This window comes from Tinamus guttatus, unplaced genomic scaffold (assembly GCF_059628265.1).
Source record: "Tinamus guttatus ecotype Peru unplaced genomic scaffold, ASM5962826v1 Tinamus_guttatus_pri_ptg000043l, whole genome shotgun sequence".
Lineage (NCBI taxonomy): Eukaryota > Metazoa > Chordata > Aves > Tinamiformes > Tinamidae > Tinamus > Tinamus guttatus.
In genome coordinates, this window is record NW_028288577.1 from 414,036 (window position 1) to 482,094 (window position 68,059).

A 68,059-nucleotide genomic window follows, 5' to 3' on the forward strand; every position below is an offset into this window, starting at 1 on the left:
AGAACTTGGTAAATGAGGTGTTTGGCTGCACCTGGAAACAGACGGGAATTACGGGGACCCTGTGGCTGAAACCCAGGGAGTGCAGAATAAGGGGAAAAAAGCGTCCTTGGGAGCAGTAAGGACACCCGGCTTAGCACGGACACACGGCCCCTCTCCAGCGCCGGTGACAGGACACAGGTGGCTCCAGGTGGCTTTTTGCTTTAGTGCTATAAAAAAATGTAACCTGACAGGCGAGCGTGGGGCTATATCATAATAACAACACAAACGATTTGCTGCAAAAAATAAAAGGCATCTCACAGCTCAAAGGTATTCTTGTTTGCTGTGAAGGAAAGACTATTTGTTACTTACTGCGGTTGTAAGCATGTTCACAAGCCTTAAAAGGGCATTTTGTTGCCAAGCTGGAATATAAGGACACTCTCCTCGCTTTCCAGTCAGGGGAAATAGATCTGACTTGGAAACTGGCCAGAAACGCTGCACGTTCGGCCTCTGAAGCGAAGGTGATAACTTTGCCAATTAAATATGGATGTGATTTTTTTCCTCTCCTTCCCCTGAATACTTCTGCACTGTCATTAGGTGATGATATAAAGACATAGGCCTCCTGGTGCAGCTTAATTGCTCATATATAGAGAAATGATGAGCTCTGTTGCACTGCACAAGTACTGCCTCGGATACTTGCTGCCTTATTAATAGGTGATACCCGCTCGAGTTTAATTCTCCTGCCTAATTCTCCTGCCCAGGCTAAAACAGGAGCATAACAAGAGCCCAGTTCAGCTTCAGCACACGCTACACTGCTTTGCTGAACAGCAATGAACTTAAGCGCAGGTTCATATTTAATCACATAGTTAGAGTATTTCTTGCACTGCTGCTTGGTGTACCAGAAAAAAAGCTGGATTTCTATTAAATGACCTTCTATTTTTTTCTATTATTGATACATAGTAAAGATAATGCTGTATTTTCAAACCTACAGCTGCATGATTTCTAGTTCAAACTGAAATTGGAACTAAGGACAAAAAAAAAAAAGCATATTGTTTTAATTAGCATCTCAACACTTCCGACTGGAATTCCCCTGCATTAACTCGAGACACCCATGCGTCACTTCTAAGCCAGCTGAAACCCCCCAGCTGTATCTGCTTCGAATCAGCCCCTGGAAAATGGGAAGAGTCATCCTGGAAGCCGAGCTTCATTCCGGAATAACTTGTGGTTAGCATGGGAGAGAGTGGAACAAGGAAGGGAGGCAGCAGCTAAATTGATGGCAACAGAAAAAAGCAGGAGGTACAAATGGCTTGAGAAAAGGCGTGATGAGATGTGACTGCGCTGGGACCTGGGACTGGAAAGAGTGAGATGGGAAAAGACCACCCCGACGAGGAGAAAGTGCTGCTGATTGCTCGGCGAAAAACGGAGTTAAAGATCATTGGAAGGGACAGGGCAATCTGGAGGCAGCGCGGCGCGCTGATTGCTGCGATGGAGGGCAGGAGCGCGGGGCCGGCGCGGCGCGGGCAGGGGCTGAACGTGCCGCTGCAGGAGGCTCCTGCACACTCCTTCCTTCCTAAGTTATTGCTGGGCTTCACTAAACACAGGTAAGGTGCGATTTAGGAGGGTGAATGTCCCCCTGCCTGCTCCAGCGCCGTCTCGGCACGATGCGTCCCGCTGCGCTCGCTCCAGCCCGAGCGTCTCAATCCCGCGGGAACGCCGCTTTGGACGCGCGAAGTCCCCGTGGGTAGCTGCCCTTTGGATCCACACATCCAAAGATTTGCTGAAGGTTGTGCAAAGGTTACAAACCATTAATGTGTTGGATCAGCGTGTCGGCTCTGTTTGCCTAATTTCTGCAGGCTCTCGGGCAGCTCACAGCCCGGCTCCGAAGGCTCCAGCTCCCGCCGCGCATCCACACTGCTCCTTCAACCACATTCCAACACGGAGGGTAATTTTAGCCAGGAAGATAACAAGCAATAATGATGTATCAATTCGCTCTACCTTGGGCATTTTTAGGTTGTCTCATCTCCAAAACTATCCAATTTAAGCATTTTGCATGATGACCCACTAGGCTCGGTAATGGTGACAGACAGATGGTCGCGTTTGTATTCACACAATACTAATTCGCTGTTTGATAGGCCCATACCCTGATGACCGGCTTAGTTTAAATTCTTGGACTGACCTCGTCTTCTCTAGCTAATCTGCCTAGAATCCTCCAAACTCTTTAGTTTCAGGCTCCTCTTTGGAAGCGGAGCTGTGGAAAGATGAAACATTGAGTTTGCCTTAGGTTACTGAGCAAATTAGAGGAAAATCAGGAGCCTGGATTCGGTCTCTCAATGGCATTAGGCTAAGCATTATATCCAGGAAAGGCAGAGACTGCCAGCTTCAAAATAGGCATAATATATATTTTTCAAATATCTCTTCTCATGTTATTATATCTCAGATTACTAAAGACAAATTACAAGGATTTCTTTCCAAAATTGTAAGCCCCTTGTCTGCTATTCCCTTTCCCTCCTGAGCTCCATTATTCTTTCAAGACAGTTTCAGGTTTTCAGCTCCAGCATTTAAATCCACCAAATCTACTACCACTGAAACTAAAAATGTTTCCCAAACTCTTTCATTTACACTAAGATTTCAAATCCAATATACCGCGTTTAATCACACAAACAGCGTTCTTTTCACTGCTTCAAAATTAAAAGGGTCAGAAGGGGTTAAAAAAAAATGTTTTTGCTTTAGTGTTTATATTTTGATGGATATTTAAAGACCCAGAACAAAAGCCTTGGTCCAGCTGATGTTCATAAGGGTTTTAGAATTTACCTGAATGAGAAAGAGCCAGTGGGTGCTGGGGTGGAAATTCTCCCCAGAAATGCACGTGTGGTCCCAGCGCCTGATCCCATCGCACTGCTCCGGCTCCAGCTCCCTGGAATTGTGGGAGCAGCCCCGTGCCCAGGGAGCACCCAGCTCACCTCGGCATCCGGGATCGCCTCTCCTGGCTGACACGGAAACAAAAACAAACAGCAACAGAAAGAGGGAAACTTTCTGTCTCTTCCTGCTAATTATAATCCTATTTGGGCCCGAGAACCTGTCATTCAGCTCCCTTTAATGGTTAGTTTCTATTTCAATTCTTCTTCCACCCTATTATCTCTTATAATATTCAGTCCAGCTGGGTGATGGATTGATAAGGGCCCATCCTGCCGAGAGCTTCCCTGCTCAGAATGGCTGTCACGTGCACCCACCTCCTATATCTTTTTAAATATTTCAGTTGTTTGAGATCTTTATTTCACATTTCGATTTCCTGTAGTACAGTAAATTTATCTTAGTCACTCAGTCAAGTTCTGTGCCGGCTCTTCCCTCCCCTTATCTGTTCTTCCTCTGTACAACTGAAACCCCTACACTATCTGCGCTGCTGATAAACCCACCCGGAGGCAGCCTGGAGATCCCGGTGATAGCGGTGGCATCCCGGGAAAAGGAGGCCTCGGAAGCCCCGTGCCTGTCGCCAGCTGGAAGCTCCTTGCTCAAGCCAAGGTCTGCCAAGGTGAAGGGTATTTTGCGCTCCAGGAAGGAGAAACATTCCTGGATGAAGGCTGGCACTTCCCTGCTCCACAGGAATGGGTAAGGAGAGGGGTATTTACTCCTTCCAGCCCCTCTGTCGAACCAGGTCTGCTATTACCCTTTGAGCAAGGTTGTGAATCTGCCAGTGAAGCCCCCGCTTGTCCCTCCGGATGGGGAGCTGACTGCAGTCGGGGGAGGGTTGCTAATGTCATCCAGATTCTTTCCAAAAAAACCTGCAAGTAGATGCAAGCGGATCAAGCCTGTCTGCAAATTTGTCCCTCGAGCCAAAGCAGCCTGTGTTGTTGCTACATCTGCGAGCGGCTGCCCTGTCTTTGCCATCAGTTCTGCTCCTGGAGGCAGCAGGAAGCGGCTCAACAGAAAATGGTTTGTGCTGCGCTCGGGGAGGAGGGTAAATAAGTGCGTTCAGCGCCGCCTGCTCCGTCCCCCGTTTCTGAAGGCTATGGCTATATGCACCCTGTCCCCACCGTAAGTCCAGCAGCCAACACTGCTGAGCATTGCTGCCGTTATGTTAATAAATCTTCACTGTCTTCTGTGGAGAAGTGAAGGCTAAATTGCTGTTACTTACTGAAGACCAGTGAAAAAAGCAGTTTACTCAACGTCACAGAGACCTCGGCAGCACGGCTGGACACTGAGCTGAACACAGACTGCAGCCTTCCAGGGGGCTGAGGGTTCTCCCTGTCCCGGGTGCATTTCAGACCTCAGCCCGCGGGGGAACGGGCAGGGGCTGCGGATTTCACTGCGCGTCCGCAGGCGCCGGGACGCGGCTTTGCGGCAGGGCCGGCAGTTTGAACATCCCCACGGCAAGGAGGGCGAGCGCGACGTGAGCCGCTCCGGGAGGCGCCATCCTAACGACGTCTGCATCCACCCCAGCAAAAAGAAAGAAAGAAAAAAAGAGAAAAAAAACCCTCAAAACAAACTGAACAGTCCCAATGCCGTCATCCCCGGCTCTTCCCTGGGCGCAGCGGTGTCTGCGGGGCCGCAGCACCCCCTGGTGCCGCCAGCCCCGCTCGGGCAGCGCGGCCCTGCCAGCTGCGCACATCTGGGGCTGGCAGCGGCTGGTGCCGCGCGGGATCCGGCCCCGGCTGCTGCTCTGCCCCGGGGAAGCGGCTTGGGAATGGTGCGGAGCGGGGCTGGGAAGCGAAGCCGCAACCCCAGCGGTTACTTGGTGAAACTCGGCCGAGCCCCGCGGTGCCGCTGTCTTGTTCTGCGGCCATGGGCAGAGGATGCTGCGGTGCGATGCCCCTTTTCCAAGATTAAAAGAGGAATATTGCTACCTCCCCCATAGCATTGAGCTGCAGAGGGTGAGTCTGTGCAGAACATGCAACAGCTGCAATGAGGAAGAGGTTATAGGAAAATAAATTGTTGCTGTATTTGAAGCATATAGAGACACTGTAAAGTGATGAGCTACTTGTTGCAGTGAGAGGAGAAAGGAGACCCGTCAACTTTATTCTCCTCGTGGCATTCCCAACCCTGAACAGTGGAAATGCTAAGAGAAAAACTGACCTTTTGCCATTTTAAAATGAATGCACATCCCGCAAGTGCCTGAAAAAAATGTCTTTCTACTATCCCACTTTCTGCACAAGCTAATGTCATTTCCATGAAAAAAATCTTACACGGGCAAAGACTGGGTATGGGAAACTGAGTGTGTCCTATCTAGGCTGAGCAGAGCCTCGTTGCAAGCTCGTCCCCGCAGCCCTCAGGAGCACGTTACTGAGGGCCAAAATCCACCACCCAGCCGCTCTGCTGAACTGATGCTAACTAGTAACTAACAAGGGAAGAAGTGTGCCCTGGTGCAGGGTGGGGAGGATTACGGGTACAGCAGGACTCTCTAAATCTTGCAGTCTTTGATCATCTAGCTCCTGTCCCTGCTATCTGATTGTCTCCGTCTTTGGACTTCCTAAGAATGAATGTTGGGCTTTGCTAGGTGGGGCTATGAGATGCAAGGGGTGCCACTGCGAGCACTAACAACCAGGGGCTTTCCTCACTTTCCCGAGGAATTGCAAATGCTTCTTGAAATCCACTTTTTTTTTTTCCTAAGAAAAAGCTTTTAGAAAAATAGCCTTTCAATCTTGCACTGAAATGCATGACCTTTCATATCTCTAAAAAATAAATCTCTGGAATATCATACACAAATTTCAGTTATTAGAATATCCCTTACCTCAAATCCTTTCAGTATTCCCAGCACAGGCTAACATAGGAGAAAGAGAAGGTCTGTACTGAGTCCCTGTTCTGGATGTTGTGATGCTCAGGGTTAGTTAACACAACTTTGCAGAGATGCTCACCTCGGGGTAGGACCAGCGGTGCACATGAGGAAAGCAGGGACCCAGCAAACTCGTTTCACAACCACTAGTGCCTGAAGACAGCTCTTAGACGAGCTATACTCAAACCTGGCGCTGAGGAGCTCACTAGCCTCTTACCAGCTTGGAGTAATTTTGTCCCCTGGAGTCAAGCATGGCAGCAGGACACCCATAAATATGTCTACAGAGCGTGATTTATTCACAGGGGAAGCCATGGAAATTCCCCAAGCCTCCTAAATATCTGTTTCCTGGCTCTAACTAGTCAATAACTTGCCAACTGGGGAATGTATTTGTCTGCTTCCCTCCATATATTTTCTGCTTTTCATTATAATTTTCTAAATAATACATTACAATGAGTTATTTATCACACTCAGCAGCTTTGTGATCCCCCTCCATCCTGAGGAATTTCACCAATAAATCAGTTGCACAAATATCTGGCTGGGGTTGCCACAGCCCCGCGCGTGTTCTCCATCCACACACGCAGTGAGATCCAGCCTTGACATTAAGGAGCCTTTCTTGGCCCTGGAATAGCTGCGTCCCTCGCTATTGCTCCTCTCCTTGTGGTCCTCCCGTGACTGCCAGCCAAAGGGCAAAGGGGGAATAGAAATAACAAAAGACAAAAGCAATGCACAAAGCAAAGCAAAGAGCAGCTTTGCTTGGGAGCTCCGGGTCTCCTGCAGCTACCGTTGGGACTAAGTCGGTGGGAGAGGCAGAAATGGCACCGAGAGGTAAATGAAAGTGGAACAGAAGGAAATGAGAACTCTGGGGGTAAAAAGAGGTCCTGCAGGACTGGGCAGTTCAGTCCTATTCAGAGGAAATGCTGAGTATTTTTGGCTAAAGTGCCCGAGTGCTTCAGGTTCTACCTCTGCCAAAGGCAAATGCGCCCCTGTGAATCAGGGAGGGAGCAGGGACACTGCGGGTCACAGCAAGGACACGGCATGGGCACGCGGGGACCGCTCAGCTCTCCGAGAGAGGCCAGGATCATCATGAACATGGAAAAGTATCTCCATCCTAAGTGACATGGTTCAAACATACCTTGTGCTCTAATCCTGTCCCAGGAGAGCTCCGAGATAGCATCAAGCATGATATGGAGGCTTCCCTAGACCTTCCTATTGCTCTGCACTGGAGGAGAAGGCAGGACATGGGGCTTTCCAGACGGGATCCCAGCACTATGATGCTGTTTGCTCCCAGAATCATTCCCAAAGGCGCCAGACAGCTGACGAACGAGCTGCAATTAGATCGCTTTGTCATAGAGCCATAAAGGCTTGCACATGTTGGCACTCACTGAGGGGCACATCCTGATGGGGAAACATCCCAGACACCTGCAAATATGTAAATATTTTAAGTGCTCTTAAAAAGGGAGGAACAAAAGGGCTTCTGTTTCGCTCTGATTGATTTGCAAGTGCAGGAGCCGCAACCTGGAGGTGATGAAGCCCCCAGCAGCACCCGCTCTGCTTTGTGCAGGGGAGACGCGAGGGGAAAACATCCCCAGCACTTCACCCCGCGTTTTGGGCTCCCGCTGGCCTGGCTGCTGCAGCCAGGACCTGTCCCCATCAGAGCAGGGCCACGTGGGAGCTGCTGCTGACATCCCGGGAGCCGAGAACGGCGCTCGCACCAGCACAGCTCGCGCCGGGCGCGTGCGCGGAGAACAGTTTTTGCCAAAGTAATCCCTATCATCCGTGAGAAGAGTTCATGCATGCCGTCGGTTTTCGCCTCCCTGCACCAGTTGAGTACGTGGGGTGAGAGCAGCGCCAAGAGAGTCTGACCGTGTTCATTAACTCCTTGAGCACTAATTTCTAAACCTTCACCATCTGCTGGAAGGATTTTCAGAAGCAAATGAATGGAATCTGGGGCAGTGGATTTGCGTACGTGGCAGTGGATCAAGCTGGCAGGAGCTCCGTGCCGGCGCGCAGCCTGCGCACGCGTGTGGGCACTCACCGTGGGGACTCGGGGGACGCTGCCACGCCGGCAGGCACCAAGGGGCAGCGTGAAGAGATCCCAACCTGAAACAGAGCCAAAGAAAGGAGAGAAGTAAGGTAGGGGCTGGAAATTTGGAAATAAAGCCTTTTCGGCACTCGAGAAACGAGCTGTTTGTAAGTGAATGGGCTGGCTTGAGGAAATTTAGGCATAGCGGCTGCAAATTAGCACTGTTCCTTCTCCTAAACTTGTATGAGGTCATTCCTTTTCTCTTTTTTTTCTCCCCAGCTTGTAAAGCAACTCAGCACCGACCGTCTTCCCAAGCATGGCCAGGAGCGGAGCCTGGGGCACAGCGCAGAGACGAAGGCGCAGAGCCATCCTCCCCATCACCACTCGAAGCAGAGCCATCCTCCCCATCACCACGCTCAAAGGAGCAGAGCCTTCCTCCCCATCACCACTCGAAGCAGAGCCTTCCTCCCCATCACCACGCTCAAAGGAACGGAGCCTTCCTCCTCATCACCGCTCGAAGCAGAGCCATCCTCCCATCACGGCGCTCCACAGGAGCCACCACTGCAGTCACATCCTGGTGACAGCCATGGGCCCGGTCCCGATCTCAGCCCCGTGGCGCTGCACGGTGCCCAGTCCGTGATGCACAGTTCCTGAGCCCTTACTGCCATGAGAAATCCTGATATAAAAGGAAATGCGGTTTGGGGAGGGAGGGAGCGCATCTTCCATAATCACATTTTTCCGGCTCGGCGGCAGCGGAACGGCTGTCAGGACGCGTTACCGTCCGCGAGGCTCTCCCACATCCCACCCGCTGCCCCTTCGCGGCAAGGAGAACAGGAGCAGGACCCCAGTCGTTCAGATCCGGCACCACAGAGCTCGAGCGCAAACCTGAAACCAGACGAAGCGAATCCCTCATCCCCACCGCGCATCCCACCCGGCCCCTGCTCTTGGTCACAGCTCCAGTTAGCAGAGAAAACCCAGCAAAGGCTGGTGACAGATCCGAGCGATGCAGGGACACCCTATGAGCCGTCAAACACTCTCAGTAAATGCAAGGTGAGGGAAGAGCTCGACAAACGGCAGGTTTTCATCGGTGGAGAAAAAAAACATGGCCAGGCCCAGACTTCAATCACAGACGACATGAGGGTAAAAAAAAGTTAAGATTACTCTGTCTTATTTAGTAAGTATTTGCATGCTACTTTTCAAGCAAGCTGCAAACTCTGATTAATCTAACTTTACAATGTCTATCTTAAATAAATAACATCTTGCTTTTCAGGTGGGGAATCGGAGGCATAGGAGGCAGAAATGAACTGTTCAGTATCTGCAGCAGAACCAGGAATGAAACCCTCTCCCTGTGCTTTAACTACAAAATCATCTTTCCTCATTAGCAGCTAATCAGAACTACCAGAGGGGAAGAGATTACAGAAAGGGTGGAGAGGGGAGGAACTGGGAGAAATACAGACATCAAAACAGATTTTCATTTATTTACTCATTTATCACAGTGAGGCACAGGCCTCAAGCTCCTCCAAGGCTCTATTAGCCTTGCAGGGTTTTGGGATGCCCTCTCCAAAGTCCAAAAGGTTAATAGCTTAAAAGCCACGTACTGTCTCAGGAAGGAGGAAATCTGCAATTCTGGGCTGGTTTCTGGAAGTCTTATATTGCTTTGCCTGCTAGATTATAAGAAACCCCTAATCTTTACTTGCCAGCTTCCTAATCTTTATGGGGACACAGATAAAAGTTATCGGAAACTTGCTTATTAAAAAGCACCCAACATGCATTGCAGCAGACTGGGTCAGTGAATTTTAGGCTGTTTCTCTTCACTTTTTGCCCCAAAATGGTTTATGAAAAGCTGGGTGTCTTACTAGGGCAGACAAAGAACCTCTAACCTTCAAACTTTCCTTCTTCCCGTTGTTTCATGTTGGCTTTTCAGAGCCAGGAGGCAGCCGGGGTCCGCGGCTCAGCGCTCGCGGGATGCACAAGCTGCTGTGGTTCACGTTCTCTGTGAGAGCAAGCGGGTGTCTGCCCCAAAACCTGCTTTAAATGGGGACGAAGAGGGTGCGGGGCCGCTCCGAGGGGTCACTGTCCACACCAGCCTCCCTCGGATCTCCCGCTTGGCGCAGGATGCCGCGGACGGAGCGAGGGACATTCCGAAACGCCGGGAGGAAACAGGGCCTTTGTGTCAGACCCAGGGAGGAAACCCAGGACCCGGGGACCGAGGCGCCTTTCCACTTCAGACAGCAGGTGCTCTCCAAGATGTGGTTATGGCAACAAAATAAATGATGGATAATTGCTTTTGTGACAACTTGCCAATTAAATTAGACTCAGCAGAATAACATAATGACAATTTGTTATGCTCTGGTGGGCACTAACACACCAATCATAATTAAATGCTATGACTGAAATAGAATGCTGCTGTACACAGGAATATATAACCCCAATTCCCTCCCAGTGAAACATTATAGGTTCAGACTTGATTTCAATTTCTGGGGGATAATAGCATCAGCGCACACCAGAGCGAGCCCGGCACACGCACACGCGCGGCGGCGCCGAGGCAAGGACGGCCGCGCCGACCGCGACGCGCGCCTGGAGCCGGCCTTTCCGCGGGGGACATCCTTGGAGCGATGCCGTTCCTGGGAAGGCTTTAGTGGAAAAGCAGGCAGGGAAAGTGGCTGGACAGGGAGTGCAGCCCGGCTTCCAGCCCAGGGGCGAGTGCCGGCCGGGCGGTTTGCATGGGGCCGTGCAGCAGCATCGGCCGCGGCCGCACGTCCTGCACCCCGGGCTGCTGCCCTCACCGAGCTGCCTTGAACCAGGGCACAAGGCGACGCGTCCCCGGGGGGATCCGCAAAGCCTCGGTCATTAAAATAAAGAGGAAAAATGTTTCACCTTGAGCTGCAACAAAGGCTTCGAGGATGTTAAAGGGCCCTGGTTACTGTGCTTAACCCTGCAGTGAGCACCAGACCAGAGCAGAGCACACGTTGCCAGGACCTTGCATCTACGTACGGCCTCTCTATGCTTTTGGGGCAGGTTTCAATGGCAGATACATGAAGAAGGAGTGGGGCAGAGCCTGCGTACGCTCAAGACATATTGACACACAAGGGGAAGCAACAGCCAGCGTTTTGATCCCAAGCTACAGGTGAGACCCTGCTCTGCATCCAGGGACACAATGACTCTCGCTGTGCCCCTCAGCTGCCCCCTGCCCTGCGCTGAGTCACTGCCCTGCGCTTGGTTCCTCCAGGAATCCGTGGGCAGAAAAACCTTCTTACACATTCCTGGTGCTGCAGAACCAAAATGCTAGGAGGGGACCAACCCAGTTTAAAGTACTCATTAAAAAAAAGAAAAGAAAAGAAAAACTAGGGCAATGGTAGGGAACTGACGCCACAGATTTTTTGCAAAAGCCTCCTTGACAGCACAGGTTTAGAAGAGCCACTTGTGTGACATTTTCTTTCCCAGCGTGGAAATTCGACACACAGAAAGCTGCAGCTTTCACCGAGCAGACAGTGCCTTAAAGACCTGCTCTGGTGCCGCATACATTTTCCTGACAAATGAGTGCAAAATGACCAGCTTGTCTGCCTGGTTGCCCTAATAGCCCCAAAGAATTGCAGCGGCAGAACCTAATCACAATGTGCTATTCCCAGAGCAGCCGAACAGGCCCCGCTCCTCCAGGAGAGCCGCAATCTGCACTCATACAGCCCTGCTGAATCCAGGCGATGCAAAGAAGGCTCTTGCCTTGATTTAAGTGCCGAGCAACGAGACTGTCTCGCGCCCGGGTTACAAAGGCCATCGCACTCCTTGATAGACCTCAGCGTTATCTTTTATCAGCTATTGTGTAATAAAGCAAGTATAAAAACACAATAAATTCAAGGAAAGATGCTAACGGATACAGCTTTGCCAAATGTTCCTAAGCTCAAAATGGAGGGAAGGACGAAAGGCTCCCTTGAAAATGATGTCCCAGAGGATGTGGGGGCTAACTGCTTTTGTGTGCAAACAAGGATGGGAGAAGAGGAGACAACACAGAGGACTCCCTTGTGCATTCAGACTATTTGAAAACAGGGCCCCAGGGCTACCAAGCCATCCTCCCGTGCAAGACACCCAGCTCAGTTCCAGCATCACAACTGCAAGCTCAGAGGCAAACCACAAAACACCCCAGTGCAGCAATTCCAACATTTTAATATCTTATTTAGAGCTACATTTTTAAAAGATAAAATGCTTTATTACTGATAACCGCAAAGCTTGGTATTGGCAAGGTCAAATCACCCGGTTTTCCAGCAAAGCTGGTGAATTATTTTGGCTGTTCCCAGAGTAAGGCCTGATCCCGTAATCCTTATTCTCCTGCCCTCCCCATGTAATAGCAGTTAATCCTCCAGAGCATGGTGAGAGCCGCGGCGACGCGTGCCGAGCCCCGCTGCGTGCCGCGTGGATCCGGCCTCCGCCGGGATGCTCCACAGGAAAGCACCGGCCTCAGGTGAGCTGGAACCTCTCCAGGACGTTCCTTCCCTCCTGCCTGTGGCACCAATGTGCCCGTGTAGCTGCCCATCACAGTGGGATGGATCTGCAAACACCAGCCAAAGAGGAGCGTGCAACACGTGGCTCGAGGAGATGCCACGGGCAGAGGTCAGGAGCGCTCCCAAACAGCAGAACCTCCCAAGTTTACGAACACACGCAGGCAAAAGGCTGGAACTTCGGCTCCCGGCGCTATAAATACCGCGACAGCGGCACAGCTGAAGAGCTGATTTCACTGCTAATGCTCTTACGGCAAACCTGGGCATCGGGGCCGAAGCACAGACGTCAGCATGAAGCAATAAAAGCAGCAGGCTGCAAAACAAGACTTCAAGGCTCTGCTATGGGATCTGCTGCAGGATTCGGGCAAATTCTTTACCCTAAGGTTTTCAGGTGGGGCCTGCAATTTTAGGAACTGACCTTCAGCCCGACCTCCCGAGGTGCAGAGGAGGTTCCTTATTGCCCCCAATTGTCTTCTGCTTTGATGCCTCAAGGAGCAAGGAACCTCGTAACTGATACTTGGGCATTTATTGTCACTTAAAAATAGCCAGGCAATCAGAGAGAGGAACTTCCACACACACACTCCACTCATCTTTCAGGAGGAAGGAGGTCAGCAATTTAGCCCCGGAAAGGTCGCGCGGCTGCTCCGTAATGGGGTGTCGGATTGCGAGGCAGCGGCCGCTCTGCTCCGCTCGTTAACAAGTGTTACCATACCAGAAGACAGGTTTGCCCAGGCACAAGGAAATTACTTGAGTGCACGCGGTGCCCTGCGAAGGCAAAGGGCAAGCGACAAGGTCACATCTGCTGCCCTCGCCTGCATGGCGCAGAAGCGCTCGCCGTCTCGGCACCGGGCCTGGGAGGTGCCGCGTCTCTCCCGAAGGAGACAAGGGAATGAAGGGCAGCTTCCCAGCCGCTCTGCGAACAGCCTTTCCCACCTCCTGTGCATCGTGCCCAGCCATATATCCCATGTGTTCCTAGAGGAAACCTACATTCCTTTTCAAGTATTCCTGGTGAAAGCTTGGGCTTCTTTCCATGCTGGTATCAGACTGCAGGGTACAGGGAAGGTCAGCGTTCCTCTTGTGCACATTTTTCATGCTGCCTGGCACCGGTTAGTCCCTCCAGCCACACAGTGCAGGGCAGAAAACGCACACAAAGAGACCACTTACAGGAGCCGCGTCCTCGTCGCGGCGCACTCCAGCGCAGGCGTGCGCACGGCGCGCGGCGCTCGCTGCTCGAGTGTGTGCTGCGCGATGATAAGAGGGAGAGAAAAGACTCGCCGAGACTTCACTGTCAGGCTCTCATATTGTCAAGAACTTCACCGAGGACTCGGCGACCTTAACGACGGTCGGGAGCGGAACGTGCGGCCGAGCGCGGCGCAGGGAACGCGCAGGCGAAACGCGACGACTCCATCTAGCGGGTCCGGGGCCGGGACCGGCACGCGCCCGCGCCAGCGTTTGTGAGCGATCAATATCTCATTATTAACCGTAATCACACGGCTGTGTTTGTTTTTGTGCAAATGTACCACAACGAGGGACACGTGCTCCCTGCATGGCTAATGGAAGAATACTGAAAGCCTAAATAATTATTGGCAGCGACCTGCGCACACACAGAACCGAGGTGGAAGTGATTGATCGTGGATCTTTTTCCTCCGAGCTCCCCACAAACCCTCCCCTGCAAAGCTACTGACCTTTTGCTAACAGCTGGAAGGAAAACGCTTGATAAATAATAAATAGCACACCCCAGGCTTTTCCTCAGAACCTTTTAATTAAAATAGTTGACTTACTCCAAGGTAACACTGATTGACATTTCAATCCCAGCCTAGCAAATACATCCATCAAAAAAGGAGTATTCAAAAACAGCATTTTGACCTGAATTGTGTTTTCCCCCTACTTGTCCCTAACACTTTACAGCCTTTACAAACGGCTTGGCACCCAGCTCCCCATCCCAGCACAGAGACATCCCTCCCTTCTCTGCAGCCCTGCTCTGCTGGAAGCTGCTTGAGCACTGAGGCCCCAACCTGCTCCGGACAGCAGAGCCTCTGCCCTGGGGGCTGTTGAGACACAACCTCCATTTCGCACCGTTTGAGTCCAGCCAGGTTGCCTTATCTCCCAGCTGGATGAAAGCACAAGCTCGCTTTTTTATTTCTAGTATTTTCAGCTAATTGGATCATTTACCTGCTTCAGAGTGGCAGCATGCAGGCACATCAATGAATTATACAGCTGTAAGTCCACAGCTGCTGAAACAGAAGCAGGGCAGAGTGTGAAATACAAGCGCACTCCCAAATCTGACACCAAAGTTACGCTGCTGCAGCATAAATGGAAGTTTCTTTGCACCTCCCACACCCTCCTAGTCCATCTGCGTGCAGCAACGCAGCACAACCCCAACGTGCAACAGACGTGAAAACGAAGGGTTTAAAAGCGCTGCAGCCCCAGCGTTACGCAGCCACACGGAGCGAGGGAACGTCAAACCGTCCCCCTCGGACCGCCAGCGCGGCGCCGCGGCCCGGTGAGCAGGCGCAGCGAGAGCGTCTCGCGTGCAGCGCCACGGCTCTGCCTTTCCCTGCAACGCACCTCCCCTCGAAGGAACAGCGCGGCTCGGAATGGGTGCTGGCAACACGATACCCCTGTAACACGACACAGGGACACGGGTGCCGCGCGGGGACAGGGAACCGTGAGCAGTTCTGCTCGGCTGGGGAGAACCATTTGGCTCCAACAAAACCCTGGCACGGGGGGAGAAATGCGCACCGCAGGCAGCAGCGCGCTCCAGCCAGCGCCCGGCTGCCCTCGTGCAACGGGAGGAACGCTGCGGTTCCAGGGAAACCCCCTTCCAAGGCTGCCACGGCCCAGCGCGCACAGAGCGTGGTTTAATTCCCGTTAGTACATACGTCTCTCCTCTCCCAGATCAAAATCCATTTTAATTGATTTTCCTCATGGATTTTGTATTTATTCATCTGCTCCACACACTGATTTCTCCCAGCAGTGACCCAGCAGAGCAGCTCCAAGCCTGTCTCGCCGGGCTATCGCTGCGTTCGCCTCGGGATGGGCCCCTCCGCACGCGCACGGATGAGGGAATCGCGCAGGGCTCGCGCACCGCCTGGAAGAGCCTTGCACGGACGAGAGCAGCAGCCAGCGCCGGGAGCTTGGGAAGCTTGAGACCCTCTAGTGGCTACAGCTACTGCAGTGCTGAGGTAAACGGGGCACTTTCAGGAACAGAGCTCGACCTTCCAGGAAAATGGAGTCATTCTACTGTAAACGTGCCCATTATCAGTGTGTGGATCAAGCCACACAAAACAAACCCTGCGCATTTATAAAGGCTTCCTTTGAACTGCCACGTAGTTCACATAAGATGGTGTTTGTGCACCACGCACAGCAGCACGACCCGGGCTGTGGAGAATGCAGCTGCCTGGCAGGAGCCAAGCCAAAAGGAAATCTTGTCCTTTCCTGGTCAGGGGAGAGCCAGACAAAGGAAGAGGGATGCGATTTGCTTGGCATGGTTTAAACCTTTCTGAAGAGTAATTGCTTTTAATTTCTCCTCAAAATAAAATCCTTTAAAAAGAAAAAAAAGCTAGTAACTGAAGTTCCCAGACGTGGACAGAAAGGAATTCTAATCACCTCCGAAGTACAGCAAGATTGGTGGCTACTTGCTGAAGCTGGGCCCGAGTCCCAGACACTCTCTAATGGCACTCAGCTCTTCAGTAGCCACTTGTAACTTACCTGTCACTTTGCTGACAGGAAAGGCAGCAAACATCAAGTTTCTGCTATTGTTATACTTTATAATATGATAAATATAAGCAAATTATATTAAGAAAAGAGCAAAATAAACATAAATAGCAACTTTTCTCAATTATCTTTAAGAAGATGACATTTTCAGAGCCACTTCAGGCAGCTGTTCCATGTGCCAGGCAGACAGCATGTGCCATTTCAACAGCAGGACAGCTGGCACAAGGCCCAGTCAGTGCAAACACCAAGACACCTTTACAAAGAACACACCTGAAGAGACAGAAGTTCACCTGAAAAAAGATGTTTAATTTTTCAGTAGTGCGTGCCATGCTTCCCACCTCGTGCTTTGAAATGGCACTCAGCCCCATTCCAAGAAAAGAGAATCTCCGCCTTTTGAAGCGGAGGGATGGAGGATGGAGAACGCGTGTCACACACAAGGCCACGGAAGGCACCAGCGCAGAACAAGGGACTCGCGGCCCTTGGGCAGAGGCCACCGGCCCGCGCACACGGCGGAGCCGCTCGCGGGCGGCTCCTAGGAGGGCGACGGATCTTCCTCGTGCGTGCCAGGCAGCTCTGCCGGCCGCTCCCCCTGGCCTTGCTTCCTCTCCTGCATCTCCTCCAACGCGGTCTGCAGCTGCGCGTGCAACGCGGCGTCCCTGCCTTCAGAATCCTGCCGAGCAGGCTGTGCTACCTGAAGGCACCAAAAAACAGCGCTGCAGAGAACTTCGGACACGCTGGACTGAAGAAAGCAATACAAGCAACAGCCCATTTGTACACCCAAGAGAGATATGGAAAGAGTTTACACTGAACAGTAAAGACACTTTTACTATGACTATCACACACACAGCTATCATGATGGGAATTTATTTTGAAATCATTTCATACTAAGGACCTGGAAATGAAACTTTATGAATCCACAAGACAATTACTTTTCCAGTATTTAACACTTACTTTTTCTGCCCGTCTTCTCTGCAAAATTATCCCTTTGGCTAGCAGAGCTTTTCCTGTCTCTTCAAACAGTCTGTCCTCCTCGATTTCCCCTTCCTCCTTCAGCTCGTTGTACTTCTCAACAAACCTAGATTTGACGAATTAACTTCCACTTTCACAAATAACCTTGTGGTTCACCAGCTTCTGTGGAGCAAGGCGGTAAGCACCGAGTGGATTCCCGGGTTAACCATAACTCAGTCCTACCTCTGGCAAGTGGACTTGAAGTTTGGCTGCGACAGGTCGAAGGGTCTTGGGCCGTTCCCATAAACGTTGTAGAACTCCCTATTAAAAACAAAACATGACAAGACGAAACAAAGCGAACGGCCCCGCTGCGGCCTCGCTGCTCCGGGGGCGGCGGCACTCACGCGCGGACGCGGTCCTCGGGGTACAGCACGGGCGGCACCACGTCGGTGACGCGGCCGTAGCGCGGGCGCGGCGTGCGGAACACGGGCTCGCGCAGCGGCGGGAAGGCGGCGTACACGTCGAACCAGAGCGGCTTGGGCACCACGCCGACGCGCAGCAGGTTCCGCGTCCTGCGGGGCGAGGCGGTGAGCGCCGGGCACCCCGGGCCCCCCCGTACCGGCTGAACGCGCTGCCGATCTTGTGCGCGCGGTTCCCCGGGCCCCCCCGTACCGGCTGAACACGCTGCCGATCTTGTGCGCGCGGTTTCCCGCCATGGCGGCGCCGCGCCGGCTAGGCCTCCCCTAGCGACGGCCGCCCCTAGCAACCGCGCGGCCGCCCGCCGGAAGCGGATATACCCGCCCGCCGCCGATTACCGAGCCCTCGAGCGAGGGGCCGCCAGGACGCGCAGCGAACCGCCGATAGATCGTCGCCCAGGAGGATGGCCCAACCAGGCAGCCGCAGCCGATGGCCGAGAGGCGCCGGGGGGAGCTGCAGGCAGAGGCAGTGGCTGCTCGATGTCACCGTGGCCACCACGAGGCCACCACGCGGCCACCGGGGCTGCCATAAGCGCCATGGCCCTGTGGCCACTACCACTTCATTACTGCATTTTTCCCCCAAAAAAAACGTTTTTGGGAAGAAAAATCCCCCTGTGGAGCCAAGGAGCCGCGGGCAGCATGTCCAGCAGAGCATCCCCGCACACAGCCCCATCCCGGGAACTGCAGCCCTGCCGCGGCTCCGGGCACCCAGCCCACTACAGCCAAATAACCCCCGGGACCAAGAGTAACAACAGCACTTTATTGTCTGAATGACTATTAAACATCTGTAAGAAAAAAGAAATCACCTATGGTAACAAATCCTAGAGGAGCGGCACTCCCAAACGCCACCAAGTTCTGCCGTTCTGTTCCTTTTAACCATTTTTGACACAAACGGCCGCTCTGCATCGCCCGCTTCTGAGGGGAGAAACGCATGTTGGCCCCAGAGCCTGCTTCAGTGGCTGTTCTACTCATTAGACCCGATTAAAAAAAATAATAATAAAACAAAGTGGCCTGTGCCCGGCTGCTGTTACGGCAGGAGCCCGTCCCCAGAGCCGGCGTGTTCCAGCGGCCCCGTTGCGCGGGATTTCCCCGGATGTGGCGGAGCAAGGGCAGCGCTCGCTGGCGCAGGGCCGGGAGCAGCCCCTGCTCATCCCGCTCCCAAGGGATGTCCCAGCGGCACCGTCCGGAGGCACCGGCGCTGCCCGGCGCTGCGTCAAGGCAGTCTGAGCAATGCCAAAGGCCGTGGTTCAGTTCCAAGTGAAACGCCTGGGAAAAGGCGGCCTGTCCTTCCGCGAGCAGCGGTCCACACGATGCTCACGATGGCTGCCCGGCTCTCTGCTCTGACTCGGGGCAGTAACGGAGCGCGGGTTCCGGGGTCTCCTTTGCGGGTGCCTTCCCCTCTCCTCTCCCGCACGCTGGGTGCACGAGCTCCCCTCGGAGACGTGTCCGGGACGGCCCCGCTGCGCAGCGGATCCGCGTCCTCCGGCAGCGCCGCGCGGGCCGAGGGAGCCGCCGGCTCCGCCGCGGCGACGCGTCCCGGCAGCCACGGCTGGGGGGGTTTGGCTGATTTGCTGGACAGGAAAAGTTGTTTCCACACCTCTGGTAAGAAAACGCTGTGCCTTGCTTGGATCCCGGTGCTGCAGAGGAGGGCAGCAGCAGGGGGAGCAGCCAAAATCCGGGTCATTTGTGGTTGGGTTGGTTTTTTTGTTTGTTCCTTTTTCAGCCCTCTCCTTGTAAAGCCTTTTACACGTTCTGTTCCAGCAATAAACCCCGCTCCAGCACCTAGGGGAGAGGCGGGATGCGGGGAGAAGAGCAGCATCCCTGAGAGCTGGGACAACCCCACGGTGGCACATGGGACACGGGCAGCACAGCAGAGCGGCACCGCGGGACGTCGGCACTGCGGGACATCGCTCCGGAGCCGGGACGGACGCACGGACGGACGGGGCAGCGGCCGGGAAGGGCTCGCTCAGCGCTCAGGGCCCGTCCCTGGGCGGCTCCTCGTCCTCGCGGAGCTGCGGCCGCCGCGCGCGGACGTCCTCGTCTGGAAGGCAGCAGGGCTCGGGGGCGGCGCGGGGACACGGCCAGCCCGGCCCCGCGGCGGCTCCCGGCGGGCGCCCTTACCGCATGAGTGTCCCTCCACGTCGTCCAGGAGATTGGCCGTGGAAGCTGCTGTCCCCATCCTGCGGCTCCGCTAAGGAAAAACAGGATACAGGGAGAGCATCCCCGGCACCGTGGGGCAGGATCGGGGGGAGCATCTCTGGTACCATGGGGCAGGATCGGGGGGAGCATCCCCGGCACCGTGGGGCAGGATCGGGGGGAGCATCCCTGGTACCATGGGGCAGGATCGGGGGGAGCATCCCCGGCACCGTGGGGCAGGATTGGGGAGAGCATTCCTGGCACCATGGGGCAGGGTTAGGGAGAGCATCCCCGGCACCGTGGGGCAGGATCTGGAGAGCACAGAGCCTTTGCTCTCCGGATACCGGGGGACTCCCAGCGCCCTCCCACCTGATCCAGGGCTCAAGGATACACCTGGTGCTTCAGCAAGTGTTTTCTTTTTGACTTCCTCATCTTGGTCTTCTCGGAGAAGGCTCTGGCGAGCTCGAAGAGCTTCTTGCGCGTGGCTGCAAGGAAGCTGGGATGAAGGGCCGGCCCGGCAGCGCGGGCAATCCCGGAAACGTCGCGGTGCAAAACCCTTCCCGCACAGCAAGCGGATTCCAGCGCGGAGCCTGGCACGGTGCCTGGCACCAACTCACATTTCCCCATGTGCTTCAGCTTGTCTCGGAATAAGGCATCGTCAGACACGGCGCTGCCGGCCTCGCTGCTTCCCACGGGGGCCGCGTCGCCTGCGAGGAAAACTGGTCACCGGCGCCCCAGGAAACCCGGATCGCGGGATGCAGATCCAGCGCCGCCAAGCTGGCTGCGTGCTGGCTACCGGCTCGTGGCCAGGCCATGCCCGACACTGCATCCATGAGGAGCAGGGAGAGCCGGAGCGCGTTGCCACGGGCAGGACGGGGTGGGCATCACCCGGCCCCGGCGTGGGGCAGTGCAGCCGCCCGGCAGAGCCCTGGCACACCAGGAAAATCACCTGCTGTTACGGAGGAGACGCCGCCGTCGCTGCTCGACTTGGACTTTTTCGACTCGTACTTGAGCCGGTCTGCAAGGGAGGCAGCGCGCGGTGAGCGCGGCGGCCGGGGCTGCGCGTGGCCCCGCCGTGCCCGCCGCGCCGCCTCACCCCGCTCCAGCGCCAGCAGGAAGTCGCGGTTCCTCTGCAGCTCCTTCATGAACTCCTCGTTCTGCAGGAAGAGCGCGATGCGCTCGTCCTCCAGGTACTGTTTCCAGCGCCGCTCCTGCTCCAGGGTGCCGGGGCCGCGCGGCGCCGCCGGCCGCCCCCCGCCACAGCCCTGCGCGGGAGAGAGAAGTTTTGGCAGGGTCGTTTGCACCCGGGAACGGACTGTTTCACCGGGAATCTTTGGGGCACTGGGGGAACCCCCGGCACGTGGCCGCGGGAAGTGCACCAGGAAGGACACCGGGAAGGACACCAGGAAGGACACCAGGGAGCGCGCCGGGAGCGCCGGGGCGGCTCACCTGGGCGCCGGCAGGCGGCCGCGCCGGGATGCGCAGGAAGTCATCCGGCAGCGCGCCCAGCAGCGGCGGGTTCCAGTTGCGGTAGCGGCCCCGGGTGCCGCCGGGCGCCTCTGTCCTGCGGGATGAGCACGGGGGTCCCGGCAGCTCCAGGGGATGATTTTTGCTGTGCCCCCCGTTTTTGCCGTCCCCCCCGTTTTTGCCGTCCCCGGTGGCACTCCGGGACGCTCCGTCGCTCACCTGGGTGGCGGGGCGGGCGGCGCGCACGGGGCCCGGCTGCCCGGCGGCTCCCGCCCGGGCGGGGAATACACGGGGGGCGGCTCCTCGTCCGAGCTGTCCGGCTCCAGCGTCCGCTCCAGGATCTGGATGTCCAGAAGGAGCCCATGAGGGGCCATTAGCAGAATGCGATGGGACGTGACAGGACAGGATGGAGCAGGATGGGATAGGATGGGACACCCCGGCGCTTGCACCTGCAGCGCTGGCATCGCCATCCGTGCCCCGTTGCCCCCCGCAGCAGCACCGGCCCGTGGAGCAGGGAGCGCTCCGGGCCGCGGCGGCGGCGGCGCTCACCTCAGCGGGGATGCTCTCCTCCGAGTCAGAGCTGTCGTCGGCCTCGCCGCCGTCCAGGCTCATCTGCAGCAGCTGGTCGATGGTGGCGTCGACGGCGCCGCGGTTGGCGCGCAGGACGCACTCGATGATGTCGTAGTCCATGCGCGGGAACATGGTGCTGAAGTCCTCCATGGCCTGGTTGAACTCGAGGCGCCGCACCGGCCGCCCCGCGCGGCTGTTGTTGAGCGCGGGCGCCGCGGGGCCGCCGCGGGCGCCGCCGCTGCTCCGGCGGAACAGGCTCGTCATGGCGGGGCCGCGGGCGCCGCGCAGCCTCAGCGGCTCCGGCCGGGGCCGCGGCACGGCATGGCCCCGCCGCGCCGGCCTCCTGCACGGGGGACACACGGGGACGGGCGCTGAGCGGAGCGGCACCGCGCGGCCGCGGGAGGAGCACGGCCGGGCCTTCCCCCTCCTCCTCCTCGCGGCCCCTGCCTGCTCCGCAGCTGGGGTGTCTGCAGAAAGCGTGGAGCTGCTCCTGGAAACCCCCCCTGGGAGTTTTCCCTTCCTTCCTTGGCTCTGCAGGGGAGGATTTTCCTTGGGGGGATTTTAAGCACTTTCTTTCGCAGCCCCGCAGAGCAGCGGAGCGCACGGGACCTCCCGCTCCGTCCCCGTGGGATGCCCGGCATGGAGCCCCGTGCCCGGACCCCATCGAGGTGCCAGCCCCGGCTGCGCCGCAGCGCCCGGCCGGACCGGCGCTATCCCGAAGGGCTCCGCCAGCTCCGCATCTCCAGCTCTGCGTTTGTTCCTAAACCCATGGGAAGCTCTCGGAGAACTGACCCACACGGCAGGCGCAGGCACGGCAAATCCGCCCGGGACACGGCACCAAAGGCGGATTAGCGCTCGCCGCAGCCGGGCTCGGATTAGGCTGGCACTTCCCGGGCGGACGCACGGCGCCAGGCCCGCTCCAAGCGCTGCTGCCAGGGCAGGGTGGCGCTGGGGGCACCTGCTGGGGCCGTTCCCATGCGGACTAAAGGCTTTGCTGGGAAAAACAACCGGCAAACGATGGAAAGGACTCACGGTGGCTGCTAGCGGCAGGCGGCGATCGGGGCAGGTCCGGACGGGGCCGGTGGCCGGGTGGCCTGTGCGGGTCTCGCGTTGCTGCTCCGCGCGGGCTGGCTGCGCCCAGGCCAATCCTGCCGCACAGAAACAAACACGCATCCCTGTTAATACTTGTCCTACCGCGAGGTTCAAGCCCTTTGCAAAAAACACAAAAGAAAAATGGAAAAAAAAGAAAAAGGGAAAGCAAGCAGGTAGGAAGAAGCGTGTCTGCAATCCTGCAGGGCCGGGACTTCCCTGCGGAATGACAGCCAGGGAGCGGGCGGCTGCAGGGCAGCGCCGGGGCGCTCGACGCGGTGCACGGGCACGGGGCGCTCGACACGCAGTGCACGAGGTGCTCGACGCGGTGCACGGGGCGCTCGACACGGTGCACGGGCATGGGGCGCTCGACACGCAGTGCACGAGGCGCTCGACGCGGTGCACGGGTGCTCGACGCGCGGTGCATGGGCACAGGGCGCTCGACACGCAGTGCACGAGGCGCTCGACGCGGTGCACAGGGCGCTCGACGCGCTGCACGGGGCGCTCGACACGCAGTGCACGGGGCGCTCGACGCGGTGCACGGGGCGCTCGACACGCAGTGCACGGGCACGGGGCGCTCGACACGCAGTGCATGAGGCGCTCGACGCGGTGCACGGGCGCTCGACGCACGTTGCACGGGCACGGGGCGCTCGACACGCAGTGCACGGGGCGCTCGACGCGGTGCACAGGGCGCTCGACGCGCTGCACGGGGCGCTCGACACGCAGTGCACGGGGCGCTCGACGCGGTGCACGGGGCGCTCGACGCGCAGTGCACGGGCACGGGGCGCTCTCCCACGGCCGGCGCTTGCCGCTGCAGCCGGCAGAGGACAGCAGCACTGCGCTTCCCCCGCCGCCACCGGCAGGAAAACACCCGTGTCCTGCGGAATTCCGGGCAGGAGCACCAGGACCCTCCGCGCTCCTCCACAAGCCCGGGCCCTGGAAGGGTCTCTCCCTCCGCGGCCGCAGCCATCGGCGCAGGCAGAGGTGCTGCATTCCCAGCCATTCCCTCCTGCCTGGCAGAGCTGCTGCCTCCCGGCCGGTTCCTCCGGCTCCGGGCCCTGCAGCTCCATCCCAGCCCGTACATCTGCATCCGTCCCAGACGGCTCCGACACGCGTGCAGGCGCTTTCCCACGGAACCCCGGAGCGGCAGCATCCCGCTCCGCACGGGGCCGGAGCAGGAGGGATGGGGACAGGCGGCCTCGCGCCCCAATGGCTGCTCCGAGGCGCCCGCTCCCTCCCAGGGAGCTCGGCCTCAGCGCGGCGACATTCCTAAAATAGCGGAGGGAATTCAAATGCGAAAGCAGGTTTCCCGGAAGGGATTAAAGGAAAATAGGTCAAGCGAGCGCGAGCGATTAACGCAGCGCAGCGTCCCCGCGGCCGGGCGGGACACGTCCCCATGGGGCTGGGGGCTGCGGAACCCCCGACGCGCCGGCGGCCGCGCTGCACCCCCTGCTCCGGACACGGCGCCGCGCACGACCGGGGCAGCGGGAGCCCCTGCACGGGGGTCCGGAGCGGCGCGCGCCCCGCGCGGGGACGTCCCCAACGAGCCCGGCCGGCTCCTCAGCCCGCGCAGAGTGTCCCGGCCTGCGGCTTCCCGGGGGATTTGGCCACGAGCTGCTCACGGGCGAGCGGATGAGGGCTAATCCGGGGCTGGAACGGCGCTCCGCACGCTGCCTCTTCCCCCGCTGATTAGCGGGGCTGATCCGCAGGCGCTCGCTTGTGTCCTGAGCCCGGGGTCAAGGAAATGGAAGGGCGGGAGGGGAAGGACGAAGCCAGCACAGCAGGCAGGGGCAGCAGGGAATGGCCAGGAATTCCCTGGGCATAGTGGAGGGCAGCAGGGAATTCCCAGGAATTTCCCAGGCTTGCCCTGCCACACTTTTCTGCACTTTTCTCCTGCAGAAAGCCCGGGAAGGCTTTTGCGGGGAATCCCTCGCTGCTCCGGACAGAGCACCAGCAAGCGGGCGATGCCGGTGAGCGCAGCCGGAGCAAACAAGGCAGCAGGAATCCCAGGAGCCGCAGCCATTCCCAGCGGTCTTGCAGTTTCCCACCACGGTTTGACCCAGGTGCAAGCGCAAGCGGCTCCGTGTCCCGCGGTACCTTAGGCTGCTCCCAGGCAGGAGCCTCTCCACGTTCTCCGGCGGCTCCGGTCGTGCAGCGTCCGCTGGCTGCCCAACACCTGCGGGCAAGAGGGAAACCCACGTTACATCCCTCGCTGCAGGGAGCCGCGCGCCATCGCAGCCAGCAGCACCATCCCCATTTTGGCAACAAGCTCCCTATTTTCCCAGCCCGGCTCCGCTTCCCCCAGGCCAAAGCGGACGGGGGAACCCGTGGAGCTGGGTGACGATGGCAGCGGCCATGGCCAGAGCTCGCCAGGAGCCGGGAACCAAAACGGCCCGTCCGGAGCCAAGTCGCTGCTCCCGGGAAAAGCGGCCGGCAGGGACTCGGCTCGTGCCCTCCCGGCTCCCAGCCTCCCGCCGCGCTCCTCGGAGCGGGCACGCGCGGCCGGCGATGCCGCGAGGCTCCCGGCCCCTCCGCACAGGCCGCCGCAGAGGCAGCTGCCGGCCGGGATTTTCAGCCGCTTGTTTGTTTGTTTGTCTCCGGGCAACTGAGAGAAGCTGGAAAAAAATATCAATATCGTGTTGTCACCCCTGAGTCACTGCTCCGGAGCGGCCGCAACACCCGCTATCCCAACGCTGCCACCGCCGCTGCGCAAAGCCCAGGGAAACGGAGAAGCCTCCCGGGCAGCAGCGGCCGTGCTCGCATGTCCCAGCGGCGCCTTGGGGTTTCCCAGGAAATTGGCTGGAGCCTTCGTTTCCATGGCAGGTTTTGTGTGGATCCACACAAAAGAGGCCGCGGCGGAGCTACCGCTCTGCCCTCCGCAGCGCGTGTCCCATCGGCTGCATCCCGGGATGGGCATCGCCTGTCACAGACCATCTCCATGGTCCATCCCGGGATGGGCACCGCCTGTCACGCACCACCTGCATGGTCCATCCCGGGATGGGCACCGCCTGTCACACACCATCTCCACGGTCCATCCCCTCGGACATGGGCCTGGGAAGGCCCTGCTCACCACAGGCACCCCCCTGGGGCACCCAGCCCCAAATTCAGCGTGGATTTGAGCTATCCTCCACCTCCCCGGCACCGGAGCCCCGGTGGCACCAGGGACGTGCGGGCCGCCTGGGAAGCAAACGCCCCCAGGGAGTGCCGGGCTCCGGAGACGCTTCCCAGCTCCCTGGGGACACCCCAGGCAGGGATGTCCAGGAGACCCAGCCAAGGCCCCGCGCTGCCAAAGGGCTCGGTGGCACCAGGGGGGTTGGTGGCACTGGGGTTGCCCTGTGCAGCACTGGGGGGTCCGTAGCACTGAGCAGGTTGGTGGCACCAAGGGGTTGGTGACACCAGGGGGTTGGTGACACCCAGGTTGCTCTGTGCAGCACCGGGGGGTGGTGGCATTGGGGTTCAGTGGAACTGGGGCAGCCCCCCACGGCCCAGGGCTTTGGTGGCACCGACCTTGCATCGCGCAGCGCTGCGGGGGCCGGTGGCACTGGGGGGTTCCGCAGCACCAAGGCTGCACCACATAGTACCAAGAGGCCGGTGGCCCGAGGGCGCTGGTTGCACCGCACAGCACTGAAGGGTGGTGGCACCATGGGGTGGTGGCACCCGGGGGTGGTGGCACCGGGATTGCACTGCATAGCACTGGGGGGTGGTGGCACCGGGGTTGCACCGCACAGCACTGAAGGGTGGTGGCACCATGGGGTGGTGGCACCCGGGGGTGGTGGCACCGGGGTTGCACCGCACAGCACCCAGGTGTTAGTGGCACCGGGGGGGTGGTGGCCCTGGGGGGTGGTGGCACCGGTGAGTGGTAGCACCGTGTGGTGGTGGAACTGTGGGGTGGTGGCACCGGGGGGTGGTGGCACCGGGATTGCACCGCACAGCACCCAGGTGTTAGTGGCACCGGGGGGTGGTGGCACCGGGGTACCCCGTGCAGCGCTGCGGGGTCGGTGGCCCCACAGGCCCCGGGTGGTCGCTGGCCCCGCACGGCCCCGCGCGGCCCCGCACGGCCCGGGGGGCAGCGGCCCCGGCGCTCCGCGGCGCCGGCCGAACCGCGGCGCAGCGCGGGGAGCCGCAGCTGGGCCCGGCGCCGCCCGCCCCGCTCCGCTCCGCTCCGCCGCGGCCCCGGCCCCGGCCCCGGCGGGCGCGGGCAGCCGCGCGGCCAGGCCCGGCCGGTGCCGCCGCAGGCCGGAGGCGCCGCCCGCCCTCCCGGCCCGCCCCGGCCCGGCCCGGCCCGCTCCGCTCCGCGCACAAAGCGACCCTCGGCCCGGCCCTGCTTACCGGGGGCGGCGGCGGCAGCCGGGGCCGGGGCCGCGGGCCCGGGCGCGCTCGGACGTGGCGGCGGCGGCGGCGGCGGCGGGGGCGGCGCGGCGGGGCCGGGCCGGGCCGGGCCGCCCGGGGGGGCGGCAGGGCCCAAACGCGGCCGGGCCGGGCCGGGCCCGGGGCGGCCCCCGGGGGGTCGGTGCCGCCTCTCGGGGCTCGATGTCCCCCTTGGGGACGCGGGGTCCCCCCGAGGGGCTCGGTGGCACCTCCGGGGGGCTCTGTGAGCCCTCAAAGGGTTCTGCCCCCCGCGAGGGGCTCCTTGTGCTCCCTGCGGGGTTCGGTGCCACCTCCAGACGGCTCCAGGTCACCCAAAGTGTTCAGTGTCCCCCCCCAGGGGCTCAGTGTCCCCTTCCAAGGGTCCCCCAGGGTCTAGGTGTCCCCCATGTGGGACGGCAGGTCCATGGCGCTGGTGACACGGGCTGGCACAGGCGGCCTGGGCACTGGGTCGGGATGGGGGCGATAAGGACAGGCTGGACCCCCCCGTGCCAGCACCAGGTCTGGGGTGCCCCACGGCTCCCTCTGTCCCCATGCCGGGGTCCTGGGGAGGACAGGGCACAACCAGCCCCACCGGGGCAGGAAACGGCCCCCTGTGCCGGAACCTGCTGTAATTTGGGGTGTCCTCCCCCAAAATGTTTGCATGTGCCTAAGTATTCAGTGTGCTTCCTTAAATAACAATTCAGGGCATTTTAAAATTAGTCAAATTAGCCCAGAAACCTGAATAGACATTATTATTATTATTATTATTATTATTTATTAATAATTCGCAGTGCTTTCCCCTGGGCTCGTTTTAGAGAGAGGCGATGCAGTATGAAATATCCCGACGGAAGCGCGGGCTGGCTGCCGACGGCGGAGCTAGCGGGAGCCTTTGGCTGAGTTTCCCTTCGTGCTGAAATATTTTCTCCCAACTAACACCAAAAAAGGTTTGCTGCTAGGTCAAGATCGCAGGGCTGCTGCGTTTTAACCAGGAGCTGGCAGTCGGGTTTTAACACAGCGCTGGACCGGAGGCTGTAGAAGCCCGGCCAGAGCCCATAGGCTGATTTATTGTGATAGGAGACATCCACGGAGCCCTGTGTGCTTGATGCTAAACGCGATTCCTCACATAAGAATCAGCATCTGGTGCTGACACCCTTTGGCTGCTGCTCTGGAAGTCGGGGCTGAGGGGGCCAAGTGAAAGCAGTGGTTTAAACACGTTGAATCAAGGAATTTAAGCCCCTGTCCAGCCACTCGCTACTGCTCTGAGTAGCAATGACGAGAGGAAAAGATCGATTTTTACACTATCCATCCTAAAAGCGCTGCTAAGAGCACCTCCAGGGCATTTCAAAATACTGAAAGTTCTCAGTAGTGGCCTTTGGAAAATACAAATTTCTGAGATGAGCACGGCAGTCACCAGGAAAGCAAGGCAGGGATCTGCAGGAAGGCTCAGCAGGGACAAACCCTGCTCCACTCCTCTGGAACACAGCCAGATAAACACATATACATGTGTATATATATGCGACTGGATGCTTTTAACAGCCTGGCCCTTCCTTAAATGCAAGTAATTCCTCCTTTTGTTCCTGAGTGGGAATCTAATCCTGTCAGCTTTGAAAATGAGCCCTGAGCTGCTTCAAAAATACATCTCAAAGAACTGTTCCTAAAATAAAAGTAAGCAGAGTGCCCAACTTGGAGGCGCAGCATCCTAGTGCCATGAACTCCCTCAGGCGTCTCCCTGTACGTGAACTGGGATGTTACAATTAAAAGAGCTCATTGCGTTTTTTTTTTTTTTTTTAAATCTCTGTTGGACAAATTCAATACATTAGATATCTTTTTTTTTCCCTACTGCTCCAAAGAAAAAGATACTGTAAGAGACAAAACAAACAAACGTGTTTTAATGTAAACATACTACTCTATAAATCACAGCAGCAGCTTGGTCTGTGCACGGGGAGGCTGTGTGAGCGCTGCGGTGCTGCGGAGCGCACGGGATCCACACTGGAGCGTGTGGGATCTACCATGGAGTGGGCGGGATCCACCATGGAGTGCACGGGATCCACCATGGAGTGGGCAGGATCCACCATGGAGTGCATGGGATCCATCATGGAGCGCACGGGATCCACCATGGAGCGCGTGGGATCCACCATGGAGCGCACGGGATCCACCATGGAGTGCATGGGATCCACCATGGAGTGCATGGGATCCACCATGGAGCGCACGGGATGCACGGCGGAGCACGCGGGATCCACCATGGAGCGCGCGGGATCCACCATGGAGTGCATGGGATCCACCATGGAGCGCGCGGGATCCACCATGGAGCGCGCGGGATCCACCATGGAGCGCGCGGGATCCACCATGGAGTGCACGGGATCCACCATGGAGCGCGTGGGATCCACCATGGAGCGCGCGGGATGCACGGTGGAGCGCGCGGGCTCCGTCGCACCCCAGCCGGCCTGCAGCCGCGTCACCCCCGCTATCCATGAGCCATCGCAAGCAGCAGGCAGCTCGTGTGCCAAGTGCACCACACGCATCTGCTCCTCTTTTGCAAACAAAGCACTTGGAAACACTCTCAGGTTTTAGTCTTGTGCTCCAGATTCCTCCTCCTGCGCAGGCTGAGGGCATTCCCAGCGCACACATGCAGCCCCTCCGCAACGGTCACTTACCAGCGATCCCGCACGCTGCAGGCTCCTTGCAGGGAGGATGGGTTTGCAAGTCACTGAACGAACTGCTCCAGGTTTCTGGAGTGGAAATTCTTCCGAGGCAAAAGTCAGCTTTAAAAGCCTCAGCCAATGCTAAGCTATTAACCCAATGCTGAATGTTTATGGAAACTTAAGAAGAAAAAAATAAAACCCCCATTGAAGCAGTTGCAACCGGAGCCCTGAATGGGCTCGATACAAAACCCGCTCGGCTCAGCGCAGCAGCGCGCGTCCCCGCTGCTGGCCCGCATCCAGCCGAAAAGTTTCCATCAAACAAACTGGGCTGAACGCATCAGCCGCGCAGGAACCAGCCCAGCGCGGCGGCAGCAGCTGCTCCTCAGAGCTCCCATTTTCTTCCTTTTCCGCTGCCGCAGGGACTCGCGCTGCCGCACGGCCCTCACCGGGCGTTGGGGGCTACCGTGCATCAGTATAAACAGCTTGACCAGGTTGCATTCGTACGTCAACACAGCTTAATGCACTTGTATGATGGCATTACAAGTAAAATTAATGTTGACGTCGGGACAGCGAAGGCGCACACCTCCGAGCGCTCATACGCAGCGCGCACAAATGTTTACCCAAGGGCAAGCGAAGCAGGTTGACAATTAGCTAATGCAGCTTTGTGGACATAAAGCAGGCACATTCGAGCAGAACCAACATAAAATAAAAAGGAAACAGCCCTTTTCCTACCCCACGCTAAGAGCGCCATGGTGAGTGGTTTGGGAAGTCTCTGTCACATTGACAAATCTCCTTGCTGGTGTTTAATGTGTTTATTCTCCCGCTGCTCGGCCGGGATCAGCGGGGCAGCAGCGGGACACACTGGCCACATGGAGCAGCCCCTGACAATGCTACAGTAATCAACAACATACGATCAAGTCTCACACCTGTTTATTGTAAGCAATTCATAGATAACCACTTCTAGTACACATTTTCATATTAGTTTTTAATGTTTTTACTTTTTAAGCTCAGGGACACCCAAACTTCAGCTAAGGGTCAGCACCGCACTTTACCCAGGTCCAGAATGCTCTACCTGCTCGGGAGAAGCGGTGCAGCTGGTACCGTTTCGAGGGGTCACAGAGCTGGCCTGGACACCACGTCCCGACACGCACGGCCCTGCGCGGCCGCCCTGCGCCGCGGGAGCCGGTCGCTCCGCGCGCCCGCGCCGGCCCAGGCGGCACCGCCGGCACGCGCCGCTCCGCCGGGCCGGCCGCCTCTGCGCAGCTGCAGTGACAACAGTGGTAACAAAGTCATAGCTACATACTCTTCTCTACATTTTTGTTTATTGAGACAAACTAATTAAAAGGCACAAACATAGGGCATATGTTTACATGGACATTATAACAAACATATACATTAAAAGTGTAGGAATGTGTTTCCTTTCTGCTAAACAGAAAGTTCCTAAGCTTTTATATATACAAAAGTTGTACAATTTGATGTCCTAAAGTACAAAAGATCATTTATAAAATTATTTTACACTAAGCTCTATTTTTTTTTTTTGTTTTTGTTTTACTATGTAGTCCAAGCCCCTAGAACAGTTCCACGTAATGATACGGATACCTGTGACCTGCCCCCGCAGGCTGGCCGGGCACGCGGACGCGGTCGGTCCCGCTAGCACTCGCTGCAATGCGCACACGCCAATCTCCACAACTTCCCACTTCATTAGGATAAAAACATCGCAACTGTAATTTTATTATTATTATTATTTTTTAATGTAGAGTCTTGGTTTTAGGGTGTTTTTTTTAAACAAAGTTTTAAAAACGTGAATATGTGACATGATAGTCTAAAAAGTATATCTGTTTCCCTAGATTTTGCTTCCTACTTTATGTACAGATAAACAGGTTAAGAAATAAAAAGCACATGTAGCTTAAACATGTGTGATCATTTATGGAGAAGTTCTGGGCTGCACAGTTCACACCACCAACCCAAAACTCCCACAAACTGATAGAAATGTGTTAACACAATAGAAGAATAACGTAAAAATGATGATGTTTGCAAATATTTACAAAGTTGAACAGATTTGCACAACACTTGATTAAGAAGTAGGGGAGAAATTAAAAGACGCTCTCTGCTTGTCCTGAAGGGGCATCCTACCTAGTTAGTGGTTAGAATAAAAACTGTATACAATTTAATATAAGACAAAACTTCTAGTGAACAACTAACACGTCTGTCCCCTGCTGCAACACCAGCAGGTTCTGATTGGGAGGCAGAGGGCATAAAAATCACACCCGGTGCCTCCAGAATCTTCCAGCTTAAAGCAGTATTTCCTAAGTTTCAAAGCACTCCTTTTGCTCCTAGGTAAGAGTCCCACAGGGGTCTGACTGTTCAGAGACCATGTTTACATACATTTTGACTCTTCTGGCAGCCATGGCTGTTTCTCACCAAACAAGAACAGGTTGTTTTTTAAAAAAATGTCGACTACAATGCTATATTCCCTTAGGGTAATATGTTGGGTAATATTTACATCTCCAAATATCAGGTCACAATCCCTATTATATGTTGAAGTTAGAATGATAAGTTATCATATGCTTTGCATATCAGAGCTGGTATCACCTTTCCCATAGGGAATGCTGCCTGAAATTATCATATTCCCAAAGGTAAAATGCATATTTTCTCCAAAATGCATTTTTAAAAATGACAACATTGTAATGCATTTACTCATTAAAAAAAAAAAAAGAAAAAAGAAAACATTAACACAGACAAAGATTCTACACTAGCTCAGAAATAATGGACTTACAACTGGCAAGGTAAAATTAGCCATCCACCCTGTTAAAGATACAGAGGGGTCTTTGCTAGTGTTTACATTAAAATAACTTTCTAAGTTATAATTTGGGGGATAAAACATAAAGCTGATTTTTAATGACTTTTTTTTTTTTTGTTAACTCTGACAAGTACGTATCTGCTCTAATTCAGTATCAGTCAGCTAAAAGGTAAAAGGTAAAACTCACTTTAAATGAAGTGCTCCAGTGAAACTCAAGTTTGAACAATCGCCAAATCAACAGGGGAAGATGCTACTATGGTCTCTGACGGTGCATGCCACACCAGTGACTTAGGTTGAGTTATTATTAACTAGAAGAAAGAACTAAAAAAACCCAAAAAGCAACTGCTGGTAAGGATTCCATTTTAATCCTCTTTAATACTGTTTAGAAATTCTTTACCAGGGAGGAGACGTGGGCAAGGCTTGGGGCAGGAAAGGCATGCTCTCCACCGGCCTCATGGCTATATTTAATGGGCCAGCTAACGTCATGGGCGTCGGGAGGTTCATGGGGGACGTTATGGTGACGGGATGCGCTATGTTCACTGGAGCGGTTACCGGGGTGGGTAAATTGACCGGTGTGGTGAGCGTTAATGGAGATGTCATGGATAATGGACTGGTTATAGTTACAGGATGCCCTAAGTTCATCGGACTGGATATATTAACTGCACTTGATACATTTACTGGACTTCTCATGCTCATTGCAGCTGCCACTGTGACTGGGTTTGTGATAGTCCCAGAAGCCACAGAGGACGTTATATTGAATGGAGTAGTAAGAGTCACAGGCGTAGTAGCAGCAGTGGAGGTTTGGCACAAGTTAGCAGCTTCTAAAAATGAGACATAAAAAGACAAAAAGTTTTTAACACATAAAAAACCATGGACAAGATTTAAAAAGAAAAAAACAATAAAAACAAACAAGAACAGGTACAAATTTTGGAATAATTTTCTTTAGGAATTATTAGTAAGTTAAAACTGTTAACATTCTATAGCCTACAAGAAATACTCTTGCAATACTCTCATGCAATTCATTCGAGTTATTTTTTTTTTCCTGGGAAGTCAAGCAAAGTTGTCTATTACAAAGAGGATTTTGTTGTTCATAAAAACAGTATGGTACAATCAAAAACACCCTCCCAAGAGGAACATTATAAATAGAGGAGAGAGTGTACATACCGAAGGGTACGTACTCTATAGCCTTCTCAAAGGTGAATTGACATTCTGTGAAGGTTTTAAAAAGTCATTATTAGGGACTGATAAGCAAAGCTCGTTTCAATATTTACACCTGCTTATTTCAGTCTTACTTATTTCCACCAAACAGTTCCAGCGATCACAACGTGTCTACCCGAGCACCGCCCCAGCCCCCAGCAGCTCCTCAGCCTTTCCATTAACTACAGCTCCACACCGAGGTCGCTTTTGGGTCTTGTTTTTTACTTTGCTTTGCAGCAAGCAGGAATTAAGCGCGGGACAAGGAGGCTCTGGCAGGGGCTGGCGCCGCGGAGAGGGCCCCGGCGTCCGGCGAGGGTCCGCTCGGCGTCGGCACCGCCGGCCGGCCAGCCGCGCTGCCAGGCCCCGCGGGGGCAGCAAGGGCGGGTTAACTTTGAAAGCAACATTAGCCCCATGCAAGGGTTACTGTTGGTTCTTCAAAGTCCACATCTAGGAGGGGTGGAGGGGAAGGGAAAGAGTGAAAAAAAAAAAAAAGAAAAAACTGTGAAAATAAATAATACCGGACTTAAAAAAAACCCGCACGGTGTGGTAAAGCCAACGCAACGAGTGGCACTAGTGGGGGGACCAGCACAAAAAGAGGAACAAAACTGACTGCTCCAGCCTCGGCGTCCAAGCAAAGTAATGCACAAGGAGCCACCCCAGCCGCCCCCTCCGCGCGAGCTGCCCGGAGCCGGGACCCCCTTCCCAGCCGCTCCCTCCAAAACCACCGCTCCGTCCCAGGGGATCCCGCGACGGCAACGCGAGAGGCGGCCGGGGGGAGCGAGGCGCAGGAAAGAGCACGTAGAAAAAACCAACTGCTGCCATTTTTAGGGACTTCCTAAATCTGACACCCCTTTGCTTCACCCATTTAGTGCTCTCATTATATTTAATGTTTATGCTAGCATTACTAATGTCTAATGGCAGAATTCAATCAATTGGAATAATAATCAAGGAGAAAGGAGCAAGCAGCTTAGTGCACAAACGAGACCTAGAGAAGAATGAAGAAACTAAAAGGAAATTTGGGGGTGGGGGGAAGAGAAGAGTTGAGAACATTTATTAATCAGATACTGAGCCAGTGAAAAACAGCAAGTGGTCACTAAGAATTTGTTCTAAAACATGTAATCCACACGAGTCACATGGCAGGTATTAGAAATCAAAGTGCTGTGAAAAGAATAAGCAAGCAGCAACAGATTTGCAACTGCTACACTTCAGCACAAGTCACTAAATCAAAGCAATCTACTCCTTCCAAAACTAGCACAGTGAATAACAAAATGAAGCTATTCAACCCCAGTTACAGTAGGATAGGTAAATGCAAGCTGGGAACTGGCAATAAGGAAAAGCACTACCATGTATTAGTTATTTTTGTAACGAGAAAAGAGATGGAAGAGTAAGTTCTGTGAGGTCCAGAAAACTTTATGCAAATACAGCTAAGTGAAGGATAATATGAATGGAAAAATGGGACAGAAGAGATAGAAGGGACACAAAAACCATTCACATGAACCCTGATGTTGAACCCTGATGATGAACCCTTATGTGTGCATGCATATAAATGTATACGTGTGTTTATATATACATAAAGCATAAACATATATAATACACATGCACACAAGCTAACAACAGGTACACATGCATAAACACAGCTAAAAACCACATGCAAGTCCAAAACACACTCTTGCCTTGGAGCAGACACAAACATCCTTTTATAATTGATGACTGCTACGTACACATTCAAGCACAGACACCAATGGGAAGTAAACAATAAGGAGTTCATTTACAGCAGCTTAATTCTGGTTATTTATCCCCCTGCTAGCTTTTAGCTATTACTTCTACACATGAGAATTAAAATTTCACATAACACAATTCTTTTTCTGGTCTCTTCAGCTCCCTATGTAACTTTGTAAGCTCTATTATCTTGTAAAACCAGGACTGTAAATAATGTTTCATTTTACCTTTCTTCCTTGCTTTGACGGCCTCTTCCCATAATCTCAGGGTCTCTACCTGCTTTCCAGGCCAACTTGTTACGTGTTGCTGCTGCTGCTGCTGCTGTTGCTGTTGCTGCTGCTGTTGCTGTTGTTGCTGCTGCTGTTGCTGTTGTTGCTGCTGCTGCTGTTGCTGCTGCTGCTGTTGCTGTTGCTGCTGCTGCTGCTGCTTCTGATTGCTGGTCTCTTCACTCATGCACGCTATGCCAATTAAGTAAGAACACAAATTCACCTTGCAAAGTTACTCTCTTTTCTACTGAGATGACAAAGATGACTTGCAGGATTCCAAGAGTGAAAATCACAGAAGTGTTTAAAAACATAAAATCAATTCTGCTTTTTTTTTTTTTTTTTAACTACCTTCCCAAGATCTAAAAAATAAGGTGTCAAGTCAGGAACACGTGGTTTCTCTACCAAAAAACAAAACAAAACTCATTTCTAATAGTTTACTTTGCTTGTACTTTAGGAAGACTGATAGGAAAGGTTGCAAGGACTCTCTAGAACACAAGACAGTCAGCCAGCTGCAGTTTTTCTAAAGCTCAGTTCCAGTTTGTCAAAAGACCCCCTCGGTTGTCATTGCAAGTTTGACGATGTTTTCGGTTCACGTTTCTATCACAGAACAGCATGTTACTTCTCTCTGGCCGCACTTCAGCTCATCGTTTTCACCTCTACCAACTGCTGTGATGCCTCACAGGCACTGCTTAGCACCACCAAACTGACAGACCTGTAAACCTATCCTTTGAAAAAGATCTCTCACAAAAATTTCGTACTAAGTTCAACTACCAGGCATTTCAGACATTCACAGTACCTTCAAACCATCCAGGAGTAACATGAGCTGAAAAGATCCTGTAAATTAATGTTTTAAAAGACTTCAAGGACACAATTTCTAAAGACATTCATTTTTTTTTTCCCGTTTGATTTCCCTGAATACCCCATCGTACATCACTAACGAGGTCTGTTAAAGTTACAGGTATTTTAAGGGGGAATTCAGGGAGTTTAATACTAGAAGGAACTACTACAAACATCTCACCTGAAGTCCTGCGTAGCACAAGTCAAATACCATTAATAACCAAAGCATATCAGGGCTGGGTTTAGGGGCTGTTCTTGTCAGCTACTGCCAGAGAAATCAGAGCCCCAGAGCCAAAACTCAGAAAACGCTCAGAAATCTTTCCTTTGACTTTGATGAGTTTTGGGGTTTGGCTTCAAATCTGACTTGGCAGATATAAGAAGTTCTCAAATATTCTAAAATCTACTGAATTACTTGTTAGACTTCTAAATTCACGGTTCAAGAAGTACTATTGTACTTAGAAGCTGAGAAAACTCTTTTAAGTTCTTAAGAGATCGGTTAATATTGCACATATTGCAGGGCATTCCTCTACAAGAAATAGCACAGTCTGGTACCAAACCAATTCCGCATACGCCAATTTCTTGAGCTAAAGATCCTGTTTTCAAATATTTAATTTTAATAGGTGTGAATACCCAAAGTGATGGCTGTTTTTTTTTCATTTTAAAGTAATCACAGGCAACTCTCTTTGCAAACTTTTGCAAACACATAGTTATTAGAAATGTTTTTAAAACGTCCACCTACTTTTATTGATGCCTTGTTTACAGGTATTACAGTTGATACTTTGGCTCTGCCCGTGTGTCTTTAAGTGGCTGGTGATATATGCTGCACTCAGAAGTTTACCACAGATATTACACGATACCTTTCCTTCATGGCGCACCATGTGTGTCCGCAGTCTGTCTTTGGTGGCAAAGGCAGCAGTGCACGTCTACATGAAGGACAACAGGGATTTTTAAAGACAGTATTAGAGTAAGATTTGCATTACCATTTAGGCTATTTTACCTGTATCTATTCACACCACTGGTATCGCAAGCCCACTGAAAGCTTGAAGTTTTACTTACAGAAGAAAACAACATTCAGCTGCCGCGCAGAGACTGAAAATTATCTAGCTGCTTAATGGGAGCAATCTTCTGACACCAGCAGGTCAAACTCACACTTTACCCTACCTGAGCCTTCTTAAAATAGAAGATTGCCTTATGTACCAAAGCAAGAGGTTGCTTATAAACAAATACCTGGAACAGGTAAAGGCAGTATCTGATATACTTTTACTGCACAAATCTGAACTTGATATTTTGCACTGCTCAGTTACGTTTCCATCCAAATCAGAAGAAGGAAGCAAAACCTTCTATGACTACTCTTTTTACTCAAAACATGTACTTAATACGGTGAGTCACTAAAACACAGGTTGGAACAAGCATGGATACTCCCAGCGAAACAGTTAATTGTTCGAGCAGTCAAATTATCTCTCTTATAAACCATCAGCTTATGACATCTTGCTTTCGATTTACAGCAAAACAAGGGATCTAGAATCACCTATTCTAATCCTCCTTTTTTTCAACTTTTTTCCTAACTTCTATTAGATACAATATTGATTTATATCGATTTCTAAACATTGGGAAAACCCAAGACACGTGTTACTCCTGCAGTTTACTAGGCTGAGGACATTCTTGTGATCCTACTACTAAGCTAAGTGTATGTTAAAACAGTGTACCTACATTGATCTCCAAAAAGGTAACCCCTCTAATCTTCCAGAACAGTCACCACAGCACCCTCTTAATTCTGGGAAGATCATTCACCAGATACTTTCTAACTACAAAATCTCGTGTGTTCTTATTAAATTATTTGAACCTTACTTGGCATTTGAAGGGTCTCTCTGTTGAGTGAACGTGTTTAACATGACAGCTTAAATGATCAGGCCTGCAAAAGAAGATGGGAACAGAGAAGAAAACGCATCCTGTTACAAATGTGCAGTAGTGACACCCTGGCTAACAGTGCTACCCACTGAAGACCCTTTGAAGCCCACAGCACACCGCGCGGCAGGAATAAGCACGTCCCCTTTACCTACAAAGTGGCTTTCGGCTAGAATAACATAACGTAGTTACACTGAGAGCCAACTTGCAGATTAAAACTTAACCATGCTCTTCTTACACCCGTGAATCGGTACCTTTGCTTGTACCGTGTGTGAAAGGGTGACAACGAAGGCTGCAGCGGTTGGAGCTCTCGGTCCCCGGCACGGACGCAGACCCGGCCAGCAGCACCGCGAGCTTCCCCGCGCGCTCTGGCGGGCTCGGCCGCGGGGAGGGACAAGGGGGCAGCTCGCCTGCCATGCCCGCTCGGTCACCGACCTTTCCAAAGGCTGGGAAAGGGGCTCCCTTATCACCACCAGTGACACAGGCACGTGTCCTGCAGGACCTGCATGAGGTCCTGAAATCATTTCAAAACACTGACATGAAACAGGGACCGCTTTCGGTCACTGCCAAACTGGCTCGGATTGAGACCCACACCCTAGAGGTAAACAAGGCTCTTTATCCCCTCACCAATCTTCTAAGGTGTCTCCTCCTCCTAGCCCCTCGCTACGATAGCTTAACCCTTCTTGGTTATGAAAAGCCAATACTTGAGCTCGCCTGGGATTTTCTACATGGTACCTCGAGAAGCCTTTTCCACAAACACCACAGGTGTATGGTTTCGTGATGCCACCTTCATGAGACCTCACGTGGTAGGTCATGCGATCCTTCCTCTTGAAGCGCTGATTGCAAATGGGACATTCAAAGGGTTTTTCGTCCGAGTGGGACAGCTTGTGCCGGTTGAGGTGATACACATCCCTGAAGGCCTTTCCACACATCTCACAAGCGTGGTTCTTCTTAACGGGCTTGCTGGGCTTCTTCACGGTCTGAGTCACTGCCATAGCCGTCGCACCAGCACTGCTGCTGGGGTTGGTGGCAGAGGAAGACGTAGTGACTGTGGACAGGATGCCTGCGATAGTCGAAACCAAGGAGCTTCGGCTGTTGTCACCAGCGATGGTCGAAATAAGGGGCACCATTGTGGTGGGAGTTTTCTTTGGCCGTGACACTAACTTTATCCCTGTGTGGCAGGACTCGTGACGCCTCAAATGGTAGCTGTCCCTGAAAGCTTTGCTGCAGTAAGTGCACACAAAGGAGGTTTTAGGTTTTTCCTTTTTAATCCCAACAATAGCATCCTTTAATGTTTCTTGTGCAGGCTGAGGTTTCTGCGTTATTGGTAAGGGCAGAATCGGCTTCTGATCGGGTGGCTCAACAGCAGAGCTCAGGAGAGGCAACAAACTGTTCTGTGCTGCCTGCTGTTGGTGATGTGAGGCTTCATGTGCCTAAAACCAAACATTCACACTTAAATTCTATTGATGGGTGCTCACTTTGACGCGGTGAGAACATTTACAAACTACCAAAAGCAAATTCTAGACCAAAAGCCATTGAAGGAACAAGGGGAAAGGGTTACATAATTTTATTCTTGGGCAGGATAAGCCACTCACACGGTAAACGCATTCTCTGTGCAGATTCTGCGGTGAATAAGTGTAGGAAGGCAAACATCATAACAATCAAATAATTAAGTTTCCGGAGGGCAACATTTCTTAAGGAAAACAACTAGGTGCTTGTCAGATCTCCTGCTAACATATCGTTTGATCTTTACATAACAGATACTTGCTTTGCATCATATCAGATACCACATTCGGACTATCTTTGGAGCTTATGAATGTACTGATGGGAACACCAAACAGTGCTCTGCCTTTAAAATTAAGCCGAGTTTAGCGCATGCAGAGAATTAAACTGCAGCTGCAGAGAGCCGGGATGTGATAAGCCATCTTATTCAAACAAGGTGTTCGCACCAGCACGGCAGCACTGAACCCACACCGAAGCGACTCGGATCAAGGGCCGTTTAAGCCAGCGTTCTATATTTAGCGGGCTCCCGGGCACTTACAGAGCCAGCGCTGGGTTCCTCGCACCTGGAAACTAACAGGAATGAAGACACGTTCCTTGTCTCTTCATTGGAACTATTTTGCAATGGGAAGCTACTCAATAAGCCCTGGTAGACATCTAGAAACCCAGGAGAACACAGTGCCAAAGAGAAAGGGGACGGGGTGGGGGTGGAAAATAAAGACCTCAAAGCTGCTTTAAAGCAACAAATGGAGCTACAAACACGGAGCTACAGAGCAGGGGCAGCAGCTACGGGAGAGGAGCAGGCGCAGCCCGGGCAGCACAGCTCGAGCCCTGCAGCCAGGGCAGCCTCCGCCGCGCCGCGCTGCTCCCCGCTTACGCACACGCATTAAACGTGTTATGAAAACTCATCCCGTTAGACCGGGACACAAGCCTAGCAGATACAAATTTAAAGTGGTTTAGAAAGCGCACAGACCAATTCAGTCTAATGGAGCATTAAAATAAATCACCAGCACCTTAAGCCAGTTTAAGCACATCTGTAGGCAAGATGTGCCTCAGTCTCATCAGACCAGTTTTAAATTGGTCTAGTGACTAACGCAGCAACACCAGGTCTGAAGCTGAGTTTGGGGAACCCTGCATTCACATTAAACCAATATTACAGCCTTCCAGGATTTCTCCTCTATGTTTTCCTTCACAAAATAACATGTGCTTCCTTTCAGCACTTGAGGTTGTGAAAGCTGAATAAATCATTGGGTGTTGCTGTGTGCAACCTGCCGCATGTCTACTTTTATTTTGGTGGGGAAAAGGACAGTTCTCTCACGCACGCTCTAATATCCTTTCTGTGTTAACTGTGTGAACCCCTTCCGAGAGGTCAGTACCGGGCACACGGGGGACTTTCCCACTCACTCTGCCTCTACGTACGCAGAGAGCGAGCAGCGGTGACTGCAGCGCACCCAGGCCACGGCTCGGGGCAGCGGGGCAGCTCTGCCTCCACTCGAGGTGGCTGCGTTCCCGCTTCGTGTACAAACCCTGCATCGTTGGGCTGCTCGCTGGTCAGGAGCGCAACGCTGCTCCTTGGACGCGAGCCACAGGGGAACGCACAGGCCAACCCCCCCGGCCAGGGAAACGTGCTCCTCCGCGCTCCAGGACTCGCTGGCAGGACGAGTGCACGGGAGAAAGCCGGGATTAAGCGTGCTAAAGCGCAGCAGAACTCGCGTGACCCACTAAGAACCAGCACCTTGTCCGGCCGCAGCCACCCCTGCATCCCATCGACGCAGGATGCTTTGGAGGCAGCCCCGCTGGGACTAGGCACGGCGGGGACCTACACACACCCTAAGGGGCTACTCTGCACAACTGAGCGCTGAAGAGTCACATGCAGAACTACCTGGATCCTAAACTCCTGAAGCGGTGGGGCACACAGTTCATCTTTTCCATCACCTTTTTGCCTGACTTAAGTGACAGTTGTGAATTTTCAACCATTTATTTTCCATATTAAAAAAAAATGATTGTGACAGCTACATTGCATAAAGAGAACAAAATATATACATACACATTGAAAGCACAGTATTAAGTTATGTACTTAAAATACAATTTTAATTAAAAAAATGAAAATGTTTTACAGCCAACTTTAAATAAGCATTGAACAATGTTGTTAAGTGGCATCAGAAGACACTTAGAGCACCTAAGGATAGCTCAAGATATACAATTTCAAAGGCAGAGCTAGCAGATCGGATAATAGGGAGCCCAAATCTTTTGGACAGGGTTCAAACTTATGCAGTTTATGGATACTTTTAAGCCTTAAAGAATCACTAGCACTTCAAGGTAACAATGCACTATTCCTATTGAACTAATACAGATGTTGAACATAAAACAATGTATATTCATAAGGCTACATGTTACGAAGCCAGTGCTTATATAAGTGTGCTTATCTGGGTCCCCAGATATCCAGTGTTCCTAGCGGCGCTGTCTTTCTAAGAAGCCCTTTCCGCAGGGAGCGGTATCCCGGCCGTGCCGAGGGCTGCTCGCGCCGGAGCGTTCGGCAGAGCCCCGCGCGGGGCTGCGGCGGCAGGGACGGCAGCGCCCGCTGCACCGCGCGCCCCGCACGGCGCTCCCGCTCCGGCACACCGCGCTGCTGCCCCGACCCAGCAGCAACGGCACGGCAACATTCCTGTGGTACTGGGATCGCCCAGGACAGGCTCCCATGGAAAACACCCTCACTCTACCACAAAAACTTTCCTTCTAGGGGGATAGTAAGGAAAGCAAGAACTAATTCATGACCCAGAGTGGTAGGAGGTGGCACTGTGAACTTCCAGTGCCAGAGGCTAGAAGATTTTAGCGCTCGAGCCTTAATGTGAAAGCAACAAATTAGCATGAGTCATATCTTGAACACTCCATCTGATGGATGATTTCTCCTAACGTTAACAGATACAACTTTCACTCTCCCAGCAGATAGTAAAAGCGGTTTTCAAAACATGCATTTCAGGGCACTAATATAATCCAAACAAGAACTGCTTTCTCGATAAGAGTATTATTTAGGAAGAGATACAATTCATCAAAATATCACCTAAGCACAATCAAGTAACTTTATTCAGGAAGAGCAACGGACAGTTATTGCACATATCTAATTGCTGTTGAGACTAATCTTAAGACATTAAATCCTTTTCTGAAAGCATTTATCTAAAAATTACGATTTTACACACTGAGGATTAAACTTTCCCTTAGAAAAAAAAACTGTTACAGCTGAAAAACACATGAAGTAAAACACCACCCCCAGAAAGAATTACTGTGCGTATGCAATCACTTGCACTTGTTATTTAACTCTTACTGGTGTTTAAGGTCTTTAAAACCCACTCTGCTATTAGCTTTTAAATAATCTCTTGGGTTTTGGTTTAGACTTCGTTGATGGGGACAGAAGGAAGAAAAACTAAGCTAAGTTAACATCAAAAAAATCTGAATAATGCTTTCTGCTGGGTGCACGAGGATGCTCATACCCTAAACCATGGGATTTAACAAAATGACTCAAGAAACAATATTCCGCTTTCATTACGTGGTCTTAAAGTTTTATTATATGGAAAAAAAAAATCTGAGGAAAATTTCCAAGGCACGGTTTTATAAAGATGCTTTGAAGTTGCACGTAACTAAATATGTTAGGAAAGAGAACTGCTGGCTCCATAATTAAAAGCAGCAAAACCTACTACTAAACTGAAGCAAAGTGGGACAAGACTATTTCAAAATGCAGCATCCTTTTAAAAAGTTAAGTAAAAAACAGCAGTGAGAAGCTGAAAACACACTTGGAAGTATTGCTTGGCATTTGTTGTAAAGGCTGCTAGAATGAAGTATTTGCAGCCCAATAACCATTTTTTCCCCAAAATATTCAACACGAGCGTGCAGAAATGAGCCAAAACAACCCCAGTTTGGAAGGAGGTGGCCCTAAAGCAGAGAGATGAACTTCTTGGGGTAAACTTTCCCGAGGTGCGAATCACAACTGCCCACTAGAGCGGGAATCGCTTACGAGTCCGGAGCCAACCCCCGTGTCCTCATGGGCATTAAATCATGAAACTACACAAAATTCGGGCTCCCTACGGCCAGGACGGGGTGGGAGAGGGCGATTTTGGGGCTGTTTGGGCGCGCGGGGCCCCGGCTCGGGCCGCGGCCGCTCTCGGCGGGGACATTCCCTGCGTGTTTTCGGAGCAGAGCACCCCAGCCCGTGACTCATCCCTCCGCACTTGCCAGGGAATAATTTTTCCTCTATAAAGAAGCGGTGCGCGCTCCTTGCGGGTTTATTCATTCAGCTCGGGCTTTCAAAACTCATGTCGCGGGCTGCGTTTTTTGTTTTTAATTCCAACTAGGGCAGTGAGTAAGCAAGTGTCCGCAGCTGGGAATTTGCAAAGAGGATTCTTTTACCTTGACAAAGGTGATGTGCACACTTTCCTCCCACTTTTTATTTTTTAAATGCTGCCTCAATTTCACATTTTAATGCTTTCAAGCTCAAAAAGAGCAGAAGGCATCAGAAAACAACCCGACAAGAAGAAGATCCGGGTTTCAGTTTACGAAAACAAGAGGAGCTTTTTTTTTTTTTTTTTCTCTGCACGCTGGATTTTCTGCGGAATTACATAAACAGCCGTATTTTTAAGTAAGCCTTTTGCAGACAGAAAAAAAAAGAAGGAAAAAAGAAAAAAAAATAAAGCAGGGAGAAAAAAAAAGCAGTGACTCAGTTTGCAGAGGGAGGGAAGCAAGGAGAAGCGCCCGGTCCAGGCGCCGCATTCCTCCCTAATATCGCTTGCGTTGATCCGCTCTTCATACGCGCGCACATCAAAAAGAAAAAAAAAAGGAAAAAAACGAGGGAAAAAACGAAAAGAGAAAAAAAAAAAAAGGACTAAAGCGCCGTGCGAGCAGCCCTGTCCTATTTTAAAAGAAAACAGGCTGGCTCGTCACTCAGCCCCTGAGTCAGGCTGTTTAAAGAGGGATTAATTTATTCTCCCAGACACCGTGTTTGTTCCAGCGGGTTTTGTTAGCGGGTGACGGAGGCTTTTTTTTTTTTTTCTTTCTTTCTTTTTGGCGGGGGGGAAAAAAACAGGAGCTTAAAAAAAATAAAATCACTTTTTTAAGGAGGGAGGGAAAAAAAAGTAAAATAAAAATAAATAAATAGAACTGTTGAAGAATGAAAGTGAATTTTTCCCCCTCTTTTTCGCTGCGGGGGGGAGGAGAAAGGAGCGGGGCACGGCGAGGGCCGGCCCGGTTCGGCGCGGGGCCGCTCGGTGCCGCTCGGTGCGGCGGGAGGCGGGCGGGAGGCCGGGCGGCGGCGCTGAGTGACAGCGCGGGGCCTAGCGGGGCGCCCGGCGGCGCGGGGCGGGCGGGCGGGCGGGGGGGCGCGGGCCGCGGCCTCACCTGAAAGAGGAACGCGGTCCAGTTGGCCTCCATGGCGGCGCGGCGGGCGGCGGCGGCCCCGCGCCGCCCTCCTGCTGCGGCTGCTGCTCGCGGCGCCGGGCGCCAGCTACATGGAGCCGACAACAAAGCGGCGGCGGCGGCGGCGGCTCAACATGGCAGCGCCGAGCGGCCGCTTCCGCTAACCTCCGGGCTGCACCACTGCGGCCCGCGGGGGGGAGCGGCGCGGGGCCGGCCCGCCGCGGCCCCGCCGGCCCGCGCCGCCGCCGCGCCGCCCCCGGCACCTCCCGCGGGGCGGCGGCCTCGGCTCGGCGCGGCGGGCGCGGCGCGGCGGGCGGCGGCGGCGGCGGCGCGAGGGCGGCGGCGCGGCCGCCCCCCCCCGCGGGGCCCGCAATGGGCCGCTCCCGCGCTGGGGAAGCCGAGCCCGAGCGCTGGCGAGAGAAGATGGAGGAGCGCGGCCGGCCGCGCGCCCGCCCGCCCGCCGAGAGGGCGGCCCCGCCGCCGCAGCCGCGCCGGGGGCGGGAGGCGAGGCCCGGCCCGGCCCGGCCCGGCGGCACCCGCCTCCCCGCAGCCGCCTCCCCCGCAGCCGCCGCCGCCGCCGCCTCCCGCGGGGCCTCCCCCGGCCCTGCCCCGCGGCTGCTCCCGCCGCCTCGCGCCCCGCGGCGGCAGCTCCCGCCTGGCGCGAGGCGCCTCAGGGGGAGCCGCGCGAGGCCCCTCTCTCCGTTTTCCCCCCATAGAAGTGCCGGTGCTGCGGGCACAACGCGGCAGCAGCCCCCAAAGCACCGGTGCTGCGGGCACAACGCGGCAGCAGCCCCGAAAGTGCCAGTGCTGCGGGCACAACGCGGCAACGCAGCGGGTCCGGGCCGCCCACAGGGCGCGCGAGGACGGGGAGGTCGTGCTGCTCCTCCGTGCACTCGACCTCGGCTTGTGGCCGCCGGGCTCCCCTCAGTGCTTCCTCACCGGGCAGCCTGGGGCTTCTTTCTGCCTTTCCCCGTTTTTTTCCACCAAGTGTTAAGTTACACGTAGTGAAAGAGGCCGCAGCCCCACGCTCATCGCTGCCGCCTTCGCGCTGACCCCAGCCTTGCACAACGCGAGCGCTGCCGCTCCGGCGTCACCCCCGCCGGGCTTTCGCACGTCTTAGGATATCCGATATCGTTTGTTTTCCTTAAAACCCTGGCACTCCGTCAAGCGGTTGCATGAAAATCTGCTTGCGTTTAAAACACACACAAAAAGTGATTTCAGAGGAAAGTCTGAAGTGCGTGCGCTCGAGGGCTGCGCTCCCGGGAGGGCTCTGGAGCCACTTCAAAAGCGCCCGAGGGCTGGGGTGCCCGTGGAGGCCGGGGAGGCTGACTCATCCCTGACCACACGGGCGGCCGCATGACGGGGCCGGCCGCGCTGCGGCCGCTCGCGCCGCTCGCCGCCGGGACGGGAAGGGCATGGGGATGGCGGGAGAGCCCTCGCGGAGCCGCCTTGGGGCAGGAACGCAGCCAGCGGCCGCGGGAGGCCTGGGGAGCCTCGAGCCGCGCGGCGGCCGTCGAGGATCGCGCGTGGAGCGGCAGCCCCGGCGCGGCGCGTTCCCGGCTCTTGACTTCCTTGCACGGTTTGCACTCGTGCCCGGTGCCGCACACGGGGCAGAGCAGCCCCTTCCTACCCGCGTGTGCAGTTTCAAAGAGCGCTTTTTCCCCTGCCCTTTACTCTGTCTCCTGCTGCCCCGCAGAACAGGAGTTGCAGAAAAGCCAAGGGAAAAACAGCCCCTTGGTGCCGATGGGAGACGCCTGCTGCTCCCGGTTGTTTTCCTCCTGGCAGGTCAGTGATTTCGGTGAACGCTTTATTAATACAGCCTTGGCGGAGTTCCTCTTTGTCCGGGGCTTGCGCTCGCGGTGAGCGACGCTAAGAGAACTACCCGCGTGTATCACTGAGTCATCGAAGAAATCCCGACGAGCACGGAGGACGCTCGCCGCGATGCGCTTCTTGTTTTTGCGATTAAAGAACCAAGACGGGGGAAAAACTTTCAGGAACAAAGTTGAGGGGAGGATTCAGAGCTGTCTTACAGAAGATGAGAGGGAAATGGAGCACACGAGTGCGCTTTCCCTTTGAACCGGGGCATCCGAGCCCTCTGGGAGAGGATGTACCACAGAGCAGCAAAGTCCCGCTGCAAACCTGCTGCATCCCGCTTTGAGGAAGCGATTCCGGGAAGAAAAGCTGCGCTCGCAGCGCGGGGATCCCAGCTGCTGCAGATGCTCCCCGCGGGGGGCCGGCGTTTGCTGGAGCCGCACGCATGCAGGGCAAGCCCGTGCCAAGCCCGGCGAGCCTTCCCCTCCCCAGCGCTGCAGCTGGAGGCGCGGAAAGCCGCAGCGCTGGCGAGCGCGTGTTTACACTGCGCGTGCCCCCGAGCGGGGTAAACACGCTCGGCTGTGCGAACCCGCGGCGCCGGCACGGCAGCGGCGCGCGGCCGGGCCCGCGGAACAGGTGGCTGCTTCGCCCGCGCCGCGCGGCCGCGGCCTCCCTGGGCGCGCGGGGGTTAACGGAGCAGCTGGCTGCGCGGGCGCCATTAGGGCGTCCCGGCCGCGCAGGGAGGCAGCGCGGCCGCACGCAGCCCCGCGGGACGCGGCACCGCAACCGCCGGCCCCACCGCGCGCCCGAGCTGCCGAACCGCGGCCAGCACCTGCACCGCGCTGCCCGTCCGCCCCATGCCCATGCGTGCAGAGCGCGGGGGGTCCCGCGTGGCCGCGGGAGCGCGATGCCGTGCTGCCCGCTGCACCCGGGGCGCTGGCGCTGCAGGGACGTGCCGCGTTCCCCCGGCCGCTCGCCGAGGCGCCGCGCTCTGATTTCACTCCGCGAGCATGTGCTGGCGCGGCTAAGAATAGCAGATGTTGTCAAATATTTCGCTGTAGAGGAAACCCTCCTGCGCGCGCCGCGCGCCCGGAGCGCTGCAGCCCGCAAGCGAGGCGAGTGCCCGCTCCGGGGCTCCTCTCGGCCCCGCCGCCTCCCTCTCCCGGTGCCGTGCCTGCTCGCTTTCCCTTTGCAGCATCCGCTTCCCTTTCCGAGGGAGCGGGGATGCTGAGGAGGCTCCGTATCCAGCTGTCCCGCTCGGGGTGGTGAGTGGCACCGGGCACAGCCCGACTGCTCCATGCGCTGCGCAGGGGACGCCAGCCGCTCCGTGTGCCGCCTCGGGAAGAGGCGCCAGCAGCGCCGCTCCGGGCCCGCAGCCGCTGCGTGTGGAGCCCGCACGTGCCAAACGGCGACGCGCCGCAGCTCCCGCAACAAGCGCTTGCTGGTGGCCATGGGGGCTGCAGGGGGGCCTGTGGCCATGCACCCGTGCAGCACGAGCGCTGCTGGGGAGGCCCGCGGTGGCCGCCCGCCTGCCGAGCGCGTCGAGGGCTCGCCCTGCTCCGCTGCACCTGCTCCCGCCGCAATCCCTCCCTCCTTCTGATGTCCCGCGGATCCCAGTGCCGTCTCCCAACGGATTCGCTGCTCCTCAGCAGCGCCAGCGGCCGCGGGCCGGCTCCCATCCCACTGGGCCTCGCGGCCGCCTGCCCGTGCGGGAGATGCCGCCGCGCTTCCTGCCGGCTCCCGGGAACGCTGCCAGCGGCAGGAGGAGCGGCGCTATGTTTAGCCCCGCGCCCCGGGGCAGCAGCACTATCTCTTCCCGCTGCCTGGCGCGTGCTAATCTGCGCCCGGCACCCGGTGCGTGCGGAACTCTTGCGGGTATCAGTGCCGCGGCAGCCGCTGCGCCCGGCGCTGGCGGGAGGGATCCCGGGATGCTCCAGAGCAGCGGCAAACGCCGCAGAGCGGCACTGGCATCGCCTGGCGCTGCCAATCGCCCTCCATCAGCATCGAGATGCGCTTCCGCCCTGCAGCTGCACACGTGCGTGCTGGATAAAAACACATGTCCAGAAATCTCTGGTTTCCAAACTGTGGTTTTCCAGCAGAGCATCCCTGGCTGCACTCGAGCGCCGCGGGAGCGGAGAAGCCCCTCTTCCCTCACGGTCTGGTAAATGGGCCGCGCTCCTCGCGGTGATTCCCAGGCCGCGCGGCGCCGGGTGTCCGCGCTGCCGCAGCAGGCACGCCAGCGCGACCGCTGAATTAGAGCGGCAGAGCCAACGAGGAAATCCAGCGCTAATCCCTAATCTGCCACCAGGACGCAAAGCCCCGGAGCGGCTGCCTCCCCCCGTGTCCGCAGCACGGGGCGGATGCTGCTCCCGGCCCCGCGGAGCCGCGCGGGATTCCGGCCGTGCCGCTCCCGCCCGAGGGGCGGCTTCTCCTCAGGCCCAGGCAGGCTGGGGGGTTGATCTCCTTGGGAAGTTCCGGATTTTCCCCAATAACGGATGCTCGCCTGCCTGGCCATGGAGCGCCCCGCGCAGCGAGCGGGATTAGCGCAGGGCACATCCGTGCCGGCCTGCTGCCCGCCTCCCGGGGCCCGTGGGCAGCACCCAGTTAAGGGAATATCACCCCCTTCTCCATGCTGGGAAAGGGCCTGCAGCCCGGCCCGGAGGTCCCCGCGCACTCTGCCGGCGACCGCTGCAGACTGCGGAACCCACCAGCACCCTTGGGTGCCCTAGTGCATCCTAGTGCACCCTCGTGCGTCCTAGAGTGTCCTAGTGTGTCTTTGTGTGCCCTTGTGTGCCCTAGTGCGTCCTGGTGTGCCCTAGTCCACCTCTGTGCATCCCAGTGCACCTTCGTGCGTCCTAGGGTGTCCTAGTGCGTCTTTGCGTGCCCTTGTGTGCCCTAGTGCACCCTAGTGCGCCCTAGTGCGTCCTTGTGTGCCCTAGTCACCTCTGTGTGTCCCAGTGCACCCTTGTGCGTCCTGTGCGCCCCTGTGTGCCCCTTTGCGCCTGCCTCCTGCACCAGTTGCTCCCGCGCGGGGGTTACTGCCCGCGGCCGCGCTCCGCTCTTCGCTGCGAGGCGTTGGGATTAAAGCGCTACCCGTCGCCACGGCCACTCGCAACGCAGCTCGAGGCGCCGGAGCGGAGCCGGAGCGGAGCTGGACACCGGAGAGTCCCGGCGCGGAGGGACGGGGCTGCCCTGCGGCAACGGCTCCGCGGGGACCTCACGGGAAGGGGCAGTCAAATGAGCCCGGGGCAGCGAAGAGGAAGGTTTTACTAGAGCCTCTCAAGCCAGCTTGAAACAGCAGCAAAAGAATCACCAGAAACCCCCTGTGGTTGGAGCTTGTCGAGCGCCGCAGCGACGGCCCCGCTGCTCGAGCGCCATCATTTCGCGTGGGAAATGGGTGCCTATAAAACACTGCACCTGCAGCACGGCTCCGTAGCCAACTCACAAACACAGAGCTAGCTTAGGGGATGAATGAGCACCATTAAAATACAGGGTAATTACTGGGGTGAACAATGACCTCCTCAGCTCTCTAATGATTACACAAATTAGTGCATAAAATTATTTTAATAGCAGCACAACTGTTGCACATACATCCAGCGCTCTGATTCGGAGTGGATGAGCAGGAGGGAGCACAGAGACCAGTTCATGAACGAGGCCTAAACCACACGGGACACGATACATGAGATTCCGCCACACTGAAAAGCAAAATCTAGAAATTTTACAAGTTTTCTATACACTTTAAAACAAGCAAATAAGACCCTTTGAAGTGAAAACCTTCCAAGGAATTAGGCTCTGTCTCCACTGATGTGATAAAACCCACCAGGATATGAAGATTTTATTCTTCATTTGATAACAGCTGCCCCCAGCACAAGCAGGAGCATTCTGGATCATCGGTCACCTGTGTGAGTTACCTACGGGTCTGAGGTGCCAGGGTCTGTCCCTTCATCAGCAACAAATCTCAAGCTCCAACTAATAACTCAATTAATAGGAGGCTGCTCTTCTAAAGCAGAAGTCTTGATTAAAAAGAAAAAAAAAGTGTCAAAACTGTGGTTTCTAGGAGAAACCACAAGCTTTCTAACTGTTTCTATTTCAGTGCTGACTTGGGGTTTATTGACTGCTGCACTGTCAGAAGGTGCGATCAGAACAGCCCTGCAGCTCAGGTGCCCCTGCCCCTGCAGCCACGGGGATTTCGAGCCTCTTCACCTCACAGATTCTCCCCATTTCATTTTCTTTGGAGTCAATGAAGTCTTAAAAACACCGAGTTTGGGGAGCGTTAGAATGCCTGTATAAAGGGACACTTTCTGGCTCGGTTTTGAAATGGTACCACACTAACATCGCCTTCTGGGAACATCTGCTAACAGAGCACCTAGCAAACTCCTGGCTTCCTTCCCCTGGAACCTGTTTTTACTAATTTATGTAAAACGTTGAAGTAAATTTGAAATGTTTTACCCAACAGCTATAGCTGCCTAAGCCAGTGACTTGCAACACCCGTGCCTGGAAGGCGCCTTCCCCGGCGGAGCGGGGCCGTGCGGGGCCGCGGCGTCCGCGCGCGCGGCTCTTCCTACGAGCGCGGCTCGCGGCAGCCCCGGGCGCAAAGTGCATGAACCCGAGATGGGGCATAATTAAAAAGCAGGACCGCGTTCCAAGGAGGAAGTCATGCAGCTGCCTCACCTCTTCCTAATGCAGCACCAGCGTCATGTAGATTTTTACCTGAGATTCTCAGCTAATCATGTTAAACTCCTTTATGGCAGTCAGAAAACAGCTTACAGACTGTTAGCAGTGCTGGCCTCTGTCGATGAATATTTTAAAGGCGGCACTTGGGGAAGTGCCTTGATTAACTCCCGTTAAGTGGTTTTGGTTTTCTCTCTAGGCCGTCAGCTGCATGTTTGGCTATGAAGAGCACAAGGGCCACAGAAAGCATTTTGCAGGAAATAGCTCTGAAACAAACCAAAGCTCTGCGCTGCAAACTGTTTTATTACAGAATCTCAAAATCCTTTACCAACATTCATGCTGTAACACCACGGTGAAGCACATCTTGTGCCCATCACACACAGCAAAATTTCGAGTCGGCGGGACCTGTTTGCCTCACATCGATGGCTTGTGGCAGATGAACAGAAGAGCCAAGCGGAGCAGCAGGTCCTTTATCCTCTCTTCCACGTGACGAGCCAAAACGGGAGAAATGACTGCGGAATGACTCCGTTTTCCACAAGGAACCGAAAGGCAGCGCTCCTGCTTGACCGAGGGGATTAGTGGCCTCCTGCTTCAGAGGGGCGACGTGCACCGGATAAGGACTCAAAGCCCTCGTTTGCGCCAAGGTGAAACGTCCGCATCGCCAACGCAGCGGGGGTGGCTGCAGGCGGCCTGCACCCCGCAGCAGCGCGGCAGGGAATTGAGCGCAGCGGTCGCTCGGCCGCGAGCCCCAGACCGCGAGCACCGGTCCCTCTCCGCACAGCTCGGCTCCCTCCGCAGCAGCAGCGCGTCCTGCCGGGAGCCTCGCTCACACCTGCGGCGCCGCAGCTCCCCCGCGCTGCCCTTCCTCCTCTGGGATGAGCTGAACCAGCCCGTGCATCGGCATTTGGCTCATTAACTAACTCCTGATGGCCCAGCACGAGCGGCTGGGCAGCAGCTTCCCGTAGAGAACCCGAATCCCCTATTTTGCACACAAGACCACGCAGCCCCCTCCCTTCACAGGCTCCAGCACCCCTGCCCTCCTCCTCCTCCTCCTCCTCTCCTGGTCCAGCCTGTGTGCAGGCAGGAGCTGCCTGCTCTCAGCTTAGGCAAATAACTCTTTTCAGGTCCCCCTTGCAGAACAAGTTCTGCTTCCCTGCACGTCCCAGAGCAGGTGCGTGGCTGCCTGCTCTAGCACAGCACTCTGGATGCCGCTAACCGGGACCGCACAGACACCCCAAAGCTTTGAGAACTTTGAGCGGTCTGAGGCTGCTTTTCCCCTGCTTTAATAGCAGGTACCCGCACGGCTCCCGTCCCGCTGCAGGATGCGCTGCCTGCACCCACGCAGGAGCCAGCGCTCCTGCTCCTTTCCAGGCCTTTTCCAGCTGGCAGATCCCCATGGCTCCGGAGCACCCAAACTAAGGCAGTGCTGTGACTAACAGCCTTCATTGTCCTCCCCGCAAAGCCCTGCTTCTACTTCCTACTCACACTGGCATCAGCTTTGGCAAAAAATACATCTCTTTATATATATATATATATATTTATATGTACACACACACACCCCTGTGGCAATATAGTATTTCTGCAAGGGGATACCCTTTTGTAACAAATGATTCCATTTGTCACCGTATACAAGTGCTACACGTGCCAGCACGCTGCATTTCAACCCTCAATCTGCACATCTCACCCCAAGCACGAGTGCAGGATTCCAACCTGGACATTCAGCCATCCCGGCCTGCTCCATTCCGGAGGCTCTTTCCCTGGCACGCAGCAGCAGCAGCCTACAGGGCTGCCTGTGAAAACCAAGAGCACATATTTATACAGCTACCCCACTTAACCATTAATGTAACCCCCCACACTGAGTCTGCTTATTAGAGATTCTTCTATTCAAGTGCTGATTATTAATTCACTGTAAATTTAACCCATATCCAAACATAAGCAGCTATTTCATCAACGAAGTGGTAATATTTGTGTACTTAAGGTGTTTATATAACTCCTACCCTTGATAGCCCAGGCTCGAGCTGAGCAAATGAGTGATATTACTACCTGCCACCTACACGATGCAGTAATGGTTTAATGATTAGGGCTGGGTGACCTACTGCCCACAACCCCGTTCCTCGATAACCTGCACTCACCTCCTGCGCGCGGCGAGCCCACCGCCCCGGGGACGCGCGCACCGAGGAACCTTCCACCCACATCACTCCATCAGGCTTTTTGTTTCTCCCCTCTTACATAACCAACGAGCCTGCTCCATCCTATGCTTTTTAATTTGTAATCTCTTTAGAAGAGCTTTGATGCCAATAACATTAGAGCATCCTCTTTTAAAAGCCATTAAAATTTATTCTTCCCATCCACCTAGTCTTGTGATTAATTCTGCCCATCTCCTTGACTTTAAGACGACTGAACTGATACTCAGACATCAACCCCTTCTGCGAAATAGTCTTTGCCGAAAAATGAACTCTTTCGTCTGAACACTTTCAAAATTTAATGCTACATTTCCTCAGGGAAAGCAGTCAAAGGTTAAGATTCTTATCAACAAATAATGACAACCATGCATGTTTTTTTAAAAATTTTATTTGTTAAAGAAAAAAGGCAATAGCCAATTGAAAACCTACTTAATCTTTAACTCCAATTTTGACTTTAAATTTAGAGAAACAACTTATTGATTTACTTTTTATTTTTTTTAAACAACCCCCCCTTTTCCCCTTTAATGTTTACCATCTACTCGTGCTGAATCCTTCCAAGGAGATTGCTCCAGCGTACCTCTCCAGGTCCTCGCTTTGCTCCTTTTACCAAAAAATGAAAAACTCCATCGCGCATCTTAAGGGCTCCAATCGTCAAAAATAGGAAAAAAAAAAATTCTTTGGAATAGCCAATTGAGTTGAATAAAAAAATATCCACACGAATGCGGTTTGGTTGGGGCAGGAATCCACTCCTATGTTCCTGGTAATTTGATCCCGCTCCATGAATCCTTGTAATTCAGCCTCCCTATCCTATCCACATTATGATTTGAATCCAATGATCCAGCTCCAAGGATTGGGATCCAGTGAGCCCTCTCCAATCCAAACCTTTATAACCAGCAAAACCAAAAAAGAGGAGGCAAAAAGTTAGATACTGTAATGAAAAAATAGGATTCTGGGGAATGATCAGTTATGTTTGCCATCAATTAATAAAGATGTACATTAATAACTATCAATTCCCCAAAACAAACTTTTGAATGGTGATGCTCAGATAATTTCTAGAAATGTTAATTATTATTTGGAGGAAACATTGTAATATTTACATATGTCAACTGAAAATGCCAACATTGCTTGTACGGTGGTAAACTACAGGTTTTGTGGTTGCAAAAAATGTTTATGAAATCAGGAAAGTTTACTGCTAAAGCTATCCGCCTACTGTATGTCTAAACTATAGCTAGTACTCCCGTCTGGAAGGTAACAAAATTAACTAACTGAAGTTTTCAAACATACTGGTGAGTCAATTCTGAATTAGTCTGAGGGGAAGGGCTGAGACTTAAGAAATTATTCCCATCTATGTTTTCTATTTTGCTTTCATTCTGGTACTTTAAAAAAAATGAAATAGCAACGCTGTATCAGTCACACAGAGGACATGCAGACTTTAGCAGTATTGATATTATACTCTATCTGATTTGAAGATATCCTTTATCTACAAGTGTACAAATACTACATAACATTAACACTTGTAACCAAATGCTGCATGACAAAGTACACCAGCACTCCCACCCCGTCCCAGTTTATTCCTTTAAAAAACGAGAATGGAATAAAGAATTACAAAAGCAAGTATTTAGCCACAATTGCCCAAAAAATGTTCTTAAAGGAAAGAGCAATTGTAGTCTGCAATAACTAAAACATGCCTGAAGTGACAAGTAGGTGCATGTACTCAATTAACCTGTCTCTCAGTATAAGGTCAATACTGCCAATTTCATCTGTGACAATAGCACTTGGAGTCATACCATTGCCTCCATTTTTGATCTGATCCTCCTCAATCCTCCTTTTGACAATCCTAAAATGATTGACATGTGCTCCACAATCCTTTAATCCAAAGCATTCTTAATCCATCTCTTCAGATATGTCTACAGAAAGACACACGAAAAGGCAAGATAAAATATAAGATCCCCCAGAAGAGACAAGTTAGCCACAAACATCCCAACATCCCCAGCTTGTATAAGCCATAGCCGAACACTGAGACATTTACACAGCAATACCACAGTTTGAAGAATGTTGGTATGTAACTATAACTAAATTGGAACAGCCCTGACTGACATCAATTAAAATACAGTTTACCAAAGACATGGGGGGAATGTTGATGTTAAGGAGCAAATACTCACTAGGGATTTTACACAAGAATGCAATTCAACACTTCAGCCAATTTGAATAAAACAGTTTGAATTAAAAAAAAAAGAAAAAGAAAAAAAAAGGAAAAAAGAGACTGTACTGAGTAAAGGAAAACTGTGTACAACATGGGGTTCTACAAAAAGATCATTGCTAGTGATCATTTATGTACGAGAACGGGATCTGCTGTGACGGGGAGAGTAGCGTGGAGATCCTCTGCTTCTTCTTGGGGAATAACTGCGGCTTCTGCTGTTGCTTCGACTACGGCTTCTGCTACGACTACGGCTGCGTGACCGAGATCTTCCATAGCTTGGACTTCTTGGACCATCAACTTTAACACGGATGTAGGCAGTTTCTCCCTATTGAATAGACAGAACTTTCGATTGCAGGGTCTAGGCTTTAGGGCCATTGTTTTAGGCATGCTGACAGATCCAAGATACTGTTTATCAAAGCACAGAAACAGACATCAAGTCTTCGAAGCCTAGTTAACAATAAACTGGCTACGGGCTTAGGTTGGGTGCTCTGTGTGTTAATACGATGGCAACCACACGTCCTTACCTTCAAATCCCATCGTTAAGCCCTTTGTATCCAATTCTGGCCCCAAAATAAGCATGAAACCTACCTCATGAGATCTAAATTTAGTGTTATCCAGTTTTCGCACAGCGTAGGTCATATCTTCCTTCCGTACAAACTCCACGACACCAGTGCCATCTCGGAAAACATCAGCATAACATACATCACCTGCTTCACGCATGTGATCCTTTAAATCCTGCCAACTCCCACTTGGAGGCAGCCCTGAATAAAAAGCAATGTATTACTTTAAAGATGAACTGCATTAGCATCTCCTTTACATACGGCAGCATGTCACAGCAAGAGAGGGACTAGTTAGCAAGGAGAGAAGCTGCCTCGAGAAGCCGCTAGCACCACACAGAGCGCATCTCTTCCGGGCTACCCGAGGTGATGCTTTTGAAGAAGCCAAATGCAGAGAGTCATCACTGCCCCACAGGGAAACCGGGTACCAGGGAGCGCGCCGGAGGAAAAGTGGTTCAGCTGGAGAGAAACAACTCACCCGAGACGATGACTCTGTACTCGGAGCGCCGGGACGGGGGGCCGTATCTGCCCCGGGGGGCGCCCCCGCCGCCCCCGCCGCCGCCGCCTCTGCCGGTGCCGCGGCCGCTGCGGGGGAACTCCACGCGGAGGCGGTACCCGTCGTAGTCGTAGCCGTCCCGCCCGTACACGGCGTCCTCCGCGTCCCTGCGGGCCGCACGGGCGGTGAGCGCGGCCCGCGCCCGCCCCCCCCCGCCCTTTGTTCCCGCTTCCCGCCCGCCCCACCCCCGCCCCACGCGCGGGGGCCGCCTCGGGAAACGGTCGTGAGGGCGAGGCGGGGGCCGACCCCCCCCCCGGCCGGGAGGGGAGCGGCGCCCGCAACGGGGACACGCGTGGGGGACAGCCCCCCCCCCCCTCCCCAGGGCCTCACCGGGGGTCCTCGAACTCCACGAAGGCGAAGGGCGGCCCGCCGCGGCGGTTCTTGAGGTCGATATCGCGGATGGCGCCGTACTTGTAGAACACGTCCTCAATGTCCTTGGTGCGGATGTCGGGGGGCAGGTTCCCCACGTAGATGCGGCAGTCGTTGTTGCCGGCCGGGCCGCGGATCACGCCCCCTCCGGACATGGCAAGGTCGGCAATGGCTGCGGCGGTGGCGAGCCGGAGCTCGGCGCGCGGACGGGGCGGCGGGCGCGGGGGCCGGGCCGGGCACAGGGGAGCGCACGCACGACGCCTCCCACGGCGACCGCTTCAAAATGGCGACCGCGGCGGCCCTCGCGCTCCTCCTGCGCGCAGCGATCTCGCGCGGGACGCGGCACCACCCGCGACAGCCGAACCAGAGCGCGACCTCGCGTCTCCCTCCGCGCTCCCGCACCCCCTCTTGCGCATGCGCAGCACTGGGGAGAAAAATAGTCCCTCTATTGTTTGTCCCCGGTGGGGCCCCTAAGCGAGCGGGTCAGTCCCGGTGGCGCGGCGCTGCCGTCGGGGTTGCGCGGAGCTGGCTGCTTCCTCCGGGAGCGCCTGCGGGAAGGGTCGCGGCAACGGCGGCAGCTGTCACGGCGGCGGGCCCGCGGCGTCACTTCCGGTGCGGAGTCTACGCCAAGAAGGCCCGGCAGGGGCGGGGCGTGTCCCAGCGTGCAGCGCGCGCGGGGCCGCTTGGCGCCAAGGCGCGGGCAGCGCCCCACAGTGCACCGCGGCGGGGGGGGAGCGCCGCGGGGCTCGGCGGGGCGGGAGCGGCGGAGCGGGAAGCGGCTCACGGGGACAGGGACAGGGACAGGGACGGGGACGGGGACAGGGAGCCCCCCCGGGGCTACGGGACCGGGGCCGCCCGCATGGCGGGAGCCGGTGGGGGCGGCGCCTGCCCGCGGGGCAGCTGCGCCGCTGAGGTAAAATGGCCGCCCCGAGGGGCTCCGGGCGGAGCGCTCGGCCCCGCTTGCCCTCCTGCCTTTCGCAGGGCTGGAGTCGCGGCTTGCGGGTGGGTTTTTAGCGGCTGGTGCTGCTCTCCCCTGCCCGAGTCCGGGAGTTTTTACCTCAGCTTGCGGCAGGCCGAGCCGCTGTCCCGCTCGGGAGGGACACTTGTCTTCTAGGATAGCACGTCAAAGCCCCGGTGGTGTAACTTTGGGAGCCAAAGCAGGAGAGAATAAACAGACCTTGAAAATGCATATGCCTGGGTGTATGCTTTGTAGTCAGCTTAAACTACTAAAAGGGAGTCCAAAGAGCCTTTGGGAACAGAGGGAAGTTTAGGTCTCAGAGAGGCGTGCTTTAGGGCTAGGATCCTCAGTGACATGCTGCTGCGGGAGTGTGTGCAGCAAACCTGTGGAAATACCGTGTAGGAAATATTGCAAACCGTGCAAGAGAAGGCAGAAACAAAAGCCCTGGAGAAGAAGCAGAACGAATCAAAAAACACGGTCATCTTCACAAGGTTATAAAGTGCATAAAATCATTTTAAATACCAGTGTATTTGGTATGTCACAAAGCCCTGGAAGAACCGTTTGGGCAGTAGCTGTTACTGCTCCAACGTAACAATTGCTTACTAGTGAAGATGCCATGAGATTGCCCAAATTTCAGTTAAAAAAAAAAAAAAAGCGAAAACACTGTTGTGGCCAGTAGCTCCTCTTCGGTGTTTAAGGCTGCATTAGGACATGTGTTTTCTGACGGCCTCGTTTTCAAGAATGCTCTGCTTCTCAGAGCAATACCTGCTCTCAGAGGACACCTGAAGCGCAGCTCAGTCAGTCACACCTTGGGTATCCCCCATTTCTCCTGCTGCGGCACCTTCCGCGTTGGCACAAGTGAGTCCGCATGGTGGACTGACCACAGCAGAGGGGTAAAGAAACGTCTGAGGATGCAGAAAAACCCTTTGGGCTCCAGAGCTAATTAGGGGAATTTGAAAAATGTGTCTCTTTAGTAGTGCCTGGCATGCATGCTTCATTTGTCATGGGCTGATTAAAAATGTATATTCTTCCAGAAAAAATAACAGTCCTAATGACTTAGAAAAGTATTTGCAGTATGATGTTGTAACGTGTTTTACTATTATAAATGCCTTTCATTTCTCTCTCATGTAGGTCAAAGTACAGTAATATGTTCTGCTCTAATGATTTTTAACATTGGTGATAACTGTGTTAGATTGCTAGTGGTTTAAATAAAAGACTGTTGTTAATCATTGAAAGATGTTATAAGAAAGCCCATCTTCAAAAGTGGTGGTTTACCAAAGTATAAACTACCAACTGTCCAGGGAGTTTCTACATCTTGTGAAGAACATTACAATGTCATGACTGTGAACCAAAATATAAACTGGTGAAGCAGAGACCGTAGTACCCAGGTGGCTCTAGGGTTTACCTAGAGGTGAGTTTACTGGATGCTTCTGGTAAATATATATTTGAGCCAGCATAATTTAATGAGCTGATGTGGTCATTTGCCAAATCAGTAGAAATACTCAGTACCTATCTAAAAAACAAAATTTGAATCCCCTTCCCCCAAAACTGAGACCATATTCCTTCTGGTATAAATGCAGCTCCATCCTTTGCCAAAAAATACTCTTCATTTTTAAAAGCTTATTAAATTGCTGAAAGTTACTCTTTAAGGCATTGTAAAATAGTATTAAGTCTGTCTAGTTTGCTATAACCCCATTGCCTAATTTGTGTGTTAATAATCCTCGTAACTACTTTAAATGATTGCCTTAATTACCGTAATGAAGCGTCTCTTTATAGAATTATTGAATATTTTCTTTCTCATTACATTTTTGGTTTTTGCATTATCAACAGATAGCTTTAAAACAGTTGGATAAGCTGCAAAACATGTTTGCTTTGTCAGAGTCACTTCTGGCTTTCTGGCAAAATGTGCATGTGGAGAATCATTAAACACAGTAATTATGCAGAAAATAAATTACCAGGAGGGCAATGGCGAATAATCTTGCGGAAAGGCTGACTGCTATCCAATGTGAAGCTTTGGTTTTCAAAATGAGAGTGCCGCAAAGCCTGGCTTTCCGGTGGAGCTCCTGGATCAGCGGATCTCGCAGCCCGTGTCGGGAGCGCGCGCGCCTGCCGCACCGGTGGGATCCGCGGTTGGTTTTGGGTGCTCTTGGCCTGCTGCAGACACACTATACAGAGAAAGAGCAACAGCGCGTTGGCTTCGGCCCTTCCTGGCATCCTCGCGCTTTCCCTCCTCTCCCTGTCATTCCCAGGAGCCTTCCTGCGTGTTAGAACTTCTCAAACGCCCCTGCCAGTGCCGAAGATGGGTCTTTTTATGCAAAGATACTAAAATGCTGTGTGATACCAAAATACGTGGCTTGTGTCTTTGGAGCTGGGAGCACAAAGCCATGACCACCATGGCTCCTACCCAGCCCTCCCGGGAGCCCTGCAGCCCAAACCTTCCTGCTTCAACTACAGCAAACGGGTCCTGTCGGCTCGTCCGCTGCAGCGCAGACCCCGCCGCACGGAGCGAGGGTCAGAGCTCATTAATTACCAAAGAGACTTAAAAGACTGCAAGAATAATTCCTGCGGAGTGGGAATGGGGGGTCCCTCCAGGAATGCTGGCACAAGCTGCAGAGTCCGTGGCAGGGCCGTTTGCAGCACGGACTCTGGTCCTCTTAGGCACCTGACGACATTTCGCCGGGTTCGGCTGCTCAAAGCGTTGCACGTGCTGGGCAAACGCTCATTTTTAGGCACTCTGAATTGATGCTGCTGTTTTTTGTGCCTGCATAATAACAGCCGCGCCATTAGAGCTATCAATTGTGATGTACTCAGAAACGCGGTAATTGCAGCGTCTCCGAGGCAGCCTGGTGAATTCTCACACGGGAGCACGAAATCCAGCCTGTCGTTGCGGCCCGGCCCGGCGGATGCTGCGGAGCCGCGGGCTCTTCCCCCGCACGCTCCCGGGCTGGCTCTGAGCAACCCAGCAAGAGAAATCTATTAAATCGCCTATCTCTCTCTGTCTGGCTAATGCAATTAAATGTGTTTTGGGTTTGTTTTGACTTGTTTTGCCTTGTTTTCCTATCACTGATTTTGGTGCAGAGTCCAGCATCGCCTTTGGTTCCCACGTGCAAACATGCGGCGCTGGCAGGGCACTGACACAGAAGGAAGGTTTTAAACGAGCCCCCCAGATCTGCCTTAATTGATTTCTTTTCCCATGAAAACATTTATATTCATACTGGGCTCTGCGGGCTCCTCCTGCCCACTCTGTGCTGCTCCCGGCCTCCCGCTGTCATCAAATACTGTCGCCGTCTGCTCCGTCTCGGCGCTCCCGCTGCCTGCCGGGCGGGAGGCTCCGGCAGCCCGCGCCGCCCCGGGAAGGCCCGTGCGGGCTGCCCGTGAACGCGAAGCCCCCGCGAGGAAACGGGGATCGTGTCTGCTCGCGCGGGGCTGGTGCGCGCAGGGGCAGCACCGCGGTGCGGCCGCGGAGCGAGCGCTCACACCCTGAAATCAAAATAGAGCCTTTGGAGCAGCTTTGGTGGCACACGTGTTTTTATGCCACTCTGCGAAGGGAGGAGGATTGCGCTAAGCACATGAGCTCACGGATGTCACCCGCAGCCACTTCTTATTGTGCCGCTGCGATCGGGCAGGGCGCAGAGTTCCCGTCCGGAGCGCTATGGAAGCAGCAGCCTCGTGCAGATCCGCTGCTGCTTCTGCTGCGGCACCACGGCCCGGCACCGCGGCCCAGCACCGCGGTCCAGCACCATGGCCCAGCACCATGGCCCAGCACCGCGGCCCGGCACCGCGGCTCGGCACCGCGGCCCAGCACCGCGGCCCAGCACCGCGGTCCAGCACCATGGCCCAGCACCGCAGCCTGGCACTGCGGCCCGGCACCGCGGCCCGGCACCGCGGTCCAGCACCACGGCCCAGCACCACGGCCCGGCACCGCGGCTCGGCCCGCGCCGCTCCTGGGCTGCTGGCAGCGAAGGCGGCAGGAACAAGGGGCTGCTTTGTGGGAGGACAAACCCCCCAGGCTCCTTCCGCGGCGGATTAGGCGTGGGCAGAGCAGCCTCGAGCACTGCTTTAATTAAAACAAAATCCCCCGCGGGCTCTTAAACCCAGAGAGGTCTCGTCGACTTCAGGGACGTATAAAGTGTGTGTTTATCGATGGGGTCAACTGCTGCAGCTCTTTCCCTAGAGCCAGAGAGAGCGTTAGTGCGTGATGGACCGAGGGACACCCGGGCAGCGCGTTGCCGCCAGCTCGGACAGACAGACAGACGCCTCCGGGGCCGCTCTGCGGAGCCGCTCCTGGCTCCGGGCCGGGCAGCGCTCGCAGGGCCTATCTAGGTCACTTGGGAACTCTGCTCCCTCCAACAGAGACGGGAGAGGGAGCAGCGCAGCAGCTGAATGTGACCGGTGCAGACAGGGACAACTGGGACAACAGGACACACAGGGCAGCTGGGACAACCGGGACAGCCCAGCCAGGGACAACCAGGACAACTGGGACAGCCAGGAACAGCCAGGGCAGCTGGGACAACCAGGGAAACCAGGGCAGCCGGGATAGCAGGGACAACTAGGGCAGCCAGGACTGCCAGAACAGCTGGGGCAACGAGGACAGCGGGGCAGGGCAGGCCAGCAGCTGTGGACACACGCGTGCCCGTGCCCCGCTGGCACGGCACCGCCGCGCGGCTGTGCGCCCGCTGCCGCCTCGCCCGCAGACGGCGCTCGGCCTGCGCGCGACACCGCGCGGGGCGGCCTGCCCGGGGGATTCCAGCACCCCGCGGCTGCAATTAACAGGCAATAAATTAAATAAAGTTCCCGAATAGCTTGGTGTGGTCTGACATACACAGGTTCGACAGGACTTTTCCTTTGCTTTCCTGTGCGTGCTCCCAATCCCTCTTCCAGTTTGGGAGGGACCAGCTGGAGGCCGCCAGCTCTCCCGGTGTCCGGCTGCTCCCGGAATCCTGGCCAAGGGCTGGGGGAGCTGCAGGACTGGGATGGCTCCGGGCCCTCGCTCCGGCCGCATGCGGCCCTGCCCGGATCCGCGGCACGGCGGAGGCAGATATTTCTATGCAGGGATCCTGCGAGAAGCGCCAGCCCCTCGCAAAGCCTCGCAGAGCGCCCATGACCTGGATCCATATTAATGACGCTCGCAAGTCATTTAGTATTAAAGAGTCCTGCGCCAGCTTGCGGGCTGCGGGAGCAGCTGGGGCGGCCCGAGGGTGGGATTGTCGGGGCTGAGAAGCCCGTTTGCAGGTCAGGCAGGGGTGCACGTTCCCGGGGCCGCACTGCGCTGAGCGCGGGGCGAGAGCCTCCCCGTGCGCCGGGCAGGACTGAGCACCCCTGCAGCGCAAACGCGTCACCACCCCGGCGCGGGGAGCGCTCAGCCCCAGCCCGGGTGACGGAAGCGGGTGCTAAGGGACTGCTCGTGGGCATGGAGCCTCGGGGGGAGCCGGGGCCGCTTCCCCGGGCGCTGGGAGGGTTCCCTCCCCGCCGCCGCCGCTCCTGTTTATGTAGGCACCGTCCCCAGAGCGGGCAGCGTGCGGGCAGGCCGTAGAAGGCAAGCGCTTTGCTGCCGGCAAAATCCCTGCAAAGCGCCTTATATAGCACCCCGGGGCGCCCGTGAACAGGGGCCTGGCGTCACCGTCCCGCGCGGCTCCCCTGCGGGAGCCTCTGCAGCCTCCCCGCGGCCCTGCGCCGGGGCGGCCGCCCTGCTCCCTCGCACCGGGACGTGCAGCCCCGCGGCCCTGGCCCGGTGGCACCAGCCCAAGTGTCCGCATGGCTCCAGGGCGGCCGCGAGCGCCAGGGCTATAAATAGCGGGGCCGCCAGCTCGGCCGCTCGCAGCCCGTGTCACCGCGGGCCTCTGCGACGTCTGCCCGACCTCCGCCACCGCGGCCAAAAGCACAGGGGTAGCTGCACAAAACGGGGTAGCGCAGCGCTGAATCAGGCCTTTGCCGGCTCCGCATGAACACACGGGTTTTATTCTCCCTTTTGTCCTTCGCTCGGCTCTCGTGCGCACGTGACGCGTGAGCAGCCCGGTCCTGCTCCGCACACGCGGCTGTCCTGCTGCCAGAGGCCAGACCCATGCCGTTCCCGGGTACATGAGGGGCAAAGGGACCTTTTTGCTATGAACGTGACATAGCAGTGTCATCCTCTGCCTGCCATGGCGCAGGCTGCCCGGCCGGTGCACACGGCAGCCCATGGAAATGCCACGCGCTGGCGGCGAGCTCTGCCCGAGGACGCTCGCCCAGGGCAGGGCCGGCCGCGGGGACAAGGACCGGCTCGGAAGGGGCCCTCCGCGTTGCGCGGCGGCGCCTCCGGAGCCGCCGTATCGTGGAGCCGCCTTCCCCGGGGTTGTGTCACGGAGCGGTTCCACGACCCATCCGCAGCAGGGCCCAGCTTCGGTACCGGGGTGGCCCAAAGGCTGTACCGGTGCTGAGGGGGGGCTCGGGGGGGACCGTGGGCACCACCACTGAGCCCCAGAGGGGTAACCTCCCCCCAAGGGACTGTCCCCCCAGGGGACCCGACCCCCTAAAGCAGCGCAGGGTCGGGTCCCTCCCCTCCCAAGGCAACGTCCCCAGGGGCGTCAGAGCCCCCCCAAAGGACAGGGGGATGCGGCCCCCCCACCTGTCACCCCGAGGGAACCGTGGCCCCTAGGGGAGCCCCCCCGCCAAGGCCGTGTCCCTCAGGGGACCAGGACCCCCAGGGGACGAGGACCCCCAGGGGATTGTCCCTGAGGGATCCCCCCCTCGGTGAGTGCGAGCCCCCCGGGCCAGGCCCTGCCCCCCGGGAGCACCAGCCCCCCAGGGCAGCGCCCCCCATGGTCCCCGGGGACCCAGGGGCCCCGGGGGGCCCAGACCCCTCTCAGGGGACCGGACCCCGGGCCAATGTCCCCAGGACCCCCCCTCCTGAGGGCTCGGACCCCCCCCCCCGAGGGAGTCCCCCTCCCCCAGCACCGCCCCTCCCCCGAGGCGCCGCCCCGCGCCGCGCCGCGCGCGCGGCATTGTGGGATGAAACAGGATGTAGGCAGAGCAGCGCGGGCGGACGCGCCGGGGCGGCGGGCCGCGGCGCGGCGCAGCCAATGGGCGCGCGGCGCGCGGCGCGGCGCAGCCAATGGGGGCGCGGCCGGTCGCGCGCCGCAGCGGGCGGGGCGCTATTTGAGCGCGGCGCAGAGCGCGCGGCGCGCTGAGGCGAGCGGCGCGGTGCGGAGCTCGGGGCGCGCTGAGGCGAGCGGCGTGCGGCCTCCTCCGCCCTCCTCCTCATCCTCTTCGGTGCCCGCCCGGCGCGGCCCTGTCACTGTGAAGGTGAGCGGCGGGCGGCACCCTCGAGGGGGCGGCGCGGGGGGAGAAAGAAGGACGGACGGAAGGAGGAGGAGGGTGGGGGGTGTCCTGGCTGCGGGCGGCTCCGCGCTGCCCGGCTCGGGGTTCGCCCTGCCCCGGTGTCGCCCCCCCCCCCCCCCCTTGCAAGGTCATGGTCGCCCCGGTCCTCCGAAGCGGCCCTGCTGAAGGTCACGCCTTGGCCCGGCCCGCACATGCGCCTGGCTCCGGGGAGCGGCCCCGCGGCCTCCCGCCCTGCGGAGGGGAGCGGGGCGGCCGGGCTGCGCCTCGGCCCCTTCCCGAGACCCCCCTGTCCCGGGGGTGCCGGGCAGCGCCTCGCGCCCAAGGGCTCGTCCTGCGCAGGGGGTGGGGCAGGGGCTGCGCCCTCTGCTTCCCCCCTGCCTCCCTCTGCAAGGCCCCATCCCGCCCCAGGCTGGGTGAAGGGGTGGTGCTGGGGCTGCGGGCCCCCCCAGCTTCATCCTGTGCTGGTCGGGGGGAGCTGGGTGCTGGGGTGTTCCTGGTGTTGCAGAGCAGGTTCTGAGCTCTGCCTTGCTCCCTTGCAGGGCCACGTTTGGGTGATAAGACTCGAGGGCAGAGGAGGGACAAGGTGCTGTGGGCCTTGCAGGGCAGGGGGAGTGACGCTCAGCATGTGGCTGAGTCAGGGTTGGGGCCCTGCTCTGCGGGTTGGCATAAGGGGTGTCACGTGGAGCTGCTCCCAGAGCCCCTGCGGGCGCAGGGACCCTCCCTTCCTCCCGCAGCGCAGCCGCCAGCCCTGTCACACCGGCCTGCGAAGGCCACTCTGTCTCAGCGCTTGGGCTGCAGCCATGGTGTCACCTCCTGTGAGGTGGCTGGGCCTTGGTGCCATGGGCCTGCACTGAAATGCTCCTGGCCTAAGCAACAGAGAAGAAAACCTTCAGAAAGCATTTGCCTCATGGCTGGTTATGTAATGGTGCCCTCTGAACTTGATGCATCAGGGGCATGTAAAGGCCTGACGTGCTTTAGACCTCAAGCACACCTATAGAGACTTCCTGTGGAAGAGCTACCCCAGGAAAGTGAATTTCTTCTGCTTTCCTTTTCCTGTGTGCTGCACCCCCAGAAGCTTTTTCTGAAGGAGGATGATGTGGGTAATGAATTCAAATCTATAGGCTGTTGATTTGGCTTGTCTTAGCTGTGTTTTGCCCTGTCAGAGTGGTTTTTGGACCATAGGCTAAAACCCACTGGCTTAAATAACAGCACAGAAGAAAACAAACTGGCTGGCAATGTTTTCCTCAGAGCTGCGATAGAGGCATGTGTTCCCTACTGGTGTCTGAGCTCAGTATCTGTCACTCCTCCTGATGTTATTAGTGTGTGCTAATAGCAGTGCTCTATTAAACCTTGTATCTAAAATGTATAAATTAAGGTTGCAATTGAAGTCTTCAACAGCAGGCAGAGTAAAGAATTGAAGTATTGTAATCATTGGGTTGCAATTATGTAACTGGATTCTCTTTCTCTCTGGTTAGCAGGCTCATTTAATTGCTGTAACAAAGCTACTCCTTCAGTTTCCTGGGACTGTTCCAGGAAGCAATCATTGCAGCAGATTTTCTCCACTCCCCAGTGGAGCTAAAAATGTGTAGTTTCACTACTTGAAAACATCTTTGGCGTAGCGCGAGACTTGCAGCACTGTGGAAGAGGCTAGTAAACTTAATGGTTCCCCCGCAAGCTTAACTGGAGGCTCTCTTGGCAGCAAAGAGGCTTATTCCCAGTGTTGGCAGAACTTCCTGGAGTTCAGCAAAGTGATGGGCTGTGGTCCTTCTTGGTGCAGGTCTCACCAGCTAGTCCCCCAGATACCCTGGCCCTTGTGTGTGGGCAGTGGGTCACTCCTGGCTTCCTAAAGGACATGCAGTGCTGGTGTGCTGGTTTCCAGCACCTCTCTTCCCTCATGTGCAGAGGGAGGATAGCAAAGCCAAGGTGTTAACCTCTTCCTGCCTTCACACCTGCAGTCTGGATTTCAGTGCAAACCGGTGGTGAAGGGAGGGAATGACAGGCTGGATGTGGACATGCTCTCATTCTAGGCTGAACTATCCACAGTAACTGCACCCTGGCATGGGCTGAGTTAGAGCACTGCTGCTGTTAGGCTTCCTGAGCCTGGGGGCTGGAGACACTGTTCGGGGCTCTCACCTGCAGTGCTCTGAGCAGCTGAGGT

General features: G+C 55.4%; 5 protein-coding genes across 8 annotated transcripts in view; 1 reads left to right on the forward strand and 4 right to left on the reverse strand.

Moving 5' to 3' along the window:
- Nucleotides 1-16,508: 16,508 nt before the first annotated feature.
- MRPS23 (mitochondrial ribosomal protein S23) lies at nt 16,509-17,657 on the reverse strand. The gene is made up of 5 exons (XM_088535525.1): nt 17,597-17,657; nt 17,329-17,496; nt 17,168-17,245; nt 16,924-17,051; nt 16,509-16,663 (listed from the first exon to the last, which is right to left on the reverse strand). The coding sequence occupies exons 1-5, from the start codon at nt 17,638-17,640 to the stop codon at nt 16,509-16,511; spliced, it is 573 nt and encodes a 190-aa protein (XP_088391651.1). The 5' UTR covers nt 17,641-17,657.
- Nucleotides 17,658-19,366: 1,709 nt separating this feature from the next.
- CUEDC1 (CUE domain containing 1) lies at nt 19,367-21,837 on the reverse strand. Its single transcript, XM_088535578.1, has 8 exons — nt 21,553-21,837; nt 21,223-21,344; nt 20,986-21,100; nt 20,633-20,801; nt 20,486-20,554; nt 20,154-20,243; nt 19,928-20,021; nt 19,367-19,580 (listed from the first exon to the last, which is right to left on the reverse strand). Exons 1-8 carry the CDS (start codon nt 21,835-21,837, stop codon nt 19,367-19,369), a joined length of 1,158 nt encoding a protein of 385 aa, XP_088391704.1.
- A 9,870-nt stretch (nt 21,838-31,707) lies between these two features.
- On the reverse strand, nt 31,708-45,374 carry VEZF1 (vascular endothelial zinc finger 1). Of its 4 annotated transcripts, none has more exons than XM_088535728.1 (7): nt 45,261-45,374; nt 39,111-39,808; nt 38,319-38,382; nt 37,210-37,393; nt 35,595-35,825; nt 33,616-33,660; nt 31,708-33,272 (listed from the first exon to the last, which is right to left on the reverse strand). In XM_088535728.1, exons 1-7 carry the CDS (start codon nt 45,291-45,293, stop codon nt 32,845-32,847), a joined length of 1,683 nt encoding a protein of 560 aa, XP_088391854.1. In that variant the 5' UTR covers nt 45,294-45,374; the 3' UTR covers nt 31,708-32,844. The 4 variants fall into 4 exon arrangements, with proteins under 4 accessions (XP_088391854.1, XP_088391838.1, XP_088391861.1 ...); XM_088535712.1 differs by having other exon boundaries at nt 39,003-39,808; XM_088535735.1 differs by lacking the exon at nt 33,616-33,660.
- Nucleotides 45,375-54,314: 8,940 nt separating this feature from the next.
- SRSF1 (serine and arginine rich splicing factor 1) lies at nt 54,315-57,956 on the reverse strand. The gene is made up of 6 exons (XM_088535746.1): nt 57,588-57,956; nt 57,180-57,364; nt 56,733-56,905; nt 56,283-56,469; nt 55,732-55,851; nt 54,315-54,826 (listed from the first exon to the last, which is right to left on the reverse strand). Exons 1-5 carry the CDS (start codon nt 57,779-57,781, stop codon nt 55,829-55,831), a joined length of 762 nt encoding a protein of 253 aa, XP_088391872.1. The 5' UTR covers nt 57,782-57,956; the 3' UTR covers nt 54,315-54,826; nt 55,732-55,828.
- Nucleotides 57,957-65,732: 7,776 nt separating this feature from the next.
- The window catches only part of DYNLL2 (dynein light chain LC8-type 2), a 6,355-nt gene continuing 4,028 nt past the window's right edge, over nt 65,733-68,059 (forward strand). Inside the window, exon 1 of the mRNA XM_088535756.1 lies at nt 65,733-65,865. The gene's annotated coding sequence lies outside the window, so the exon portion shown is untranslated. The remainder of the gene's footprint in view (nt 65,866-68,059) is intronic.

Bases quoted from the DNA above. Each gene is read 5' to 3' on its own strand.
- SRSF1 (XM_088535746.1), bottom strand. From the start codon at position 57,781: ATGTCCGGAGGGGGCGTGATCCGCGGCCCGGCCGGCAACAACGACTGC. The intron at 56,470-56,732 runs GTAGGTTTCATG...TCTATTCAATAG, and splicing joins CTAAATTTAGATCTCATGAG to GGAGAAACTGCCTACATCCG. The intron at 55,852-56,282 runs GTACATAAATGA...GTCTTTCTGTAG, and splicing joins TCACAGCAGATCCCGTTCTC to ACATATCTGAAGAGATGGAT.
- VEZF1 (XM_088535712.1), bottom strand. From the start codon at position 45,293: ATGGAGGCCAACTGGACCGCGTTCCTCTTTCAG. The intron at 38,383-39,002 runs GTGAGGGGATAA...CTTCTTTTGCAG, and splicing joins GGAGACACCTTAGAAGATTG to GCCTGATCATTTAAGCTGTC. The intron at 35,826-37,209 runs GTAGGTGGACGT...TAATTGGCATAG, and splicing joins TAAACAAGGCATCAATAAAA to CGTGCATGAGTGAAGAGACC.
- CUEDC1 (XM_088535578.1), bottom strand. From the start codon at position 21,837: ATGACGAGCCTGTTCCGCCGGAGCAGCGGCGGCGCCCGCGGCGGCCCC. The intron at 21,345-21,552 runs GTGAGCGCCGCC...CTGGACATCCAG, and splicing joins AGGAGAGCATCCCCGCTGAG to ATCCTGGAGCGGACGCTGGA. The intron at 19,581-19,927 runs GTATCCTTGAGC...GCGGAGCCGCAG, and splicing joins CACTTGCTGAAGCACCAGGT to GATGGGGACAGCAGCTTCCA.
- MRPS23 (XM_088535525.1), bottom strand. From the start codon at position 17,640: ATGGCGGGAAACCGCGCGCACAAGATCGGCAGCGTGTTCAGCCG. The intron at 17,497-17,596 runs GTACGGGGGGGC...CTCGCCCCGCAG, and splicing joins ATCGGCAGCGTGTTCAGCCG to GACGCGGAACCTGCTGCGCG. The intron at 16,664-16,923 runs GTGTTAAATACT...GCCTTCAGGTAG, and splicing joins AAGACGGGCAGAAAAAGTAA to CACAGCCTGCTCGGCAGGAT.